This window comes from Ursus americanus, chromosome 8, assembly GCF_024610735.1.
Source record: "Ursus americanus isolate L20-20 chromosome 8, mUrsAme1.1.p, whole genome shotgun sequence".
Lineage (NCBI taxonomy): Eukaryota > Metazoa > Chordata > Mammalia > Carnivora > Ursidae > Ursus > Ursus americanus.
The window spans coordinates 42440878-42512514 of NC_142134.1; the positions used below are offsets into that span (position 1 = coordinate 42440878).

Consider the following 71637-nt stretch of genomic DNA (forward strand, 5'->3'; position numbering starts at 1 on the left):
CCCCATCCCCCCTCGCAGGGGACGCCGAGACTCTACCCAAACAGGGCTGCCTGAGTATCGGCGCGGCAGGCCCCTCCCCCAGAAGGCAGGCTGAAAAATCAAGAAGCCCACAACCCGGGCGCCTGGGTGGCGCAGTCATGGAGCACCTGCCTTCGGCTTAGGGCGTGATCCCGGCGTTCCGGAAAGGAGTCCCTCATCGGGCTCCTCCGCTGGGAGCCTGCTTCTTCCTCTCCCACTCCCCCGCTTCTATTCCCTCTCTCGCTGGTTGGCTGCCACATAAATAAATAAATAAAATCTTTAAAGAAGAAGCCCACATTCCTAAGATCCCTATAAAACAAGGGGCACGGCCTGGGACCCAGTCAATAATTTGGGCTCTGGAAACCCCGCAACCTCTCTTCATCAGAATGACAAGAAGGAGAAGCCCCCCCCAGCAAAGAAAAGACAGTGATTCTGTGGCCTCTGCCACAGAAATAATGGATATGGATGTAACCAAATTATCAGAAATGGAATTCAGAGTAACGATGGTCAAAATGATGAGTAGAATTGAAAAAACTATTAACGAAAAGGTTACTGAGAATATAGAATCCCTGAGGACAGAAATGAGAGCGAATCTGACAGAAATTAAAAATTCTATGAGCCAAATGCAGGCAAAACTAGAGGCTCTGACGGCCAGGGTCGCAGAAGCAGAGGAACGGGTTAGTGAATTGGAGGATGGGTTAATAGAGGAAAAAATGAAAATAGAAGATGGTCTTAAAAAAATCCACGCCCACGAATGTAGGTTACGGGAGATTACTGACTCAATGAAACGATCCAATGTTAGAATCATTGGCATCCCCGAGGGGGTGGAGAAAAACAGAGGTCTAGAAGAGATATTTGAACAAATTGTAGCTGAAAACTTCCCTAATCTAGCAAGGGAAACAAACATTCGTGTCCAAGAGGCAGAGAGGACCCCTCCCAAGCTCAACCATGACAAACCTACGCCACGTCACGTCATAGTGCAATTCGCAAATATTAGATGCAAGGATACAGTATTGAAAGCGGCCAGGGCAAAGAAATTTCTCACGTACCAAGGCAAAAGCATCAGAATTACGTCAGACCTGTCTACACAGAGCTGGAATGAGAGAAAGGGTTGGGGGAGCATATTTAAAGCTCTTTCAGAGAAAAACATGCAGCCAAGGATCCTTTATCCAGCAAGGCTCTCATTCAGAATTGATGGAGAAATAAAGACATTTCAGAATCGCCAGTCACTAACCAATTTTGTAACCACGAAACCAGCCCTACAGGAGATATTACGGGGGGTTCTATAAAAGTAAAAAGGCCCCAAGAGTGATACAGAACAGAAAGTCACAGCCAATACAAACAAAGACTTTACTGGCAACATGGCAACATTAAAATCATATCTCTCAGTAATCAGTCTTAATGTAAATGGTTTGAACCATCCCATAAAGCGCCACAGGGTTGCAGATTGGATAAAAAGAAATGACCCATCCATTTGCTGTCTACAAGAGACTCATTTCAAACCCAAAGATGCATTCAGACTGAGAGTAAGGGGATGGAGTACCATCTTTCACGCAAATGGACCTCAAAAAAAAGCTGGGGTAGCAATTCTCATATCAGATAAATTGGATTTTAAACTACAGACTATAGTTAGAGATGCAGAAGGGCACTATATTATTCTTAAGGGAAGTATTCAACAAGTGGATATGACAATTATAAATATATATGCCCCCAACAGGGGAGCAGCAAGATACACAAGCCAACTCTTAACCAGAATAAAGAGACATATAAATAAAAATACATTAATAGTAGGGGACCTCAACACTCCACTATCAGAAATAGACAGAACACCCTGGCAAAAACTAAGCAAAGAATCAAAGGCTTTGAATGCCATACTCGACGAGTTGGACCTCATAGATATATATAGAACACTACACCCCAGAACCAAAGAATACTCATTCTATTCTAATGCCCATGGAACATTCTCAAGAATAGACCATGTTCTGGGACACAAAACAGGTCTCAGCCGATACCAAAAGATTGAAATTATCCCCTGCATATTCTCAGACCACAACGCTCTGAAATTGGAACTCAACCACAAGGAAAAATTTGGAAGAAACTCAAACACTTGGAGACTAAGAACCATCCTGCTCAGGAATGACTCGATAAACCAGGAAATCAAAAATCAAATTAAACAATTTATGGAGACCAATGAGAATAAAAATACAACAGTCCAAAACCTATGGGATACTGCAAAGGCAGTCCTAAGGGGGAAATACATAGCCATCCAAGCCTCACTCAAAAGAATAGAAAAATCTAAAATGCAGTTTTTATATTCTCACCTCAAGAAGCTGGAACAGCAACAGAGGGACAGGCCTAATCCACGCACGAGGAAGCAGTTGACCAAAATTAGAGCTGAAATCAATCAAGCAGAAACCAGAAGTACAGTAGAGCAGATCAACAGGACTAGAAGCTGGTTCTTTGAGAGAATCAATAAAATTGACAGACCACTGGCAAGACTTATCCAAAAGAAAAGAGAAAGGACCCAGATTATTAAAATTATGAATGAAAAAGGAGAGGTCACGACGAGCACCATTGAAATTGGAAGGATTATTAGAAATTTTTATCAACAGCTATATGCCAATAAACTAAGCAATCTGGAAGAGATGGAATCCTTCCTGGAAACCTATAAACTACCAAGATTGAAACCGGAAGAAACTGATTCCTTAAACAGGCCAATTAATTATGAAGAAATTGAGTCAGTGATAAACAACCTTCCAAATAACAAAACTCCAGGCCCGGACGGTTTTCCTGGGGAATTCTACCAAACATTCAAAGAAGAAATAATACCTATTCTCCTAAAGCTATTTCAAAAAATAGAAACAGAAGGAAAGCTACCAAACTCATTCTATGAGGCCAATATTACCTTGATCCCCAAACCAGGCAAAGACCCCATCAAAAAGGAGAATTACAGACCGATTTCCCTAATGAATATGGACGCCAAAATCCTCAACAAGATACTTGCTAATAGAATCCAACAGTACATTAAAAGGATTATCCATCACGATCAAGTGGGATTCATACCTGGGATGCAAGCGTGGTTCAATATTCGCAAATCAATCAGCGTGATACATCATATCAACAAGAAAAGACTCAGGAACCATATGATCCTCTCAATCGATGCCGAAAAAGCATTTGACAAAATACAGCATCCTTTCCTGATTAAAACCCTTCAGAGTGTAGGAATAGAAGGTACATTTCTCAATCTCATAAAAGCCATCTATGAAAAGCCTACTGCAAATATTATTCTCAATGGGGAAAAGCTGGAAGCCTTTCCCTTAAGATCAGGAACTCGACAAGGATGCCCACTCTCGCCACTATTATTCAACATAGTACTAGAAGTCCTTGCAACAGCAATCAGACGACAAAAAGGGATCAAAGGTATTCAAATTGGCAAAGAAGAAGTCAAAATGTCTCTCTTTGCAGATGACATGATACTCTATATGGAAAACCCAAAAGAAGCCACTCCCAAACTATTAGAAGTTATAGAGCAATTCAGTAACGTGGCAGGATACAAAATAAATGCTCAGAAATCAGTTGCATTTCTATACACGAATAACGAGACCGAAGAAAGAGAAATTAGGGAATCCATCCCATTTACAATAGCACCAAAAACCATACGTTACCTTGGAATTAACTTAACCAGAGACGTAAAGGACCTATATTCTAGAAACTATAAATCACTCTTAAAAGACATTGAGGAAGACATAAAAAGATGGAAAGATATTCCATGCTCATGGATCGGAAGAATTAACATAGTTAAAATGTCCATGCTACCCAGAGCAATCTACACTTTCAATGCTATCCCGATCAAAATACCAAGGACATTTTTCAAAGAACTGGAACAAACAGTCCTTAAATTTGTATGGAAACAGAAAAGGCCCCGAATCTCCAAGGAACTGTTGAAAAGGAAAAACAAAGCTGGGGGCATCACAATGCCGGATTTCGAGCTGTACTGCAAAGCTGTGATCACAAAGACAGCATGGTACTGGCACAAAAACAGACACATAGACCAATGGAACAGAATAGAGAGCCCAGAAATGGACCCTCGGCTCTTTGGGCAACTAATATTTGATAAAGCAGGAAAAAACATCCGGTGGGAAAAAGACAGTCTCTTCAATAAATGGTGCTGGGAAAATTGGACAGCTACATGCAAGAGAATGAAACTTGACCACTATCTCACACCATACACAAAAATAAACTCCAAATGGATGAAAGACCTCGATGTGAGACAGGAATCCATCAAAATTCTAGAGGAGAACATAGGCAACAACCTCTACGACATCGGCCAAAGCAACCTTTTTCATGACACATCCCCAAAGGCAAGAGAAACAAAAGATAAAATGAATTTATGGGACTTCATCAAGATTAAAAGTTTCTGCACATCCAAGGAAACAGTCAGAAAAACTAAGAGGCAGCCCACGGAATGGGAGAATATATTTGCAAATGACACTACAGATAAAGGACTGGTATCCAAGATCTACAAAGAACTTCTCAAACTCAATACACGAGAAACAAATAAACAAATCAAAAAATGGGCAGAAGATATGAACAGACACTTTTCCAATGAAGACATACAAATGGCTAACAGACACATGACAAAATGTTCAAAATCATTAGCCATCAAGGAAATTCAAATCAAAACCACACTGAGATACCACCTTACGCCAGTTAGAATGGCAAAAATAGACAAGGCAAGAAACAACAATTGTTGGAGAGGATGTGGAGAAAGGGGATCCCTCCTACATTGTTGGTGGGAATGCAAGTTGGTACAGCCACTCTGGAAAACAGTGTGGAGGTCCCTTAAAAAGTTAAAAATTGAGCTACCCTATGATCCAGCCATTGCACTACTGGGTATTTACCCCAAAGATACAGACGTAGTGAAGAGAAGGGCCATATGCACCCCAATGTTCATAGCAGCAATGTCCACAATAGCTAAATCGTGGAAGGAGCCGAGATGCCCTTCAACAGATGACTGGATTAAGAAGTTGTGGTCCATATATACAATGGAATATTACTCAGCTATCAGAAAGAACGAGTTCTCAACATTTGCTACAACATGGACAGCACTGGAGGAGATAATGCTAAGTGAAATAAGTCAAGCAGAGAAAGACAACTATCATATGATTTCTCTCATCTATGGAACATAAGAACTAGGATGATCGGTAGGGGAAGAAAGGGATAAAGAAAGGGGGGGTAATCAGAAGGGGGAATGAAACATGAGAGACTATGGACTATGAGAAACAAACTGAGGACTTCAGAGGGGAGGGGGGTGGGGGAATGGGATAGACCAGTGATGGGTAGTAAGGAGGGCACGTATTGCATGGTGCACTGGGTGTTATACACAACTAATGAATCATCGAGCCTTACATCGGAAACCGGGGATGTACTGTATGGTGACTAACATAATATAATAAAAAATCATTTAAAAAAAAAAAAGAAGAAGAAGAAAACTTAAAGCATTAAATCTATATATTAGGAAGTTTTAAGGTCTCGCATAAATTATCTAAGCTTCTACCATAAGAAACTAGAAAAGAAAGAACAAATTAAGCCTAAAGTAAGCAGAAGGAAAAAAGTAATAAGGAGTAGAAATCAACAAAATAGAATTGGGACAAATAGAGAATAGATAAACAATGAAACCAAAAGCTGATTTTTTGAAATTATTCCTAAAATTAATAGACCTCTAGTGAATATCTTCAATAAAAAAAGGAGGAAGATGCAAATTATCGTATCATGAATGAACAAGGAGACAACACTACAGATCTTATAATACTAAAGAATAATAAGGAATGTTATCAACAACTTCATGCTAATAAAATAAAAAATTTTCTGCTAATACATTCATAATTGATATGGACAAATTCCTTCAAACACAAACTACCCAACTTACTCAAAAACAATTAGACAGCTTGAAGAACCCTATATTTATTAAGGAAATTGAACTCATAATTTGTAACCTTCCAACAAAGAAACTTCCAGGCCCAGGTGGTTTCAATGGTGAATTATATGAAATATTTAAGGAAGAAATAACGCCAATTCTACACAAACTCTTCTAAAATATAGAGGAGGAGGAAAAATGTCCCAACTCATTATATAAGCCCATTTATTACCTTTATACAAACCAAGGCATAGAAATGACAAGAATAGAAAATTACAAGTCAATATCCATCATAAACAAGGATGGACTGTTTTATACATACCTTTTAGAACAATGTATTCTGAGTGTGCTTCAAGTAAAAAAATGTTCTTGTTGAAAAAAAACAACTTTAACTGCAGGTACTTGTTTAAAATAAAGCATATCAGAGGGGAGGTGGGCAGGGAGATGGGTGAAATAGGTGAAGGGGATTAAGAGTAACTTACAATGATGAGCACTGAGTAATGCATAGAATTGTTGGATCACTATATTGTACACCTGAAACTAACATAACATTGTATGTTATCTATACTGGAATTTAAAAAAATAATAATAAATTAAATTAAAAATTAAAATTAAAAAAAAAGAGCCTTAGAACAAAAACAGACCCCAGCCTTTTAGCATCTGAAGAGGGAACATTTTAATAAAGACACCTGAGGATACTGTAAGCAACAAGGACATTAGATAAATAACTGAAATGTACTGGCTAAGAATCTTGTGGAGTAAAATAAAGTTGGTGATCAATAAAGCTGCTCCAAGAAGAAAAAACAATCCTTAACAAAATATTAGCATATTGAATCCAGCAATATATAAAAAGGATAATAAATCATAGCTAAGGGTATTTTAACCCAGGAATGCAAGAATGTTTAGCTTTTGGAAATCAGTCAATATAACTCACCAATCTAAAAAATGAAAAAAGAAAAACTATATGATAATCTCAATAGATGCAGAAAAAAGCTTTCCTAATCAACCATTTTCATTCAACTTTGTAGTGGAATTCCTAGCCAGTACAATAAGGTAAGTAAAACAAATAAAAGGCACCCAAATAGGAAAGGAAGAAGTATAATTGTCTTCACTTAAAGATAACTTCATTTTCTATGTAAAAAAAAATATTTAGGAACCTACAGAGTTGCAGAATATAAGGTCAATTGCATTTCACATACTAGCTACAAATAGAAATAGAAAAAAATGCTATCTATGGCATCAAAAAAATGAAATATTCAGGAAAGCTGGCAAAATGTCTATAAATACATAAAACTATAAAATGTTATTGAGATATTAGTATAAATAAAGAAGACCTAACTAACTAGAGAGGTTCACAGGTTGGAAGATTCAATATTGCTAAGATGTCAAGAGCATAAGTCCTCAATACAAACAAATTTCAAGCATCCACTGTATCATGTCTGTTAATATCCCATTAGTCAAAGAGAGTTACGTGGTCAAGTCTAACATCAATGAAGTGAGAATATCTTCTACTCCTATGAAGATGAGGGGGAGGAATATAGTTCTGAAGCCACTGAACATTAGTGATATTAGTATCCCTAGGATTTAACATAATACACGAGAAATGGTTGTTGAATAATAATTAAATAAATGTCTTTTTAGAAGAGTATGCCAAAAGCACCTTATGCTTTGATTTGGAAGGATTCTTGTTTCCCAAATCATAACTAGAGTGTTACAGCCTTACCCTCACCGTGGACATCTCTTAGACTCTGCCATTACTATAGTCTCACTCTGGTTCCAAAAGGAGTTATGGTAGGAGCTGAATGGCTACACCAAAATACATCATTATTGCAAGGAGTAGAAAAATTGCTATTTGTTTCCTGTTTTCTGTAGAGTTGAGGTGTAATGATTGGGTTGAACACGCCTAAGAATAGAAAATAACCTTAATTAATTATTGTCCCATAACTTCCCTTACATACCTGTTCTATAGAGTTCATTCATCCGGTCCCTTTGGATGAAATTTAGAATCACCCCATTGCCATGCCTTATCATGCTTAGATAATAAAATGTTCTCTACTTCCTCCAGTTCGGTACAAATTCTAAACTTCACGTGAAGTTTTAATTTCTATTTGCCCATCTTGGACCTACTGAAGTCAGCAAAGGAAAGGCTGCAGGGGCAAAAAGATGACTATGGTGTTTCTTCTCTATTTTCCCCAAACTAGAGCTTTTTAACTCCTTCCCAACTCACAGTCCCTTCAAGGTTAAGAGAGGTATCATTTGGGAGGAAGTGAGAAGACAGAGATCTTACCTGGCTGGTACTATGCTGAGTTAGTGTCAAGAACGATGGAAGTTCTGAGATGTTATCCTACTTGCAAGCCTACGAGCTGGCCTACCACAGTTTCATGGGTGCTGCCAGAAAACACAAGAGACTCCTGGGTCAGAAATGAAGGACTTTTCTCCTCACAATCCAGTAAACAGCATGAACTTGGTATTTATCAGTTTTCCCGCACCCTGAACCCTGAGAGGGTAATGCAAAGTGGCCTGGGTGGGTGCTCACAGGCAATGGCTTTGTGTCACAGCTCAAGAACCCTAAGCTTAGGAAATACCAGTGTTTGGGGGTTTTTTTATTATTATTATATTATGTTAGTCACCATATAGTACATCCCTGGTTTCTGATGTAAAGTTCGATGATTCATTAGTTGCATATAACACCCAGTGTACCATGCAATACGTGCCCTCCTTACTACCCATCACCAATCTATCCCATTCCCCCACCCCACCCCTGAAGCCCTCAGTTTGTTTCTCAGAGTCCATAGTCTCTCATGTTTCATTCCCCCTTCTGATTACCCCCCTTCTTCATCCCTTTCTTCCCCTACCAGTCTTCCTAGTTCTTATGTTCCATAGATGAGAGAAATCATATGAAAATTGCCTTTCTCTGCTTGACTTATTTCACTTAGCATTATCTCCTCCAGTGCCGTCCATGTTGCAGCAAATGTTGAGAAATCGTTCTTTCTGATAGCTGAGTAATATTCCATTGTATATATGGACCACAACGTCTTAATCCAGTCATCTGTTGAAGGGCATCTCGGCTCCTGCCACGATTTAGCTATTGGGGTGCATATGGCCCTTCTCTTCACTATGTCTGTATCTTTGGGGTAAATACCCAGTAGTGCAATGGCTGGATCATAGGGTAGCTCAATTTTTAACTTTTTAAGGGACCTCCACACTGTTTTCCAGAGTGGCTGTACCAACTTGCATTCCCACCAACAATGTAGGAGGGATCCCCTTTCTCCACATCCTCTCCAACAATTGTTGTTTCTTGCCTTGTCTATTTTTGCCATTCTAACTGGTGTAAGGTGGTATCTCAGTGTGGTTTTGATTTGAATTTCCCTGATGGCTAATGATTTTGAACATTTTGTCATGTGTCTGTTAGCCATTTGTATGTCTTCATTGGAAAAGTGTCTGTTCATATCTTCTGCCCATTTTATGATTTGTTTATTTGTTTCTCATGTATTGAGTTTGAGAAGTTCTTTGTAAATCTTGGATACCAGTCTTTCATCTGTAGTATCATTTGCAAATATCTTCTCCCATTCCGTGGGCTGCCTCTTGATTTTTTTTACTAGGAAGCACCAGTGTTTTATAACAGGCTGCAAGCACATCTGACCAATGTTTGTCCCAGAAGAGGACATCTTCTTTACCATACCCGCCATCAAACAAATCTGCTTCCTGCTCTCACTACTATCTTCTGTGTTGTAGAGATTTTGTCTGTTGTATTAATTTCTGAATCCCAGGGCCTAAAATAGTGTCTAGCTCAATAACATCTAAGAATAGGGGAATAAAATTTGGGGAGGATGGATGTGAAGGGGGCCGTGAAGTGTCTGGAATCAAGCTAGGACGGGGCTGCAGGAAGCAAGTCCACCGGGTCCGGCTACCGAGCCCCGCCTTCCCATTCCCAAATGTTCCAACACTTTGTGTCCTCTGGTTGCAGGAAAGCCCCCTTAAGCTCTGCTCCATATCGTACAGAATATACACGATACATTCCTCCAGCTTTTCATTACTCCCCAGCACAGACCATGGCCCTCCATCCACCAGTTTTCTGCTCTGGGCTGCTCTGCTCTGTGATGTAATGTTCCCCTCAGGTAATTAGCCAGTTGGAATCAACCCTGCCAGCTGCCTCAGTGAGGCTTAAATATTCTAGAGATCAACTAAACAAAGAAGAAGCTGTTCTCCAATAAATATTTGTTGAAGAGATTAATTAAAAAACGACTTTCTGTAGCCAGATCATTACATCACGTCCCCGTGCATTTTCTGCACTTAGGAAACCCACCCCAACCCTTCTAGGGAAGAAGGAAACTGTCTAATCATCTCAGGCTAACGAAGGGTACTTTGCAATTGTCTTAATATACGCCAGATATTACATGCAACCGTGTGGGATAGCAAGCTCCGCAAAATGAAAAATGTAACGGAATGCTCAAGTCAGAGACGAAAACGGTTCTCTTCGTTCCAAAGAGTTACTTAATTTCTAATCAAGTCTAAAACTTTGACCAACCCAACAATCTGCAGCTTGAGCACCACACAGAAAATACTGGATCCAATTCTGTTTGGAGCAGTCAGCATGAAATGTAATGAAATTCAAAATAGACAGGATACACATGCTCCAGAGGGAAGTCATTAATACCCATGAATAATGATAAAGCAAAATACCATCTGCCAGGATAATGTGGCAAATCTTTTTAAAATTCCAATTAGCCTTTAAACCAGAAACAGGGAGCAAATATGCTCCCCTTGCCATGTGAAACCACGTGTCCTTGGTACCTCCATCGCTCTATGTAGACTAAAACGGGGGTAATGGAAACATTCCCCACAGAGGAAGAGATTTTGGAGCATGCGTTCATTATTCTTTAGGGCACGGGTACTATTTATGTAGCTGGGTGGAACAGAACATTATAATCTGCTAATGAAGGCCACATATCTATTTTCACATGTATTTAATTGTGGGGCTAAAAAATTGTGTCTGTTATAAACACAGTATATTAATTTTGCTGTTAACAACGTGGTTGGGTTTAATCCTTCCATGTATTTGGAGTCAGAGATAATGAAGCATTTCCATCACCATTATGTGGGGGGAAATTGCCTAGTTTATGATGGATTCAGACATTCTATGTCATTTTCCTGAGCTGCATTTTATGAAGCATATAACTATTAGAATCGTAATATTCATTATTAGAGCTGTTGTATTATAGCCCCAAATGAAATTATTATAAACGTTGGAAGTACTTCCACAGGCCAACTAGTCCATCACTTATCTTTTGAAGTATCTCAAGAAGCAAAGCAATCTACTTCTGAACACTAACATTTTCTCGGTATCTCTCGTTTTCCCATGATCTGGTGTGGTGTATACAGCACTGGGATTAGTGTACTTGGAATTTCTAGCCCTGGTGCTCTCGTGACTCAGCTGTATGGTGTTTAGAAGTCACTGGGTTTCCTCATCTATAAAATGTCTTCCCTGCCTCAAAAGAATCAGAAGTAAATGTGAAAAGGATCTTTAGAGTTTTAAAACCCTCCGATAGTGGTAACTGGGTGACGGGCATTAAGGGGGGCACGTGGTGTCATGAGCGCTGGGTGTTACACACAACTGATGAATCATTGAGCACTACATCTGAAACTAATCATGTACTATATGTGACCTAATTGAATTTAAATTAAAAGAAGAAATCCTCCGATAGTAAAAGTCATTTTTTTCGTCATGAGGAGATGAAGTGGGCCGCACCGTCTGCATTGTATTAAGAGGCAGAACTATACATTAAAAAGAACAGAAAGATCGCTGCAGGCTTAGCGCCTCGTGTGGATGCTACATCAGGCAGCTCGTTTCATCAGTAGGATTATTGTTCCCAAAGTTCCGTCTCCTTCTTGGGGCTGGAACAGAAGCAGAGCCAATCAATACCCAGCCTACAGAGCCTACGGTCTGAGTCTTCCAACTTAACTCCAAAGAGGTGAACTTTGATCTGCACGCGAATCCAGTATAGGTAATAAGGAGTTATGTTGGAACATTCCAATTACTAATAACAAGCCATTTCCATCATCCAGAAATTGAAAATAATTGTATAATTTTTGTTTTTTAAATCCTAAAGTCATTTGATTCGACACGCTTCAGAACACAAAAACCAACATCCTCCCAACACGTACCACATCCCAGTGAGCAATGAGACACGGAGGAAACCCTAGAAAACTATGGTTCCTAAAGTAATCTGCACAGCAGGTGATTCGAAAATTTATAATCCTAACGGGAAGACTTGGGCTCCACAGCAACGTATTTCTGCACACCCTTTGGCCTAGCCATTTCCTTCCTAGGATTCTGTCCTAACGAAACACTACTATGTGGGAGCAAGGATGTGTGTGCAGAGCTTCGTGAAGTCATTCCAAGAGCAAAGCATGGGAACCGGAAATGCCCCTCGATTCTGGTGCACTCACATACTGTGAAACTGTACGCTCTTAAAACATGCGGGAGGTCTATCTATAGGTACTTCTCACAGAGATCTCTACAACACCGCACTGGAAGAGAAAAGCAGCAACTCTGATACCGCTGTGTCAGTACAAGTTCATCGATCGTCACAAAGGCGCCACTCTGGGAGATGCTGATGACGGGGGAGGCGGGGGAAGAGGGGAAACCTCTGTACCTTCTGTTCAGTCTTGCTGTGAACCTGAAACTGCTCTCGAAAATAATGTCTAGGTTACAAAAATGGGGGGGAGCACTTTACCAAGTAATATGGAGGTGCCTGGGTGGCTCAGTTGGTTAAGCATCTGACTCTTGGTTTCAGCACAGGTCATCATCTCAGGGTCGTGGGATCGAGCCCGGCGTCACGCTCTGTGCCGCTCAGCGAGGAGTCGCTGGAGATTCTCTCCCTCTCCCTCTCCCCCCTCCCCCACTCATGTGCGCATGCTCTCACACTCTCAAAAATAAAAATAATCTTAAAAAAAAAGAAGTAAACCCCATTTAGGTAAAATATGAAGCAAAAATAGAGATGTATACATATGCATAGAAACAGATGCATGGAAAGGGAACTGGGAAGACAGATGTATCTGCCTCTGGGGACCAGCACAGAGACAGGGAAGACGACAGAATGAAAAAAGTCTGTAATCTTTTCTATTACATACATGTACAATATTTGAATGTTGTAGACGGTAACTTCTGTCCTGTACTCCTTCTGCAGGGGAGAAAAATACCATGCAATACACTGCTATTGAAACAAACAAACAGTAGGCTTGAAGATGAGACAAGTGCCCGTCATCTTTAAATCAGACCCTGGGTCTGAAAACTACCTAGCTCAAATACTGTTTAAATCCTAAATTTCCTCCTGGTTTCATCGAAAGCATAATAGGAGTCCTACTGAAATGTTGCTACCAAAGCAAATTGAACGGGATGGCATTAATTTATGTGATTTGGCTAAAAACAAAAATGCTGGAACCTTAGCATAACTTTAAATTATATATATCATTTATTGAAATATAAAGATCTTCATTTACACATTTTAAAACAAAAACACGAATGGGGCATTTTGTAATACATTTTTTTTTTTTTATCAGTAGACCCTACCTATTGAGTTACTTCTCACACATTCGCCACACCACTGTTTTGGAAACACTTAACGTATTTTTTCTCTTTATTTTTCTAAAATATAAATTTTGGACATTCAAAAGTGCAACAGTCAATGTGCCTGTGGGGAATATCACAGTCAAAAAATACAAACAAAGGCAGTGATACAGCTTGTCATAAATGTTTTGGCAGTATTCTCCGAGTCTATATAGAAATACATATATACATATCGATGTATAACATCGTTTTATCTCACGTCCCTCTTCACAAATATAGGACCATTTGTACAGATTGGCAGACCACATTTTAAGGACATCATCGATCATTTAAAAAAGTCACAATTGTGTTTCTCAGGCCAGCTTTGATTGTCTTCATAAAAATAGAAAGCAGGAAGGATTGGCAAATTTTCATCTGGGGACTTTGCAGGAGGCCAAAAAGGAAACAAATCTGTGATACACTGAAAACACTGTAAAATTTTAAAAATGCAGTCACACACGAACTCAGGTGGGAGTAACTCATTAGGACTGGAACCTGCTTGTCTGAGAATTTTCATCCAGCCTCATGGCGTCACAGGAAACTCAAAGGAACATCAAAATGCAAAAGCACCGACAAAAGAAGGCTGTACAAGAGGCAGTGAGCGATAAACAGAATGCTTGAGCTGTGATTCTAGAAACACGAATGTATTTCAAGTCTAATTGGCTCTACAGAACCTAGTCAGATTTTCTTTTTTAATTGGCCAATCTGGCTCAGTCTTCACACTTCGTAAGAGCAAGGTGGAGGAGGAAGTCGGGCTTGCACTGAGACTGCGCCAGCGGGTCGTCAAGGACCGGGTGACCGCGGCTGCATCGTCCAACTCAGCACCTGCAGGAGCGCACAGTGACTGCAGTCGTCACAGCCCAGGTTTCTTTCAGCCATGAAATGGTATCGCAAAGAATGTCAATGAACCCGCACCGATCAATTTGACAGTTTGGATGTATGTGACAATTTGTCCTGCCGGCTCACCCCAAAAATTCAGCAAAACTCAAAAAAAAATTTTTTTTCACCAAAATATTGACCTGGTTACACAGAGACTCGGGCCACTGAATTGCGTCATTTTCGTACGTGCCATGGGGGCGAGTCCAGCTGCCCCATGCAGTGGGAAGCAGTGTCTCGACTTTTAGAAGACCTGCCAAACCAAGATGTAGTGCTCTCAGCCTCAGCTGAGACAAAGTTAAACGAAGGGTAGCCATGGCTAGACACAGGGCATTTAGTGTCCCTGACCCAAAGCGAAGGATTTCAATAGTAGGCTTCCTGCACGGGTGACTTCATTGATTTCCAATGATCTGTTTCCCACGGCAACTTCCTGTAACCTAAGCTGGTGTTTCCCAAGCCTGGCTCATCAAAACAGCCAGGGAGTCTATAAAAATACAGGTTCCTGCTCCTGGCCAGACTCAGTAATTCAGAAGCTCTGGGGTGGGGGCCTAGAATTTGGTGATCCTGGCTGCGATTACTTTTGGGAAGGAAGGATCCAGGCTGACGCACACACAGCCTTCACTGAACGATGCCCGTATGTTCTCACAGTTTCAAACTATTTCTCTGTGGGGTAGGAGATGAAGGAAAGGGGGCCACAGTCAAGGCCTCCTTCTGACTCTTCCAGGGTTCGTAAAATTTTAAAAATATAGATGTTGGGATACACCAGGCATGAAAATGACCTCTGCAAATTCAGTCTTTTTAGCGATGACTGTATTTTCCATTGGGTAATAACACGAGAAGTCATGTTAGGCATAGACTTATGCCTTTCTACTAAGAACATTTACGATTTAGGGGTTTTGTTTCTTCAAATCCCATCACTTCAGAGGGCAGTTACGTGTTTTTAGTACAACGGATTGGGGAACCTATTCAGTACACAGTTAAAAACACTGACTTTCTGGAAGATGCTACTTTCACTTTGTTCTCTATGTTCAACTAAATTTAATCACTAAAGCTATTATCATATTTTCTAGAGAAATATCGGTTATTTGATATAAATGTCAAAAACTGTCAAACTTGTCGCCTACTTAGTAAGATTTTTTTTTTAATTGTGCTTTCTCTGTAGGGAAAACGTGTTACACATTACACATTTAGCATTACTGGTAACAGTAGTATTATAAACGTAGACTACAATAGGAAAATGAGTTGGCGGGCTTCTAAATGACCCAAATCTAGTAAACAAGATTGGTTAATTATTATTCTTTATCTCTTTAACACTACAAAAAGTAAAATGCTATAGAACCAGTACCTTTTAAGGTCTGAAAGTGGTTTTGCATGTACTTCATAGAGGAGCTCAACAGCAGCTGATCCAGGTTTCAAGCAGGAAGTACATGGATGGGATGAGTGGTCTCTTCCGAAGTCCAGAGAAGACAGTTCATACGAACTCTAAACACGGCCTCAGTTAGACCTATTTACATAATTACAATGCTGGAGTTTTCTCGCTATCAAAGTTGTGTATGTTGGAATCTCACCAATGCCCTTGACACACAGCGTTCACCTTCCGTGGCCTATCTATCGCTTCCTTGTCCCTCCATCTCCAAACTTCACGTGCCGCCGAGATGCTACTGCAGCTTTGCCAAGAGGCATCGCTGACATAGTTCATTTCGAAATCCCCCATTCATCCATCATGAGCAGGCTCCCTGAGGCCCTTGGCTGGGAACTTCTCTTTACACCTCACCCAAGTCTCCTCCCAAACTTTTGCATTGCAATAAAGTGGTTTTCTTAAAGGGATCCAAGGTGGCTCTAGGAGTGGAAGGTACCCCCCGAATCTGCCAGTCACAGGAAGCTGTCCTCTACCAGGTCTGAGGAGTCTATGCCAATGTCGTCCATCATGTCGATGTCCTCGATGGTCTCGTCCTCTCTCTTGATGAAGGTGGAGCTGCTCGAACCTGTCTCGATAGCACTCTCTTCTGAGGTCTGCGAGCTGGAGGAGAGAGAGGACAGGAAAGGCTAAGCCCAGGTACAGACCCATGAGACTGTGGCTGGGTGGCTAGGATGGCCCCCCAAAGGCAAAGGAGCTCTTCCTGTGAGTCCTTTGGCATTCAACCTCAGGCCACCCAATCGGGCAGGATTCTGCCGCCAAGCCAGGTGGCTACTCGTCAGGCATCACACCAAGGTGGGCCCCGTCCAACACCGAGATCTGCAGGTCATCTCCACGCTTCAGCTTTCCTTCTCTTCCGTCGAATCTTTTTTTTTTTCTTAAAGATTTTATTTATTTGTCAGAGAGAGCGAGCACAAGCAGGGGGAGCGGCAGGCAGAGGAAGAATAGGCTCCCTGCTGAGCGGGTAGCCCGATGCAGGACTCGATCCCAGGATCCTGGGATCAAGACCTGAGCTGAAGGCAGACACTTAACCGACGAGCCACCCAGGCGCCCGTCTTCTGTCAGATCTTCCAGCAGAGTTGCTAACAAGCTGTGACCATTTCTAGCCTCCCTACTCAGTCCTAGTAGAAAAGCTAGCAAGCAGTGCCTGATCAGAAGACCACAGGGAAGGAAAAGCACAGAGGAATGAAATCAGCTGCCAACTACAGCCGGGCCGGTCACTTGCTGTCCATGAAACCTCCCAAGTGTCCGAACAGAGCTCTCAGGATCCTTGCCCACGTTCCGGGAATGCCTTCCTCCCCCTCCCCACCCCCTCCCCGCACCGCCCCCAGCCCCAGTCTGGAAGGCCACGTGAAGGCTCTTTACCCCCCAGAGGAGCGGCTGAAGGGGAGCGTTCTAGAGTCTGGAAGCCGTAAGTCTGGAATCGTCCACCACTCAGCAGCTGTCGGAGCCACACCAGTCACTTAACCCCCTGAGCTTGTTCCCTGGTCTACAGAATGGGATGACAGTAGTGCCTGACGATATTCCTGTTTGTCGGGGCGATCAAATAAGGTAATAACCGTAAAGCACTGAGCACAGTACCTAGAACATACTACGTGCCCGATAAATATTAGCTGCTGTTATGATTATACAGGACAGTATCCTTATTGTTTGAAGATTTTAATTATCTATTTGACAGAGTGCACACACACAAGCCGGGGGGGGGGGGGGCGCGTGGCTGGGGGGGGTGCAGGGCGGAAGGGACAGAGGGAGAGGGAGAAGCAGACTCCTCACCGAGCAGGGAGCCTGATGCAGGGCTCAATCCCAGGACCCTGAGATCATGACCTGAGCCAAAGCAGACACTTAACCGACTGAGCCACTCAGGCGTCCCCAAGAGTATCCTTATTCTTAGGAGATGTTTGCTGGGTTTCAAATGTTTCGGCAAGGGAATAAAAGTATGTGTGTGTACGTGTGTGGTACATATATTTTACATATTACATGTTATTAAATATGTATTATAATTATATATTGTGTATATACATAAAATATGCATAACTATATATTCTATAGTTAGAGAAAGCAAATGTGGCGAAATGTCAACAACTACTAAAGCTAAGTGGTAGAAGCAGTCTGTCAATTTTTCTGGACATTTAAAACTTCTCATGAAAACGTTTAGGGAAGAATCTTCCCTCGTCTCCAGCCTGTCATGATGCCCTGTCTTCCTGTCTCTACACCCCTCCTGCCTCATCATTCTCCTGCCTTGGACTGCAACATGTCTGTATGGATCTCTTTGCTCTGGTTACATGCGGACAGGCCCGTCCCTTCCCACCGTGAGGCCGCAGAAGTGACACGTAAGCCGCACCGCTGGCTGGCCAGCCAGAGGAAGGAGGCTCACACACATGCTCGCCGGGCTCTCGCCCTGCCAGCTGCTTTCTTCCAAGAGGGCCAGGCTTCACTCCTCTGCCTTGCTCCCCTCCTCTCCAGGTCAGTTCCGTTTCCAAGCAGAGACCTGAGCCTGGCAGGTAGGGGCCTACGGGACACAGTCTGCTGCCATCCACCCCAAGGCCCCTGTGGCCCAGAGGGCTCTTAGAACCTGCAGGGTTACTAAACTGAGGTTTCCTTTCGCAACCCCACAGACTGGGCTCTTCCCTAGGACCGAGCGTTCGTCTCTGTCCCTAATTTGTACTCCACCCTACCCCCAACTTACACGCCGGTCCCAGAGACTTGCTGTGAACCCCAGTCCACTGGGCTGGTCTTGATCATCACGTCGTCCTGACAAGCCCTCTCCCCGCGGACCAGACAGATCCGCTTCCTGGGGCCCCGGCCAGTAGCGGGAGGCCAGAGCCAACCCCTGAATGTGGACCCCAACCCAACTAGCACGTGCAGTTATGAGACTTCTTTGGACACTGTGATTTGGACTAATGGCCCCTTCCCTGGGGGCCAGTCCTATAGTGGAGTCACCCCCACTTGCACTGACCCTCCTGGGCCTGGTGTGCTCCTCTCTGCTGGTCCATGTCACTGAAAGAAGGCAGAGGGGTGGCCATGGAGGAAGCCAACTGCACGGAGACTCAGGCCCCGATCATCCTTGCTGCTCACCAGGCTTCGCGACGGGCCTAGAGCTGATGACTGGGCTTACTTCTGATTCTGTTCCTGTGGCCCAGAGCCTTGCTCCTAATAGTTACTGAGCCAGCACCCCCAAGCCCTCTACAGCAAGCAAGGCCCAGTCTCATGCCCATTCCCCTCCCAAGGCCAAGCCTTCCGAGCCCGAGGAGAGGATTCCACAGGACCATTAAGCCTTCATAGACCCAGAGCACCCCAACTCTGGCACCCCCACTCCCATGATGAATTGTGTTAACTCCCCCCCCATGCACATGTTGAAACCCTAATCTCCATTGTGATAATATTTGGAGATAGGGCCTTTTAGGAGGTAATTAAGGTTAAATGAGGTCATTAAAGTGGGGCCCTCACCCAATAGCACTGGGGTCCTTGTAAGAGGAAGAGACACTCGCAATGTGCACACAGAGAAAGACCACATGGGGACACACTGCAAGCCAAGGAAAGGGGCCTCAGGAAAAACCAAACCTGCCAACACCTTGATCTTGGGACTTCCAGCCTCCAGAACTGTGAGAAAACAGATTTCTATTGTTTAAGCCCCCAAGCCTATGACAGTGTGTAACGGCAGCCAAGCTGACCAAGACGCGCCCCATGCTCAGCCCACCTGTCAGAGCCATGGACTCGCCTGACCTGGGGTAGTTATTTGGGACATACTTTGCACAATTCAAGAATGAAACATTATCACCCTTGCAGAAATTCTAATTATCTAAGACAACAACTATCTATCAGCTAGAATTATTCTCTCTATGTAACGGATGTGAAATTCTCCAGTGCAGCCTCACGTGTCCCCAGAAAAGTTCTGGACACCTTATTTATTTATCAATACCACTTTCTAACTTAACTTTGAAGCAAAACCCTTTTATAACTGAAATATTATTCAGAGTCCCCCACATACAAAATAACCAAAATGGATGGCAGATCTGGGGTCGATGCCACCACAGATACCCAAAGCTCGGAGAAACACTTTGCTAAAAGAATATAAACATATTTTTGAAACTGTCCTGAGCAAAGGCAAGTCAGGGCATTCTGCCCAACCTCCCCTGTTCTCATAACACATTCCAAAAACAAAAAATGCAACTATACTTTTTAAATTACCTGGTTCATACCAACAGCAAGGGATGTCACAATCATAAGGCTCCAGACTAATAATGCCATGTGCCTCTGCCTAATAACTGTAGTTAGCTAACCAAAAGATTGAGGAAAAGAGCCAAGAGCATCCTGAATAAAGAGAAAAAAAAATACTCATACGCAACTCGGACCACTATCATCACTTTCTTGCACCTCTGTTCAAGGGCTATCTATGCAAAGACAGTGGGGAACTGGACGCGGTCCCCTCATCGGGACTGTGTAAACTAACAGTGCTAGTCCTAGATGCTGGGTGTTAGCATCGTCTCGGTAATAAATTAATGGATCCAGGTGATCACCAATGACTGTTAATGTCACAGAAGGGGAGACAGCTGGACAGCATGTAGCTCCCACTGGACACACACAGCACCATCTTTGAAGCACGCTTGCCAAAAATCTAACCTGAGCCAGCTCAAGGCTCCAGACTACCAGTTTACAGCAAATACAGGAGACAAAGCATGTGGTTAAGACACACCACAGGATGCAATCAGCAACACTGTGAATGTGGGAACGTTCCAGGCAAATGCTCTGGTTTCTTCACAAATACTATGCTAAGGGGGTAAAAAGGGGCGGGACAAAGGTATAGAATCATAGTGACTAAATGCCATGTGTGACTCCTATTTGGGTCTCAATTAGAACAAAACAAATGCAAAACCATATTTATGAGAGAGTCAGAAATTTGAACACTGAATATCTGATGTTCTTGACGATTTATTGTCAATTGGTGGGGGAGGGCAAGATAATGGTATTGTGGTTATTTTTAATAACTTAGTAACTCCAGTCATTTTTTAAATAGAGCCTTTATCTTTTAAAGGCATCTAATGGAATGTTTATGGATGAAATGAGATGATGGCTAGGATTTGCTTCAGAACAATCCAAGGAGCGTAGATACGGCTGTTCGTGCAGTCTGGCCTTGAGTTCATAAATGCTCAAGTTGGGTGACAGACGAACTGACAGTTCACTATTCGACTTGGATCGGGCAGGTTAGAAATCTCCCATTATAAAAAGAAGGAACAATCAGCCAGGAGGCGCCTGGGCCTGGTTCCCAGACATTCTAACTTGTTGGTCTGGGTGAAGCGTGTGTATCAGTCTTCAAGCCTCCCCAGGAGATCTGAACTTGCAGATGGGGTTAAGATCCACTGATACAGTCGGTATCAAATAGCCCAGTCTAGCCTCTCTCTCAACTCTCCCTCCAGTCCAAGGACAGACGTAGAAAACAGCGAGAGAGACTTACAGTATCTCAAGAATCAGGGCTGCAGGGACGGTTTGGTCAAACTACCAGAGGACTCAGGTCAATGACTCCCCACCAGGGAAGCACGTCCCTGCCTGCTCTACACGTCCCCCAGCCCCACAGAGCCCACGTTAGGATCCTCTGGGAAGCATTTATAAAACGTAACGGACCCGTCGGGGGCTCTGCAGCCGGCTGCCGTGGAACAGACGCACCACCGGGCGAGCCTCACCATCAGGTGCGCTGGGGGGCCGAGGGGGGCTCTGCTGGACGCCCTACCTGTGTCTGTTCCTCTTGCCCAGGTCTTCCTCCTCAGGGACAGGGTCGATGTCGGGCAGGGGGATGATGTAGCCGCTGTCCGCGCTCAGCCTCTGCTCGTCCAGGCTGCCCTCCCAGTCCTTCAGCTTGTCTTCCTCGTTTTTGTAGGTGACGCCAATGTAGGCGTTGTCGGCGTCCACGCGCATGCGCGCCACGGCGGGGTGGTCGCTCTTCAGGAAGTCCAGGTGAATCTTTTCGTAACTCTGCGGACATTCGTTTGACACAGTTAGCCAAGTGTCACGGACCAAATTGCAGAAAGGACACGCAGAACTTACTCCCATTTAACCGCCTGTGTCTCCAAACTCCCTTACAGGTAACGGTATTTAGACGACTGAAGGAGAGTCAGATGTCAACCGTCCCCACAGATGTGGGACATGAAAAAGGGCCACCAATGACAGAGATCTCCCACCATCCTGCCAGTAAGATGTCATTCACCTAAGATACAATGAGCCCCTTCTCTGAGTCAGCAGCTAGGACTGTGTCCCCTCACCCCCCCACCCATACACCCGCTCCCTTCTCTGGGACTAGCATGGACCCTTCTGGTCCCCATTACATGGTCTCCCCAGGGCTTGGATGGGTCCCAGTAAGAGCTGGCAAGACTTCCACTGGGAGCACCATCCCTGAAACTTTCCTGATCCCTAAATGTTGGAGAAATCTAAGTCAAAACTTACGAGACCTTTGGTCTAACAAGACCCCATTTTCAACAACAGTTCCAGTCTCTTCCCACCAACACGTCTTACTTAACCCAGCCAGAACTCTTTGACTGACCTACCATCATCATCTTCTGCCTCCTCATTGCCACACTTATAGGAGTTGTAATGGGCAGTGAAATAATCGATAGACAAAAGTATTGAACTCCCAGTTCAGGACGCAACCTCCTAAGGCCGCTCCTCTTTGAGAAGGAGAAGTAACAAATACGAAGACTCTACACAGGGACTAATCCGAATCTCAGAAATTGGGTTTATTATACAACTGTGTCTGGGGTTCCTTCACAGCATCTCAGCAGAAAGTTGTTTTATTCATTAACATATCCTGCTTGGTTCCACGAAATGACATTTGTTCCTTTGAACAATGCTTCCTATTCCACAGAAAACCAGCTGGAGCCACAGATAACAGCCGAGGTTGTTCCTTCCAGTCAGCTGGTAAAAGCCAATTTCACATGGATTTAAGTGCATCCAAATCAGCGATGTAATGGCCGTGGGCGCCTGGAGACTTCTAGCTGCACAGTAGCTTCGGATACGCAAACATCTGGAGAATAAAGTGCTTACCGGTGTTGCACACTTCAGAGGAAAGGGGAGCCCTGCACAATGGGGAGGGTTTCAGACATCACTGCTACCAGGGGCCTGGGGAGCACTCCAGGAAACCCAGGCCACTGGATCAAGCGATCTTTTTCCTCCTCTGAAAATGTTCCTTTGAAACAGTGTTGAACGGTGCTGCTCGCTCGCAGAACTACCAGCTACTGACGTCTTCCCTTTGCCCATTCCTACCCACCCATCTTTGAGGGGCCCAGACAAACCTTCTTATACTGTCCGGGCAGCAGGTTCTCCACAATCTCACTCAGGTGGTAGAAGGAGGGTCTCTTCTCCGGCTCACTGTGCCAGCATTTCACCATGATCTCGTAGCTGTGGGAGCACAGAACTCAGAGTGGGCACAGCAAGGAGTGTCAGGACACCCCCCACAACCCACAGACCCACTGGGCATGAACACAAGGCCCACGAGATGGGGAGGGGGCTCACACTTCACTGGTGGCGTGGTCAGGCTTGGCCATCCGGTACCCACTCTTAATCTTATTGTAGAAAGTAGAATCCACCATCATGCCGGGGTAGGGTGTGCCGCCTGAAAACCAAGGGAAACCACCAGGATTAACCTGCGGGTGGGACACTGCTGGAACTCTCAGGGTGTCACAGAACCTAAAGAAAACATCTGGGGATCCCCACTTGAAGTTCAGGTTCTTTCAAGGAAATTAAGTGTTACCATCTCCTTCACTTCACAGGCTTCCCCAAATCTTAAATAGAACCAGGACTTCCCCCCAATTTTAAATGGAACCACGACTTAATGTTGGTCAAGTCCAGACACCCAAGGCAAAAATTCTGCATCTTTTGAAAAAGCACAAAAGCGTTTTTCAATGCATCTGACTACTGGTTCTACATACACAAAGCAAAATAGAAAAGCAAGAGAAATTGAGCCATTGAAGGCAAAAAAAAAAATCATTTTCACCAAAAATGTTCAAATAACTAGAGCAAAAGTCGAAGTCAGGGCTTGGAATATCTAGTTAATTCTCTACTTTTAATAGACTATGAGACTCAGTCAAGCTACAGCCTGGGATGGCCCACAGTGACATCCAATCAGGGAGAACTGGGGTCGAAAAAGGAGACGGGGCAGGGAAGAAATTCTTTCCTACCACATTAAGATACCAGAATTCAGGAAACATTTCACTGTGTATAGCCAAAGCCAGATAAAGCTTAGTTTCCTCGCTAAACCTTCCAAAACTATGGCAGGCCTCCCTTCTCCTTCCTCTCCCATTACCGGTTTACATCGGCAGCACACAGTTCATTGCTACATGGAAGTCTTACCTCTCCAGATGAACTAAGGTCAGGGTCGTGAATCACTCCTCCCTACGCCCCCAGGGCCCTTGCCTGGCAGCACGGGGTACCTGTATCATTTGGGACCTAGTGACTGACTCCCTGGACGACCAGGAGGTTCCTCTCCTCCTCCAGAGCGAGGACCAGGAAGGCAAGTCACGCCCCTTCCCCCGCTGTACCATTTTCCACCTGAGCATGGATCGCCATGAAGCCACGGACAGGCAACTCTCCACTCGTGAACCTACGGAACTCCAAGCCCCAGGTGCAAAGCAGCTGGGGAGTGGGTGTCCTCGGGAACACTTCCAGTGGGAGAGTCACTCTAGCACAGCCCAGAGGAGAGGAGGAGCACAGGCCAGAGGTGAGGGCGCAGCCCCCCAAGACTCCCGGCTCCATCCAAGGGGGCATACAGCAGACATCGCAAGTGCACAGGGCGTGACGTCAATCAGCTGCCGTACACCTGACTCACAGCAGGTAGCTTAACACCGTTTACACCCCAGGGCTTGGAAAACAGTGCTTCCCTTCCAGTGCTGCTGCAAAACCACCCCAACGAGCGGAGACGTCAAGCCCGTACCGAGGGAAAAGATCTCCCAGAGCAGAATGCCGTAAGACCAGACGTCACTCAGTGTGGTGTAGAGGTTGTCGAAGATGCTCTCAGGGGCCATCCACTTCACAGGGAGAAAGGTCTGCATGGAGAGAGGGAGGAAATTCAACCCAGCATACCCCCCGATGATGTCCAGCAGCAGAAACAGCCGGGCTTCTTTCTGGACTAATAGTAACTTGCGCTAACAACCTCGCCCACAAAATCTTGGTGTTTTTTGTTCAGCGCTACGCTCTCCACACTCGGAAGCACGCCTGGCACCTAGTGGGTGCTCAATAAATGCGTCATGAAGGATGGATGGTCGATGCTGCCTCTTGTGTCCTCCCAAGAATAGCATCCAAAAATATTTAACCCTGAATGTTTACCCAAAGCGTGACAGCCTGAATGGGCCTGTCTCCTATTGCAGGTGTTCCTAGGAACAAAATTAAAAACAGATCCAGTGATCTGAGAACCAATTACATTTCTGAACTTTTTGGAAATAGTCGTTTCATAATTTTGCAGCCTCTTCTGTGAGGCTGGTACCGGCTGCGGTGGAAACACGAAACCGAGGTCACCACATAAAGGGACCACGTTAGCATCCTCTGGCCCTCTGAGATGGCAGGCAACATCTCAGATCGTCGGCTTCTTAAGCAGGTCAGAGAGTGACTCCACCTAAACCCACTGAGCTGTTCGGGCTGCCTGAAGCTCCAGGTCACAGCCACACAGCACACGAACCACATGGACCCCAGACACAGACCAGGGGCCTTCTGTGGGCGGACACGGCGGCCCGAGCGGTCTCACAGCCAGTGCAGTGGCGTGATCTGGAACTGTACCGACAGGCAGCAAATGCATTCCGAGCTACCACATCTGCTTAGAGGGGCAAGGGGTGGGGAGGACGATTCGATGGTTAATTTAGAATGACTATCTTTCAGGAGACTGGGCCTCTAAGACCCATTCACTCAAATGGTCTCAATGTTATAGGGGTCACAGATGCCATCTGCAAATTTGACAGAAGTCAGAGCTTCTCTCTGTGGAAACGAATGCGTGTACACAGGCACACGTGAGGAACAGCTAACACTTGTCAGTGCTTGCATGTTCCAGGCATGGGTCTAAGCATGAACAGTAAAGTCCCCGCATCACCCACGGCAATCCTGGAGATAGGTACTGTTACCAGGTCACTGCTACGGACAGGGAAAACCAAGGTACAGAATGGTCAAGTAACTTGCCGCAAACCTCCACTCGAGTGAGTCCCGGAGCCAGTACTCACGCCCAGCAGTCTGGCTGCAGGGCCTGTGCTTCTCATACTGATCCCCTGGAGCCCATTCCTGAATTTCACAGACTCCACGTTAAAAATACGGACACTGAGTGGCCAGCAGCAACACCTAGGTGCGGAGATTCAGTGAGGAAAGGCGAGCATGTCAAGGGAGCGGAGAGAGCACATACACTGCCTTTTGACACGTAGTTCGAATCGTGCATGATGTCTCTGGCCAGGCCGAAGTCACAGATCTTCACGATTTTCCCTTGCGCCAGGAGGACGTTTCGAGCAGCCAGGTCCCGGTGGACACACTGCATGGGAAGGGAAGAAACAACAGTCTGTCCATCTGCCACTAGCCAACGTCACCCATGCAAGACTGGCCACCTCCCGGTGGTGCTGGCAGCTACCTCAGGGAGGCTGTCCCGGCACAGAGCGCTCACCCCCTCCAGGCTCTCCTCCCAGCCACTCCCAAGAGGGAGAAAGCTCTAGAGCAGAGTAGACACCTGATGATATCAGACTCCCCACTACACTTTGGGGAAAAGGAAGAAAGCAGCAGCCATTGCTACCGGCCTCTTCGAGACCTTCCACGTGCAGCTCACTCAGACCTGTGACCTGGATCTACAGAGAACTCTGTTCCATGAACACACTTACATTTTTCGAAGCCAAAAATTCCATTCCTCGTGCAACTTGATAGGTAAAGCTCAACAAATCCAACAAAGTAAGGCCTTCTGAGTTATCATCCGAAAGGAGGTTTTTGACTTCTGAGTCTGCAGAAAAAGAATGACGTGTGTTGGCCCTAGAGGATGGCGTGAAACATCCCCCACCAGGATGTTCCCACGGGGCTGGGCCACTTGTCAGGCTGCACAGGCTTGTCCAAAGAACGGATCTAAAATTATTTTCCTATAGCATTTCCAGCCCTACGGGCGGGTACGTAAGCCATGCAGAGGCTCTACCATTAAAAAGAAATTCGCAGAAATCTCTCTGGTTTATACGTATAGATATCCATAAGGACCGGTCTAGTGGGTTCTCACACGTATCTTGTTGTTTGCTTCCCAAAATTTCTTTTTTCAGCCTTCGTTAGCAAGTTACCTCAGCCGCCTCTAACACACACACACGCACATGCAAAATCTTCCATGATGAATAGACATGAGGGCCTTTTGAAAAAGTAGCTTCTAGGAATCCCCCCCCCTTCTCTTTCTCTTTTTAAAGCCACCTTCATAGTGTTTGGCTCATCTCCTGAATAAAATCCAGCCCCAGTCAGACTAGAGGTAACAATCTTAAAGGTCAGTGCCAAGGACTTCGCCTCTAGTTCCTTTTGTAAGTGTCCACTTTCCCCAGTTGGTCCCATCTGGAAGGGTCCCAGGGTTTTCGAGGAAGGAGGTAATCTAGGCCAGCAGTTCTCATTTCTTTTTAAAAATTTTCAGGCAAGTGAAGAGTAGCTACAGCCATTCATATTTTTCCAGCCAGCTAGGAGAAGGCCAGAAGCAGCAATCTGCCTGCCAGCAGGGCCTGGGCTGAGCATGAATCAGGTTCCCCTGACTTCTGGGGCCAGGTCCAGCCTGGGAAGCAATGTAAACTATTTTTAACAATACGGGAGGGGAGAGGAAGCACTGGTTCCGACAGCTCTCATTGGCTAAGATTTTAAAAGGGCCTGGAAGTGTACCCATTTGGCAATGAGAAGTGAATGGGACTTGGAACTGCAGCAGTGGAAAATATTCTTGCGTACTGAGCTTTGCAGAACAAGCACATTCTTTTTTAACAGATTGTACCTTTCACTGAAGAGCCCCGCAAGCATTCAGAGCATATCAGTGATTTTCAAAATAATTTCCACAGCAGCTCAACATTTTTTACACTGACTAATGGGAGGGCTCAGGCCCAATAACACAAAATCCCAAGATGTGTCAACATGAGACCCAATAGCAGCGTCCTCCCCACTCCAAGCCTGGGATTAGACGAGAACCTGGAAAGGCCGTCCACCCCCCCAGCAGAAGCGGGGTGGTCCATCTGCTCTGGGCATGGGCTAGGCTCCCTGGAGTTTATAAATCAATGCAACCCTGCCACATGTTCATCTGTTTTGAAAGATCAGACAGACCTTCCTTCAAACAACATTCAACAGAAACACCCAACACTCTTGTCGGAAAAATACAACCTCCAATTGTTTACTTTCCGGTTTCTATCACAAAGTGGATATTAACAAAGCTAAAGGCAAGGGCTACTGAGCTCCTAGATACCAGAGACGTATAGAACTAAAATTCTGAAAAAAATATTAGGAACTAACGTAAGATAACCAACTTTTAATTTTGCCAATAAGGGTATGGAGGGGAAAAAAAATATCAGCGATCATCATACTTTCATTGAAAAAAAAAAGACACATTAACACCAAAAAAAGATAAGCATATCAAGATAAATAATCCTTTCAAAGGTTTACACTTAAAGTATGAAAATATGTTGCATTAAGTCTTTACTCTTGGTGCACCTGGGTGGCATGGTCGGTTAAGGATCTGCCTTCAGCTCAGGTCATGATCCCAGGGCCCTGCATTGGGCTCCCTGCTCAGCAGGGAGCCTGCTTCTCCCTCTGCCCCTCCCCCCACTCATGGGGTGGGGGGGTGAGCGCGCGCATGCGCGCCCTCTCTCTCAAACAAATACAATCTTTAAAAAAAAGTCTTTATTCTTTTTCTTCTTTTCAATTCACAGGCCACAAACTTCTGAAAACACGTCACAGAAGCAGTTGTGCAGACATGCAGTTAGGGACCACGGGCTGGCAGTTCTGCTCACCATGCCTGCTCACCTTCCCCGGAGAATTTTTTTTAGGTAGACTCCACGCCCAGCGTGGAGCCCAACACCGGGCTTGGATTCACAGCCCTGGCATCAAGACCTGGGCTGAGATCAAAAAGTCAGACGCTTAATCGACCAAGTCCCCCGGGGGGCCCCTTCCTCTGAGTATTTTAAGCGTAGGTTTCCACCGCTATCTGAAAACAGAGCGTTCCTACAAACCCCTGCGTAAGTCCGAATGGTGTAAAGCAAAGCAGCAATTACTACTTCATAAAAACCACAACTCCTTTTCGGACCCCTTGCAGTGAGTGAGAGCAAGTACTAATGTAGGTCTTTCATAAAAGCAGAGTGGCAGAAACCCAACCCGCGGAGCGCAGAGGACGCGTGTATGGTAGTGAACCACGGGAAGAGGCAGAGAGTGGGCAGGGACAGGCTTACCTAACACAGACTTCTTCTTAGACGAGGCCGGGCGATCATACAGCGATCTCTGGATGTCTGAGTACTTGGCAGCCTCTTTCCTTTCCAGCATGGGGACGTACTGGGTGGCGTCAGCTTGCTTCATGTCCATGTAGTCACCGTTGTTTTCAAAAGATAAAATGACGTAACTGTAACAACAGAAAAAAGAAACCTTATTCAGGGTGCCCCTCGGGGTGGTCATAGCACCTTCAGGAGGCAATGGCCAGGGGCCGACAGTAGGCCAGGCGGCATGGCAGGTGCGGGGCAGCAAGGGATGAGCAAAAGCAGAAGCCCTGTGCGCCTTCCATGCGGGGCAGTCTGGTAGGTGACGGGAGCATCCATCAGTAATCACACAAATGCATGGGTCACCTCAACTCTGGTGTGTCTGTCTATATTCTTGCTCTGTTTTCCAACTCATGGGCCACAAACCCGGGCCACACGACCCCATGGCTTGGGCGCCTCAATAAATTCAGTGCCCATGTGGCGTCCATCAAGTGATTCAATATCAGGTGAACTTGGGCTTTCTGATCCTACAGAACTTGAACTCCAACGCAGATCTCTGTAGGGATGTGTAGGTTCCTGCAGTTGGGATTACCACCACGGGCTGGATTTCTAGGCCCAGGTTCAGCAAGGTGAGAATCTCAAACTTGGAGATCCTCAGTTTCTCACAAGATACCAGCAGGGAGGCATCCCTGGCCAGAGCTGTATTTTACACGTCTGAGGTGGCCCACACATTAACAGCAAGATGGCTCCCAGAATGATTCCAACTCTTGCTTCCATTCAAATTTCTCAGCAAGGCCTCCCCACGTGATATCTGGTCCAAAACGCCTGCAGACAGGTATGTACCGGCTGCGTCAGGGGATGGGGGAGGGCGAGCAGGGTGGCGGGATTCTAAGTCTTCCTGCCTGCTGGCACTGGATGTGCAGACATGGATTCTATGGGGACATGGGTTCTCGCTACTGGTGAGGACAAGCTGAAGACTCACACAACGTGTCCCTCTGCACCCACCTCCGTGTGCTGTCATCGGCAGGGTTCAATCCAAAAATGTCCAGCTCTTTCTTTGGCTTCTCCGGGTGGCGGCTCAGGAAGCTATCCCTATTCTTATGCAAATAGTTGACCAAATCCCCATAGAAGCAGTACTCAGTGATGATGTAAATAGGGCCTGTGGGAACCAAAACCAGTTAAGAAATGGGCATGAAAATGAAGAACAGAAAAGCCATGAGATGCTAGGTTTGCCCTGGCAGGAGACGGTGCTTAAAAACAAGGGGCTTGCCACAATTCAGTGGGGTCCAGGCGACTCTGTTCAAGGGATTTGTATTTGCTGGCATGTTTGGAGGTGGAGAGTAAGAACTTAAAAAAGCCTGGACAGTACTGACGACTATAGGTCTTCTACAAAAGTCCTTACTCCCAGGTCTGGAAGCCTACCTGACTTGGTACAGGCTCCCAGCAAGTTCACAATGTTTAAATGCGGCCCCAGGTGAGTCATTATCTTCAGTTCCGACATAAGAGCCTGTTTCTCACTGGATCTGGCTGTGGCTGTTGAAGAAATTGATCACGTTCAGTTCAAGTGATTTACTTCCCAGAAAAAGCCAATAACCTGGCAACTCCTATGACTGGGTATCATTTCATTTACCAAGAGTCTAAGAAAGAAACACACAGTGACTTGGTCTAGACTCTAATAACTAATGCTTAGCCTGGAGGGTAAAAAGAAGTCATCGAAGATAACTCCTCTTGATTTTCCAACATACGGGCAATAAGAACACTCTAAATAACCCGGCTGAGGAGAGAGCCTAAATACACGTAAAACCTAGAATCGAAAGAACCAAGATCTGGTCCTAAATTTGGCATTGACTGGCTGTGTCATTTTGCGCAATTCACGTGACTAACCTCTATGTCCAAAACCTCCCCGGAAAGGGCACTTACGTTTCAGCATCTTCACTGCTACCTTCATGACAGGCTGGGAGCGGCTTAATCCATAGGCAGTTCCTTCAACCACTTTCCCAAACGCGCCAGATCCCAGGATACGACCTGCGAGCAATCAGAACCATTAACACAGGCAGACTGTGGCTTCGTCCCCTCGGTTTTATTCACCACGGCCAGCACGCACAGGCGCCCGGGGGGGCTGTTCTCCCAGTAAGGAGTAAGCCTAATGATTCCTCCCAGTCAGCAAGTCAGGACCAGAGGGAAGGAAATGAGTGCGATTGCTTTTGTCAAGTAACATTTGCAAGGGGACGGAAAGCTCAGGCCGGAGTGAGGAGGGTGCATTCCTCCCTGGTGTGAGCATTCTGTCTCCCAGCTCCAGCGCTGGCCCAGACCGCAGGCTCCGAGGCCCTTGTTCCCTGTGGCTCTCGCCCAAGCCCCCTGCCTCTCTACCCTTCTGTTCTCCACATGCAAACAGAGGCATCTTTTTGCATCAGTAAGTCCTTATCCACTGGAAATACTTCAGTATTCGAGACATCACAGATTCCGAGGCGTGATGAAGTGAACTTCGGGGCTGATGTCCTCGCTGCCTGCTTGCTAGAAGGACCAGGAACGACAAAGGCTAACCGTGCCCCGGGAGCACACGCGTGGCTCCATGCTGGAGGCAACGTAAGGAACCAGAAGCTGCTGTACCCACTCTTAGAGAGCTCACAATCTAAAAGGAACGCCGCCCAGAGTCTCAGTCTCACCAGAGCTAAACTGGGGGAAGACTGGGCTTGTAAAGGACTAGAAGCCCGAAGCGCCTCTGACTGTATGTTTGCATTGTGGGAAACGGTACCAGGAAAGGTACGGCTGCCTTAGGGGAACACGCAGGAGCAGAGACACACAGAAATGCCTCTTAGCATGTAAGTGATGTTGCCCTTTTCCCCCCACATTTTACTACTTTAAGTTCCTCAGCTCCTTTTGAAAAATCGGGGGTGGGGGGGCGCAGGTAGGGGTGGGATTTGTGGGGGGAGAGACGATAAAGAAAGCTTCCTTTCCAGGTACAAGTGGTTGAAATCGGAGTAGCTAGGACATCTTGTTTGGTTTCAGTGTAAGCAACGCTTTAAGAAGACCTAAGCTTGCTGTACGTTGGAATGAGACAAGCGCATCGTCGAACCCCGCCTCCGACATCCTTCCAGGGCACAGCGATAGCGCACGCCCAGTCATACCACCTCGAGCTCCAACTTCCACTTGTTTTTATTTTTTATTTAAATTTGATTTTGTTAACATATAGTGGATTATTAGTTGCAGGGGTAGAATTTAGTGATTCATCAGTTGCATGTAACACCCAGTGCTCACGACATCCGTGCCCTCCTTAACGTCCATCACCCAGTTACCCCAGCCCTCTACCCCCCACTCCTCCAGCACCCCTCAGTTTGTTTCTTATGATTAGGAGTCTCTTACGGTTTCTCTCCCTGTTTTCGTATTTTATTTTTCCTCCCCTTCCCCTGTTCATCTGTTCTGTGTCTTTGTCCTGTTTTCACTCTTCACAATGTGATTTAAAAAAAAATTCCTGGGACTAAAGCTTCATGTATGTGGTCTCAGCTCAAGACTGAAATATTTGAAAAGCTTGTGATACACTGATTATTCTTACATGTTTTTCTTTGAAAAGTACCTGTATTTTTATATTCTATATTCTAAGTATACATTTCTAAAGAAGTACCTAATACATCCCAGAATGCACTAGATGAAAATACCCTGTGTGGTTGTTCTCATTCAATTCTCATCTGTTCCTTTCCAGCCACAGAGTTTCATCAATTTGTGTCACTCCCAAAGCAAAGCCACTTCGATGAGTGTCTCTGGCAGGACCTCCTCACATTCTCTTCTCCTCTTATAAAATTTTCTTTAACCATAATTTGCTATAGAATGAGATTTTTACTTTTTTTTATGTTTTTCTTTTTTTTAAGATTTTATTTATTTGAGAGAGAGCAAGCACAAGCTGGGGTAGGGAGGGCAGAGGGACAAGCAGACTCCCCCTGAGGGCAGAGCCCCATGCGGGACTCGATCCCAGGACCCCGAGATCATGGCCTGAGCCGAAATCAGACATTTAACCGACTGAACCACCCAGGTGCCCCTGGACCGAGATTTTTTAAAAACAACGGCAGTGCTGCAATTAATTCATTTTTAAGACAGAAAAAGATTTCTGAAAGCCAACTTCTCTTGCCTAGCTCTTACTAGGCTCAAAGTCAGATCCCTGATTACTGCACAAGGCTATGAAAAGTAAAGTCATATACAAATCAAAGGGGAGTCTTGGGAGATCACCCCAGGAGGCGCTTACCAAGCACTAGTCCATCTCTTGGAAACTCCCATCTCGAGTCATAAGGCAGCTGCATCGGGTCCACATAAATATATTCATGTCCATCTGGGCTGATGGATTCAATGACCCTCCAGCGAATTTCATACCTCGGTTTCTATAAATGACCAGGACAGGTAACCGGTGAATTACCGAAGCCCAGACGCAGCACAGCTTAACCGCAGCGAAGTGACCAGGCACAGCAGATCAGCACGTTCCTTCGACACTCAGTACCGAGCTTCTCTGCGCCAAGCGCGGAACTATGCTGCTATTCTTCTTGTTCTTATTGGCTTCAAAGGTTTTTACTTCTTTGAGAAAAACACCTACCTGTTTCCAAATGACAACCAGGACGATGAGGGAGATGATGACAATCACCAGCAGCACGAGGACGGCAGCGGCCACCGTGAGCTCAGAGCGCAGCGCTGAGGGACAGAGACGCACGAGGCGGCGGTTCGCAAACGCGCAGGAGGGCGCGAGGAAAGGCGTCAAGGCTGCCTGGCTTACTTCGAGGATGGGCAACACCCGCTCTCACCCATCTACCTACGTGAAACTACCCCGGCCCTTCCCTCAGAAGAGGAAGGGGACAGAATTCAATCAGGAGAATGCCACGCTCGCTCCAAAGGTGCTGCAACATTAACCTTCTAGAAAGAATGTGGACTGGAATATGAAGACTGATCGAGACTGAAAGCCACATTAGCTCCGTTTATTTTGAAAGACTGCGCTTTGTTTATACTATCCTTTTGGCCTCGTTCATTTTTTTTTTTTTAAATTCAACCTGTCTCAACAGTTGTAAGGGGCAACAAGGCAAAGAGCCTCCTTCCCCATCATCCACCACCCCCCTCAGACTCCTGGCACAGAGACAAGCAGATGCTAGCATGCCTCTGCAAGGTGCAGCTGGGGGTCAGACTCTGAAAGAAAGGGCTCCCACGTGGATGCCCAGGGAAGGCCCTTTAAGAGCATTCAGAGCTGAATTTCTGCCTTGGGACCTTCATTCCTCTGGGACCCCATCTGGGATTCCAAGTCCTGCCTGAGGGGGGAAGGGCTTGGCTGACGACTAAGAGCAACTCACTGGGAGCCACCAGCTTGAGCTCGCGGCTCTCGGCCCCAAGGAGATTCTTGGCCAGACATCGAACGGCGATGGTCTCCTCCACTCTGGTGAACGTCACTCGGCCCTCCACAGTGCTCCTGTCTCGGGGGTGGACCTCCGTGATGATGTTTGAGATATTGTTGGCCAAAATCGCCCATGAAGTTTCATTATTACACCTGGAGAGAAAAGAGGACATAAATAGAGAGCCAGTTATTGGGATAATGGAGGCGAGTAAAACAGTGAGAATCACCTACGGGGCAAGCAGTTCTGAACGTGCCTACATTTGGGGGTGCTCCGGGCAGACTGTCATTTTATGTGCACAATAACACTGAAATTCGTTTGCACAGACCCAACAGAGGATAACCTGTATGTGGATAATTGAAAGTTAACTGTTTATGAAGCAGGCAAGGTAGAAGTAAGTCCATCAAGTATAACTACCAATCCCAAGCCTTGAACCCATGAGCCAACTGAACAGATCCACTTCAAGAATGTTTAACTATCCCAAGTGCCCACCCCTTGAAAGAGCCTGGCTCCCTCCTTTTCTGCCCACCTGCACTGTAAGTGCCTCAGGTCACTAGGGCTGGAGCGATCCCCTGGCTGAGTTATGAGACCTAGACTCCAGCCCAGTCAAGATCCGAGTCCAGTCCCTCTACCCCAGGAAAGGGAAGGTCTAGAGTCTCAGCCTCCAGGAGAATAGTCAAGGCTTCTGAATACGAGCAGTCGGCACGGGGGGAAGCATGAGCACGTCGCTCGAGCGCCCATCAGAGAAGGTGGACGGATGGGGGTAAAGGAGGAACTGGCGAGGAACTGCCCAGCAGGTGGGCAAATGAGGCTAGCGGTCACCATGGGCACTACTGTCATTTATGTTCACCTGCCAGTCTAGCTACCAAATAAAGCTCACCCTGTAAGAGATATAAGGTGAAGCGGCCCAGGGTAGTAAAAATCCTCTTAGAGCTGTGGTCCTTTAGTGTCATCTTTTCTGATTAGGCACCCTTGGAGAGTCTGGCGAGAGCCAGGGACCTTCTCCTTACAGCTATTCCTGACCACACAGGTGCACAGGCACGCGTACCATGCACGTGCTCAGGACCCTATCCTGTAGTTTATAAGACTTGGGCCCAGGCACAAATACAAAAGAAGGGCCAGCCGAAGAAAGAAAAGTGCATCTGAAGTTCTTTGTATCGAGGAAGAAACATTCTGATCACAAATGAAAAAGAAACCTCTCGTTTCCGTACTTCTTAATATCCTTGCAAATCATCCACTCGATATCAGGAAGAGGCGTCCCTTCGGCGGTGCATCTCACGGTCTGTCCCCCCGTGGAGCCGTGGTGGTCGTCCACCAAGTCCAGAATAGATGAGGGAACTGCAAGAGGTGACAAGCGATCAGAATCAAACAGTCTGGGTCCCAGAACTCCCGTGCACCACGGGTTCAGAACATGTCCCCGTCGCATCCGGACCTGCTGGGCGAGTAAGCACCTAAGCAGGGGCTGAAAGCAATTCTGTGCATGATCGTAATGCTCCACTCTGGGCAGACCCACTTGGGTAAGAGCATTTTCACAGTTGCAGTGTTTAGGGATTTGTATCCCGTGGTGTTCTAAATCTGGAGTGAGAAAAGCAAAAAGCCCCTGTGGTTACTTGGCTTGAAAGGCAGGGAGGCTCTGAAAATTGTATTACGGCTTGGGGTTCAACTAATGGATTCAGCCCGAGTATAATCTAAAGCAGCATTTCCCAAAGTGCATCTGTGGAATGTGCCTAGGTTTTAAAGATTTTTTTTAATCCATGATCAAATAAATTAGAAATATGCTAATACTTGTATCACAGATTTACAGTGAGGGTCAAGCGAGGCCCCTAACGCAGTCCTGGGCACACGGCAGGTACCCAGTGAACGGGGCTGGACCTGAACGTAAATAGACCGAGGCACTCTCTCCTGGTAAGGGCCACCGTGCGATGCCTGTGAAGGAAGCGAAGCAAAAGGGCCAAAACTTTCTGGAACAACCTAAGGTCATTTGGACCAAAATGCATCACTTTACTCTTCCAAAAACTGGAGGTGCCAGACTGAGAAGCAGGTGGTGTTGTAAGCTAGGAATTCCCCAGACTGTTTCAGGGCAGCCTGGAACTTCCCAGAACTGTGTGAATTCATAAGGCCCACAAAGCTCTCCCTGACAGGTGATGTCTACACCCGCTGCTTCTCCCATGAAGTGTTGCTTTTCTCTCCACACCCTGGGAGAAAAGTGCCAGGCTCTGCCTGGGGGGCACTCACTCACTTCACCACTGAGCTAACATTACGTTTATGCTGCACTGACGCACCTTGAGTTAGGAGTTCGAAAGTATAGCTCTTCACGTCATCTTCATTTTGAACGACGATCGTGTAATGGCCACTGTCTTCCTCCTTAGCACGGATCAGCTTTAATTTGCTCCGATACCTGAAACAAAAAGGATCGTGTGTCAGCAAGTCATAGCCAAACAGATGCCAACCATTCAGTTACCAAGTTCACTTTAAAGTTTGTTTTCGTAAAAAGTAAAAACATCTTTTTTTTTTTTTGTCCGTATCATCACTTTTCTGGGATTTTCGGAGCACTTTCTATATGCTGAAGGTCTGACTTACAGACACTTAATTCTTTTCTCTTTTTTTAGGTTTTATTTATCTATTTGAAAGAGAGAGCAAGCGAGAGAGAGCACAAGTGGGGAGCAGAGGGAGAAGCAGGCTACCCCGATGCGGGACTCGATCCCAGGACCCTGACTCAGATCATGGGTTTGAGCCAAAGGCAGACACTTAACCGACTGAGCCACCCAGGTGCTCCCTAGACACTTAATTCTTAAACAGAAGACCAGACATCTTGAGATGAGCAACAGTTTATGTGGCTAGCACAGCAATCAGTTCTGGTAAGGCCTGAGTTCTGAATGAAAGTAGGCACAACCCACCAACTTTCCTTTAAAAACAAAAAACAAAACCCTTGATTTTTACCTTTTTAAAAATACTTGCTTCCCCTAAATATCCGATTTAGGTGGTTCAGCCTAACAATGGGACACCACTGGAAGAAAGAATGAGGACACAGTCTCCACACCGACATGGAGAGGTCTCTGGGATATAACATTCCTACTTGTTGGTATTCACTTAAAGAAACTCTGGAAGGTTTCAGAAGAACCTAATGAGACTAATAATATTGAAGTACTTCCTCTGCCTGGGGAGGCAGGGAGACCGGGGCAAATGGCGGCAGGAACGGAGCGAGGTTTCTTGTAACGTCCCTTCTTGACGCTTAAATACTTACAAAGCACAAGATTCCATCACCTATTAAAAAAAATAAATTACAAAAACCTGTTTCTTCATACTTTACTAAAGGGAAGTTTCCCCTAAAGATTTCTTCCATGTATTATAAATGACATTTGGCTCCGTGTGTTTGTGTGGGTTCATCAATGAAGTATTCGCCCATTCGATTGCCCTTCTTTATAAAACACCACAGGGGCGCCTGGGTGGCTCAGTCGGTTAAGTGTCTGCCTTCCGCTCAGGTCATGATCCCAGGGTCCTGGGATCGAGCCCCTCATTGGGTTCCCTGCCCAGAAGGAAAGAATGCCTCTCCCTCTCCCACTCCCCCTGCTTGTGCTCTCTGTCAAATGTCAAATAAATAAATCTTTAAATCCATCCATCCATCCATCAATATGTAAAACATCACAGTGCTGAAAAGCAACGGGATGGATGGAAAAGCACTGGTTACAAGGCAAGAAGAGCTTGGGCATCACGGAAATTCCCCAGCCTCACCGTCTGTGTGTGTAGCATGGGATAACTACATGCAATAGCACAGTGTCCTTTTCAGAACTAATTACGTGAAATTGTATGTGCAAAAGGATTTTGAAAGCCCAAAAGTACCCTTGTAAATGTAGAGTCTTCTAGCCCAAGATGCTGGGCACCAGCACCTGTAACGGGAGCGCAGTGGGCTGGTTTGTCCTCTACTGACCATACTGGACATGCTTCGGGCTGGGATTTTCTTAGCGAGTCCCCACGGGCACTCCTGGCTACTGGTCACCACGCAATCCTCGGTCACTCGTTGTCTACACGCGCTTAGCCAAGGAAACTGGGGATCGGCTCGTTCTAAGTTACAGGAAGCCACATCCCCCACCCAGTGTATTCATCCTTACGTTCCCTGGCCCCCAACGGCAGCTAGGTGAATCTGTGCTAGAGGAACTCTTGAATCACTTTCACAGGCAGCCTCCCAGAACCTCTCTGTTGCTAAGCTTTGTCTCGTCCTGACTATCGAGTATGGCCTGCGTGTAATGCTGCTGCAAGCGTCCGAAGTGCTAGCTGTGCCAAGATTACCCCGTTCCTCTCTGGCCTCACAGCCTAATGGAAAGTTCCGCACCGCCCACCTCTTTACACACCTTCATCTCGTGTCATCCGAAAAGCCCTCCAGATTCAGCACTTGACACTTTTTCCATCGCTGTTCTCCTAAGGCTGTACAACTCTGTTTTCTCTGACACTACTTCTCAATGACACATGGGATTTAGTTCAGAAAGAAGAAAGCAAATCCCAAGTTTAAGTGAACCGATGAAAGAAGGTCTGCCCCTCTTCCCTGAAGGCTACGAACAGAGGACTGACGTGTCTCTCTCTGGGATGGTTTCTGATGAGGGCGGGGATGGAGCACCTGGCGCTCCAGACATACCTTCTGCTCTGGGATGCTAATCAGAGCCTACAACTGCAAGAGACCTCAAGAGAGCGTCTGCTCTAACCCCTTGCCTTGAAGGATGTTAGGCATTATTAACCCTACTTTACGGACGGGGAGACTGAGGCCAAGGTGACTTACTCCACCCCTAGTTGAGAGATGAGAGCAGTAGATTCTTTCATCAGAGGGCAGGGATCCAAACTATTCGTTGTACATTTTCTCTAAACCAGATCTAACCGGACACTACTCTTATTTGCGGTGGAGGCCTCCCTGGCGCAGATGTGTTTCCAATGAAACCAATGGTGTTTTGTTTCATGTAGGTTGACATGATAACTGCCCGCAACTGGCGTCACCATGCACGTCCACTCGCCACACAGACAGTGGTCGTCACGGAATATACTCAATCCAAGTGGGTCCAACTTTACTTCCTTTCCCCATCCCTTCCTGGATGCAGGAAATGGTCTTTCAGTGGGAACAGAGCTCTTTAGTTCTTTTTTCTTATTTTATTGTTAAATATTTATCAGCACAGTATTAGCACGTGGCAAGGCTATCATTAAAGGTACCTGATTTCAAGTATCTCCTGTGTCAGATTGCTCATTTTCTAGATTGAGTCTCGGTGTGTGTGGTCAGACAGGCACAAAGCTCAGTCTATCTAGAGACACAGTAAAAGAAAGGCATTCTTGGGAAGGGTGTTTCTTTACCTTATTTCCTGAATCTTTTCTATGTCCGTGGTGATCTCCGTGAGATTTTCAATCAGAGTCAGGTTGTCCTTCAGCCAGGATATCCTGGGAGGGGGGTAGGCCTGCACGTCCACCACGAAATGTTTGACTTCATGCAGGTCGACAGCTTCCAACGGGCTGAAGTTGGGTTTGATTTCAATGAACCCTTTCTCTGTACAGGGAAGAGTTTCCATTAAGTGATGAGTACCACACAGGGGACCGTGAGCAGCAGGGACTGACGTTTTAGAAAGCAGAATGTACCATGGACAGAAATGGTGACTTTCTTCATCTCTTTGACCTCCTTGGTGGCCTGGCGGGCAGCACATTCATAATCTCCACTATCTTTCACCGTGGCCTCGGGGACCCTCAGAGTATACACCAATTTGATGGACGGGACCTTGATTTCCTCCAGCATGGTGATGCCTTTGCCTTTCTACAGCAGAAGGGGAGGAAAACCAACTGTAAGAAGCTAGTTCTGAAGAGTGAACCCTCACGTTCACTGTGGACCGTGGGTGGGGATGAGGTGCTAATAATGGAGGTTCCTGGATTTTAGGGTCCTTCCCCACCCCCACCCTGTGGGGCTGCTGGTAATGGGGGGAGCCGTGCATGCTCAGTGCATGTATTGTCTGCTCAATTTTGCTACGAACCTCAATGGCTCTAAAAAATAAAGTCTAATAAAAAAATTTCTCTTAAGCTAGCTCCTTAGAAAACCATGTTTTAAAAGGATATGTAATGACATAGTAAAGTGTTCGTGCTATACTGCCAAAGGAAAAAGGACGGGACAAAGTACTATTTGAAGTATAATACCTATTAATGACTACATTTATTTTGTATACAAAGTATTGAAAGGATGTATCTTCCTAAAATATTAACGGTGATGTCCTGGGAAGTGACTCTTCCACTGTTTCTCTACATTTTATAACATTACAACAATAAGCCTGTATTATTTTTATATCTGATTAAAAACTTTGTTTCATAAAACAGTACCACCAGCACGCACTGTGGTTTGGGGGGAAAATGTCTATCTCCAATAAATGAGAAGAAATGTTTATGCTTTAAGGATTAAAGGCAATCAAGTATGGACAGTGAAACCAAACTGCCTCACATTCAGGGAAGATGTACACGTATCGGACTAAGAATGTCTCTTCAATGCGTGAGGTCGTAAGGTCATACGTGAAAATGTCCAATATCCAATCGATGCCCCAGAGAGAAAGGAAGAGGGGAAGCAAAAGCACAGGGGAGAGAAATGGATAAAAGGAGAGAAGCAATCAAATGCCAAAGAAGAGCAGGGAGCAGAAATTTGCAAATCAGGAGTGAAGGGGAATTAGATCAATAGATAGACAGATAGAACCATATAGATAGAACCTTCCTGTTTCTTTCTGACTTATGAGAAAGGCAGCTCAGAGTACAACCTTTATAGATTCTGAAGTCCTGGTCCAGCTAGCGTCTCAACCTCCCCCACTGCCCGAAGAGCCACAAAGTGATCTAGTCAGACGGGCTCACTGCAGTGATGGGAAGCTGAGGTCTGGAGAAGCTCGGTGTCATGCCCCATCAGTGACAGGTCTTCTGAGCCCTGCTGTGTTCCGCTCCATGCCACCAGGAGCCTTGCAGGTACCTACCACTTCTCCAGGGTAAGTCCACTGAAGGTCGACCACCTCGTTGTTAAAGACGGCGCAGGTGACCACAATCGTCTCCCCTGACTTATACACAGTTTTAAGAGCTTCCATTTCTAGATCAAGTTCTGACGTTGCTATTTAAAAGAAGAACAAACACAAGGACCTCAACATCCGTAGTACAGTTAGAACCTTACAAGGTTTGGGTTTGCTTTCTTTTTTAAAACTCTGAAATTTTTTTTTCTTTTTAAGCTTTTTGTTTTTGTTGGGGCAGGGGGAAAGCACAGGGAGAGGAAGAGAGAGAATCTTAAGCCCTGACACGGGTCTCAAACTCACAACCCTCAGATCATGACCTCAGCTCAAGTTAAGAGTCAGACGCTTAACCAAGTGAGCCACCAAGCTGCCCCATGAAAAATAATTTTCCAACCACTGTGATCAAGACAAAATTTTTGAGGTTTCAGAAGCTTTGATTTTGTGTTGGCATGCGTAATTTGGCGCATAGTTATAACATAACACACACACACATACACACAAATATCTACACAGGGGCGCCTGGGTGGCACAGCGGTTAAGCGCCTGCCTTCGGCTCAGGGCGTGATCCTGGCGTTATGGGATCGAGCCCCACATCAGGCTCTTCCGCTATGAGCCTGCTTCTTCCTCTCCCACTCCCCCTGCTTGTGTTCCCTCTCTCGCTGGCTGTCTCTATCTCTGTCAAATAAATAAATAAATAAAATCTTTAAAAAAAAAATATCTACACAGACAACAGCAGCAAGAGTAAAACTAAGTTCCAATTGAACCGAACACCACAAATGGCTAACAGACACATGAAAAAATGTTCAAAATCATTAGCCATCAGGGAAATTCAAATCAAAATTACACTAAGATACCACCTTACGCCAGTTAGAATGGCAAAAATTGACAAGGCAAGAAACAACAATTGCTGGAGAGGATGTGGAGAAAGGGGATCCCTCCCTTGTTGGTGGGAATGCAAGTTGGTACAGCCACTCTGGAAAACAGTGTGGAGGTCCCTTAAAAAGTTAAAAATTGAGCTACCCTATGACCCAGCCATTGCACTACTGGGTGTTTATCCCAAAGATACAGATGTAGTGAAGAGAAGGGCCATATGCACCCCAATGTTCATAGCAGCATTGTCCACAATAGCTAAATCGTGGAAGGAGCCGAGATGCCCTTCAACAGATGACTGGATTAAGAAGTTGTGGTCCATATATACAATGGAATATTACTCAGCTATCAGAAAGAACGAGTTCTCAACATTTGCTGCAACATGGACGGCACTGGAGGAGATAATGCTAAGTGAAATAAGTCAAGCAGAGAAAGACAATTATCATAGGATTTCTCTCATCTATGGAACATAAGAACTAGGAAGACCGGTAGGGGAAGAAAGGGATAAAGAAAGGGGGGGTAATCAGAAGGGGGAATGAAACATGAGAGACTAGGGACTATGAGAAACAAACTGAGGGCCTCAGAGGGGAGGGGAGTGGGGGAATGGGATAGGCCGGTGATGGGTAGTAAGGAGGGCACGTATTGCATGGTGCACTGGGTGTTATATGCAACTAATGAATCATCGAACTTTACATCGGAAACCGGGGATGTACTGTATGGTGACTAACATAATATAATTTTTAAAAATCATTAAAAAAAAAAAAACGAACACCACATTCCTAAGCATTTGGGTTAAGGATGGTTCTCCTCTCCTGCGACCACCTTTATGGATGTATTTATTCATTTAAACAACCAGCCTTTACCGACCAGCACTGCTCTGGGCACTTTGCTCCTCCCCTACCATTTCTCTCCTTCTCTCTCCCGCCCTGCTACCCAGCTATTTTCAGCACTTTTCTAGAACTGAGCACAGCGCTGGCATCAAAGAAGCCCATACCCAGCGTTCAGTGGCATTCTACTGACCCCAAACTGCTGACCCCAAACACGCATTATCCTTTCCCATTCCCATGAACCACTCACATCAAAGGGAGGGCTGTAGCAACAAGCTTTGTTTAAAATCAAAATCACCTTCCTTAAGTTACTGAAGTTAATCTACGCGTCCAGCCCCCACAGGTGTGTGTTTGTTTTTAGGGCCTCTGTAGTCAGGAATGTGGGTACAACAGTAAGAGGCTTATGCGAGAAAAGAATTCCTTACGGTATTTCGAAGTCAACTGATGAAATATGAAATCTTACAGGGGTAAAGCAGCATTTGTCTTTAGTAATGCTAAGCTTAATGTTATTACAGCCACAGAGGGCAGCCTAACCTTGTATGGTAAAGGTGGGGTCCCAAATCCCCAAATATTCAGGGTCTCCATCATCAGGGACTATGATTTTTTTAAAAAATACTATATACATCTAATTATTTTACCTTCAACTATTTAAAGAAGGAGAGAGAGGGTACAAGTACCTTTTAAAGCATAAACATTAAATGGGATGGTCTGGAACTTCTTTCCCCTGACGGTGGCTTCACAGATATAGGGCCCAACGCTGAAGGTCCCATTGAAGCCCTGTCTGCTGTCATAGGAGGCGTGCACCACCCCGTCATTGCTGCGCAAGGTGACCGGAGTCTCGGGATCAGTCGTGCGACAAGGTATGATGGCAGAATCATCATCCTCCACGATGACTAAATAATCTGTCATTCCCAGAGGCACGAAGGCTACATCCGGGTCTGTGGTTTAGGAAAGAACGAGAAACACGTCAGGCATTAATTTCACCTTTACACGTATATTCAGAAACATTATCCCACTGGCATTGATCACATTAGGTACGAATGATACCTTCGCATATATCCAGAACTGTCACCACACTGACGTTAATCATCGTTAAGAGCTAGAGAGCTAAAGTACAGACGCCACCAAAATGCCTGCACCCCAGTAAAAAAAGACTGGTGATGAATGTAAATATTAGCCAGGAGTTGAAATCAAAATTTAAGCACTACCAAAAAGATGATCGATAATCAAATCTGTTCAAAGCAAGAGAAAATATTCATAATTTCAAAAATCCCTATTGCCTATAGTCAGTATTACTGAGAAGTAGGGCATAAACCTATTAAAAAATCATCAGTCGAGTAATAAATAGACTTTATAGTCCCACAGCCTGAGAATTTTATTTCCAAAAGAATACCAGCACGTAAGCTACTAGAGGAAGGAGTACCGAGAGTCTCAGACCTCAGTCTCAGAAGGGCCCTTACCCTCCGTGACTACAGATAAACACCCTCTAACTGATGGCAGTGCAGAGCCGACCTGGGTATGCTTGTGCTGAGGGTAGGGGAGAAACAAGAATTTTTGGACAATCTTAAGATGATCAAAACACCATATGCCTTTAACAAGCCCATATACCTACTGTTCTCTTCAAAGCAGGGGGCATTTATGTGTGAACAAAACTGGGGTGCCATTCTCAATGCCTACCCTTCTTAAAATCTTTTATTATTAGGAAGAAGGGTTCAGACAGTTGAGTGTCATGAAAGAAATGAAGAGGGTCTATCTAGATCTGTGGGTGCCCACAGTGACGGAGGACAAGAAGAGTGGCCGATTAAAAAAAAAAAAATTACAAAGAAAAGGCGGAAAGATAGGAAGACATACTTCAGAGACCCCCTTACCTCACCTCTGCCAGAACAGGATGGCAAGAGGTATCAATGGTTTGTATGTCTGCTTGTTTTAAGCCAAGTACTTAGCTACAGCCCCTTTTAATTTACGTATGAAGACTGCCATTGCTTGAGTTTGTGCTCAGAGTTCCAAATCCTCGAACTCTGTTAGTAAAGATTTCAGCAAACAAAGCTGTGAATCCATCTCAGGTTAAAATACACAGTTTGATATCATAACACCTCAGCCAGGGCTTCCATTAAAAATGCAAGTCTTCCCTACCATTATGCACTATCTATGCAATGTTTGCGTAACATCATGGCCCTGCTTTAAACAACTGACCTTGGTAGAAGCCAAAATATACAGATAGAGGTAGACGCAGATAGAGATGACACAGATTTAGATATGCGGACAGACAGAGATACACGAAGGTACAGATACAGACATACAGGTATGGATGTAGATTTAGATCATTGCAGGAGTGCGCTGGGAATATACTAGGGGGTGGTAAACCAGATGACCTCAAGCTGACGGCTAAGCCTAGCTGATTAGAGGGGCTGCTGGGAGAAAGCACCCCACCGTCCTCCACTCTAGGGGCAGGCTCTGAAATCCATCACACCCCAAGGCCACGCCCTCCAGAGGTCCCCCCAGCCAAGCACTGTGTGGCCCTGGGGTTCCTTAGGCTCCCAGACCTCCCTGACACAGAGCTCTAGGAGTCACCTACTCTACCCTCCCGCCTTCCCTCCTCCACTCAAGGTCACACCACCGATGCAGGCTGACAGCCCTCCCAGGCTCGGCGGGATGCCTCCCCATTTTCTCTCACAGGCTTGTCCCCTCATCCAACCCCAGTGTGCTTCATCCCATCATTCTCCTGTCTTGGCACCTGTCTCTCCCAGGTCAGAGACAGCATCATGAGTATGGATTTGCCCCCAAATTTTAATCAAAACGAAAAAGCCCACCTATTAATCAAGAATATATATATTTCATTCCATCTGAAAAAACAGCATGGTTATGTGGAAGCTATTAAAATAAACAATAAGCAGCTCCAAGACAGGACCTACCTACTTAATTTCTGTGTCCCCAACACTTTGCATGGCGCCTGACACACAATAAACTGCAAATACTTGTCAAACTTGGTTGAACTGAACGGAAATGAGGGCATTTCAGATTTTTTGCACAATGCCAATAAAACGTGCCTTGACAAAAATGATTTTTAAAACTTAACATGGTTCCAAAACGTTGCCCATACATATTTCTTGATAATGGTCTCACGAGTGACCTTGAGTTAATGTTGTGTGTTCTCTCGTATTTTTCACCTTTTCTCCCATAAACGTTTAGTATGCTATTTCTTCAGACGTTAATCCGGTCGGCGGGAGGGACGAGGACCACGAGCGCAGGGCGGGGGCGCGCACGGCTCACCTGGCACGTAGATGTAGATACGCCTGCCCTCGATGTCGGTCTCCTCCGTCTGGGTGTGGTTGTAATAGCAGGTGTACAAGCCCGTGTGCGCCGCCGCCGCGCTGACCACCTCCAGCACGGCCACAAAAAGGCCGCTGTTGTTCTCCTCGTTTCTGATTTCCACATTGGGGTTCTCTTCTTCAGACATGGGGTACTGCCAGCTCACTTCACTCTCCCCAAAGCATCTCAGAGAAAAGGATGAATTCAGCTGCACGACCTTTTCATTTTCGTTTGGCAGGATGGAGGGTAATGAAAGCTGGCAGAAGACTCTGCTGGGCCCTGTAAAAGGAAGCAGGCTCTGAATAGGGTGCAGCCAGAAAGGAGAGGCTCACCCAGAGAGCTGAGAGGAGTAACAGCAGCAGCTCACCCGAACAATGAGCGTCTCTGCGCAAAAACCCGCCGGCCAGGATGCCCATGAAAAGCCCCCCATTATAACAGCCGCCGCATCTGCTGAGAGCCGCAAATGCTCCTAAGGCCTCAAAAGCACCCACCAAACCCCGAGATTCACCCCTGCAGACACTCAATGGAGAGAGGATGCCTGACTCCAATTCCATATTTCAGACTCTTGTGTGTGCCCATAAAATATCCCAAGAGGGCAGAGACGCGAGCACATATGGGTTCTTTATTGTCCCCATTCCCTGCAGACGTTCCCCTTAGTACGAAATGGGGTGAGAAGGGGGGCAAGGAGACTGCACGAAGCACAAAGCAGGTTTGTGCTTTAAAAAAATTACGTCTTTTCCATTTCTCACCACACGCTGGCATGCCTTCTCCCTAATGACTTCCCAGAAACCAACGGATTTTCATTTAAATTTCATTGTATTTGTTTATTTTTAAGTAGGCTTCACACCCAGGGTGGGATTTGAACTCACGACCCTGAGATTAAGAGTCTCGAGCTCTACTCCCTAAGCCAGCCAAGAGCTCCTGATTTTAATTTTTGAAGTAAGAATACTTAAAGCCCAAGAGTGAAAACTCTAAGTTCATCTTTCAGTCCAGCTTTCCCTGTCTCTAAAACCGACAGAAGAGGTGTTATGACTTAATTATTCATCAATGGTCTCTAAATCTCCTTTGGAGCCCAATGTGGGAACCCCGCTCAACTTCACTGTGTACTCACCATGACTCTTGCAGCTTAAGGCCGAAGTCCTAAGTGCATCGGGTCACCTATCCTCCTGCAGGCGGGGGATACTTGGTGGAGTTTGGAACTACCGAACCACTGACCTTGCTTAAGGCTAACGTGCCCGTATAGGTAAGCCCTACAGACACTAACAGACTCAACTCCTCAGACCAGAAAAACAGTGGGTTTATGGTGAACATCTATGATGTACAAACATCTGGATGAAAACTAAGAAAATGCCAATAAATATTTCCACAAATGGTCCAAGTAGTACCCTCCCGGTAGAAAAACGTTAGTAGGATTTCCCGAGTCAAATATTCTACCAATCAGATTCCAAGGGAAAAGGTGCTCTAAGATTTTTCCAGCAATTTAAGCATCTTCCACTTAAGAAAGGTATGATTCCCTGGTCACGAATCTTCCACCGTTTATTTCCTTGGAATATTCACAAATGTCTCTGGAAAGCCATGTCCCAGTAAAAAGAAAAGAGCAGTGGGCAAATTCAGGCAATTATTCCTACCACGTGTCAATGCCAGGATTATACACATACTAAAATTGCCACTGGCAAGCATTCCTTCTGACGGGGAGTCAGTGTGACAGGTCAAAGGGAACTGAAGATTTGTGATCATTCTAGGTACTTCTCATCATTTTCAACTTCCCTTCCCTCTTTTGGACTGTGTTTGCTGAGTACAGGGAGCACTCCCAGAGCACAGAACTTAGAAGGCAAGGTTTCCTACAGAACAGTGAAGTCAGAGAGTACTGGGATCCTTACCTGTGAGGAGACAGCCTAAGATCAGGAAGGCCAGAAGGGAAGTCCCCATCGTTCCGGAAAACTGGAAAACCAGATGTCCAACAGAAGCAGCGTTAGCCAATAAAACCACCCAGGTGAGCCTCGTTCTTTTTGTGCTTTGCGATACGGAAAATGTTAACAGCATCATTTTAGTTGAAAACCCCTTGGTTTAAGATTCATGGTCAAAGCAGTTAAGATACCTAAAAAAGAATCCCATAGCCCAATTGGACCCCAAGATCATGACAGGAGCCATCTGAAGCTGAAACCCTTTTGGGTTGCACGCAGCTTTCAAATTCCAAAAAGTCTGGCTTTTATGGTCTCAGAATGCATCCAAGAGCCCAGCAGAACTGTTCCTTTTAACCCATTTAAATGAAGAATGTGAAAAACAAGCACACATGTATTTACTCAACTTCCAAACTGGAGCTGTTTTCACTCAAAACAGGCTGTCATTTGCTTGGTGTTTCACTACAGACTGTATGTGAAGTTCACATCATCCGCGACCTTTGGGAAAACAGACGCTTGGGCTGCAACAAACACCTTCATATTGACAAGGCATCCTGATCTCAAGTTTCTGAAAGTCAAAGCCAAGCTCACTTGGAGGACGTCCCTTTGCCCTGCACGGGCCCCTAGCAGACTCAGGACCCAGTGCGCTGGGTCGGGCTGAACACAGCACGGAGGGCGCAGGTGTAGAAGGAGCCGTGAGGGTGGTGAGGCAGGGAGAGGCAACAGGGAGAAAAGTATGCCTAAATGTCCGTGTTTGGGGGGGATGCGGCAAACCACCCAATAAAATTTGGTAGAGACCGGGAGAAACCAAGTCTTTGCCTCCAATTTCCTGCCGCGAAATTGGAGGAACGGAAGAGAAGTGGAGAGGGACTGAAAATGAATGTCACAAGACACAAGCAGGGAAAGGGAGGGAAAATTCTTATTAAAGAGGGACCCAAGGAGCCCCAAGGTGAAGCCACGGAACAGTCTATTCAGGTCATACTCTGAAAAGGCCCCTTTTTATCTTTTTCTTTTCGTGCTCATCCCCACTCACCTATTTATCGCCCCCATCACTCCCCACGTGAAGTCAGTAATGACGTGATCTGACTGCAGTCAATGAAACACCTGTGCACAGACTGGCAGGTGTGGACACTGCGAAGCACCCAAGTTTTGACTGGAGAGCCTCCCCGCAGAGGGGTCCCGGCAGGGGTGCAATGCTTGGGATATCCCATGAAATAAAAACACCTAAGCCTTGGCCTAGGATGTCCTGGGTCCTTGACTTGCTCAAACCCCCAACACATGCAACAGAAGGCTTCATGGGATTTAATTTGTTCCATCACTAGCTTTGGAAACTAAGATGCATGTTCATGACTCCTGAGTAAACTGGCCTAAAACAAACAAACCCAAAAAACACATCAAAAAAGGAGAAGTTCCGTGTATGCCTGTGGTTAGCCCCTGATCGTACATTTTCGCTTTTACGGAGGCAAGATGGCCCATGTGTACAATCAGATTTCTTCTTCATTGAATTCTACTGGGAAAATGGAGGAGGAAGACAGACAGGGTGAAAGGCAGAATACTGGCAATGGGTTGGGGGGAGGGATGGACAGGAAAAAAATGCTCATTCTGTTTTGTCCAGGGCAGGATTAAGAAACCAGTATGTACTAACAAGCCAAAGTGTTCCCATGTGTGCCATGTCTATTAAGGATAACCCCGAGACATATTTGATTTTCGGAAGTGCCAGCTGAGGTTCAGAGAAGTTCAGCAAGTCACCCCAAGTCACTCAGCTGGTGCTAAAGCCAGAATTCTAACACGGAGTCTGTGCTCTCTCCAATTCACCATATGGTCTCCCTCCAGGGAAGGTCAGCGCTTCAGCCTTGAGTGTCCCCTCCCTCCCCCCCCCCCAGCACTGTTTCCTAATGCAAATTGGGGCCCTGCCTCCCTTCTCTGCTCACCCCAGTGAGAGAAGAACAATTGCAGGGCTGTGAACCCAAATGCAATTTGCACAATGCTGGCTGGCTGATGGCTTCTGAGGCCCCTGGCATGTGCCCGGGAGGTGGAGGGGGGCAGTTTGCAGGGTTTCCTCACTGCTGGCACAGCAGGCCCCAGAGCCAGGCTGGCCAGCCTGATTTACCACAATTAGCAGTAAAGGCCTGTGTATTCGTACATATACATATCAGCCCCCAACGATAATCCACTTAGCCAACTTCAAAGCAGCCTCCAGGGCCAGCTTCAGGTCTTGGGTTTTATCACATTTCTATCCTGTATTTCTCTAGCAGGGCTTGCCAATGATGCATCTTTAAAGCCCCCCCCCCCCCCCCCCCCCCCCGTGTAAGGGCTGCTTTCACAGGGCAGGCTCTGAGGAGCGTTTTGCCCTGGGCCAGCCCCACCAGCTTTCCTTCTGCGCATCCAGATACTGTGGTCCTGCTGCCAAGGAGGGTTCTTTACTGACGTACAACGTGGGCGATGCACACAGGGCCTCAGAGCCAGCGATGATGCGAGCACTGAGAATCAATGAGTTTGCCGAAGATTTCAACCTCCCTCCTCTGATAAGAGTAGTGCCCTGGCTGGAAACCCAGGCGTATTTGTGAAGTTTCATGTCATGACTCATCTGTAACTCAGACAATTTCGTCGTGAGTAACTACAGCGTGTTTGCCCTACAGGGAGGTAATGGAAAACAACAAGAGAGAATGGCCTCCCTGCCTATTGGCCGTGTAGTGAGGATGTCGAGGAGTCCGGCTCGGTACGTCCAGGGCTTTTCCACTCGGGGAGTCAACGTTCACCCTCCATCAGTAGCCCCTATCCTAGAGCACATCCGAAAGTCAGGTGTGCAGGCACGAGGAACTGAGGTCACGAATTCGGAGAAACCTGGGATGCCACGAGCCAGCAGGAACAAATCACTCTGCAGGGAGAGCCACGGACTTCACCCAAATCTGTCTTTAAAAAATCGTAATCACGTCTTCTCATGCCAGCTACAAGTTGGGTTTCAGTCTCCATCCTCTATAACCACAACGCAGAACGCGCTGCCAAGAGTTAGAGAAACAAACAAGCAGAAGAGACCTCTGCCACGTTCCCTCTCAGGCCAAGTGACCTGCTCCTCCGTGGTATTTTCTTGTCTTTCTCATTCCTTCTCTCTAAACTATGATGGAAATCGCTTTGGCTAGGTTCACGCCATATCGGACGCCTAGTCCGTCTCTCTGAACCTCCGGCTCTTCTTCTCTAAAGGGGGACTAATAACACCTGATTGCTGGCTTGCCTTACCACGTTATTGTAAAGACTAAGTTATAGTTTAATCAAAAGTGCCTTGGAAACTGCAGCCATTGGTTTCCATATGGACTCTTTTCCTGCAGACCCCTAAGATGTTTTGTAAAGATTTTATTTATTATTTGAGAAAGGCGAGGGCACGCGTGAGTGGGGGGAGGAGCAGAGGGAGAGAGAGAATCCCAAGCAGACTCTGTGCTCAGCATAGAGCCCGATGCGGGGCTCGAACTCACAACCCTGAGATCATAAGCTGAGCTGGAATCAAGAGTCAGACGGACGCTCAACCTGGTGGACAGACTGCACCACCCAGGCGCCCCCTAAGATGTCCGAAATGACAGGGGTGTCAGAGTAACTCCTTCAACTTCTACTTACTGAGAAAGACAGGCCCAAAGGCCTTTGGACCTGCCCTTCATCACCTGCATATCAGAGAGGTGGATCTAAACTCAGGTTCAGGGGCGCCTGGGTGGCTCAGTCGTTAAGCGTCTGCCTTGCGCTCAGGGCGTGATCCCAGCGTTCTGGGATCGAGCCCCCCATCAGGCTCCTCTGCTAGGAGCCTGCTTCTTCCTCTCCCACTCCCCCTGCTTGTGTTCCGTCTCGCTGGCTGTGTCTCTCTCTCTCAAATAAATAAATAAATAAATAAATCTTTAAAAAAATAATAATAAATAAACTCAGGTTCAACCAAGGCCTGATAACAATCAAGGTTGTTTGAACTTGAACCCATACATACCATCGCATAAAACAGAAAAAGAAATCTGTCTGCACCCACCGTCCTTAATGGGCTTCCAACCCTATCCCTGCAAACAGAAGTGAAGAGCCATGAAGGGCAACTCCATAACCAAAGACAACATACTAAGCCAGAGAGTAAACAGAGCTTGGGCACTATTTCCAGAGTGAGAGCACGCTAGCCTTCTCAGAAAGCCAGCTTCCCCATCGCCAACGGCTCAACACATCCCGCCGCAGAGCCACTGAATCTTGAATTTCACCCCACCCTGGCATGATTAAAGGCCACAGGAGACGCTCTCACAGTCCCCAAAGCCACTGACAACTTCAAGATTCAGATTTCCAAGGTTCAGTTAATTTTGGCTCTAAGTTAATTCTAACTGTGAAAATTACATATCCTGCTTTATCCCTGTGACAAATGTCCTACTCGGTCTCCTAACTTCAGCCCCGGCAATCCAGATGCTGGCCTGCACTGATGGCAACTTCACGGAGGGTGTGTTTACCAGAATCTACACCCCACCAGACGCTGTTGCGCTGTTTTGCTCTCTCTGCGCTCCATCAGACATTCCAGTGATGGGTGGTGGCTGGAGTATTTTTACTTGGGAGCATTTTATGGGACAATCTGAGCTCGTAAACCTTTCTGCTCTTCCTGCATCAGATCTTTAAGCCACGGAAGCCTGAAATGACACCTCCTTTTGATTGTCACCGAACTGGTGTGACTCCTAATGAGAACCCTTGGGTGTAGTCACTTACGGCGCACTCAAGATCACCAAGCTCCCAACTCCAGCGCCTCACTCTTAAAGGGATATGCAAATATCCGCTTAGCTTCCTCACAGATCTGCTCTGATAGATGTGGTAGGTCCGCACTTTGCTCGTTACATAAATGCAAAGAACGAGCTAAGGCGAAAAACTACACAAAGGTCCACAAAACAAATGTGATCAGCCCAATGATTCTTGCAGCTTTGTAGTAAATATAAACCAGTCATCTTCCACTTGGTCCTACCAGGCAGAAAATGCATCTTTCTCATGCCACAACTTGCTTCGAATCTCCACGAAGCCCATTCCCACAGAGGGTCGTTGCAGTTCTCAAGTGTGGCCAGCAGATGACAGTGTTGGTCCAAGGACGTGCGTCCCGGGGTCCGTGGAGACACAGACGCCGCTGCTAGTTCTGTGCTAAAATGTCCCAAATCTTAACTTCCAATCTCTTCTTTTCTTGGATCGTACTTTTAGGTGTCGTGGTGACTTCAGTTCAGAGCCCACAGAATGGAAGCAGGAACAGGGCAACTGTTGACCGAAAACGCTTCACTGTCCTCGGGGCCCCAGGAGAATTCGGTGAGGGACAGGCACCAGCACCGTCGCTGCGAGCGAGGCCGCCAGGGCAGAGGGGCCTCGGGAGCCCGGAAGACGGCGCTGCCATCCCAGCCGCACAGGTTCAGAGGGTTCGACAGGAGAAGCCACTGGAGAAGAGGTCGGGTGACCCAGGGCTTTGTTTCCCCCACGCTCTCGCCACCCGGGAGATGGCGCCCACCCGCAGGAGGGAACCACCTGGGCCGCTCGGGGTGGCGACCGAGACGCCGTAACCCTGGCCTCGCAGCCCTACCTGCTCGCAGGCCATTGTCACCCCTCGTAAACCCTCTCTCCACGGGGGCCGCGCCGACTGTTCCAGTTGCTCAATAGCGTAGGGTCGTAAAACAAACAGCCGGGGGGCTCCCGCGCGGCAGGGGACCTTGCGAGGAGCCTCAAAAGTCAGCGGCTACCCCCCAAAAGCGCCCGGGACCTTATACCCTCCACCTTCCTCCGCTTCTCCCACGCTCAATCACGACGACACCCCCAGCCCATCCCCAAACCCTGCACCCCGCCCGTGCCGCCCCCCAGCGCCTCCTCAGTCACACACACCGTGCCTGCAGGCGTCTCTCCAAGGCCTCAGGCCGCCGCAAAGGCGACAGGGTCGGTCGGCCCGGGGCCCTCGGGCTCAGCGCCGCGCTCCGACGCGGCGCCAGCGCGGAGCGCCAGAGGCAGGATAGCCGGGCGTCGCGCGCCCCGGAAGGCCACTAGAGAGCGCAGCAGCCCCGCGAATCTTACCCGGCTCGCCCGCTCGCTGGCCAGCCAGCTCGCTGGCCCGCCCGCCGGCCGCTCAGGCTCCGGGTCCCCGACAGCGCAGCCCGGCCCGGCAGCTCGACTACCTTCGCCGGGGAGGTTCCGCACGGTCCCGCCTACTGCCCCGCTGCCCCACACGAACCCGCGCCAGCCGCTTCCCTTCCCGTCGCCCCCACGCCCTCGGCCGTTCTGCCACTCCGGGGTTGGTGGCGAGGGCTGCCCGCTCGGTCGGAGTTTAGCGTCCCTATCGGCCGCACTCCCGGCCTCAGAGCTGCAGCGGCCCTGGAGCCCCAGGCACGAAGCTTGGCGTTTGCATTGTTTTCGGCTGAGACCTGAGAGGGGGCCGGGAGGGGTGGAGGGATAGGGGCCGAGGGGTTTAGGGTTACAGTCGCGCGCCAGCGCCTCCTATGGGCCCGAAAACGACACGGCCGCGGGCAGCTGCCCACGGAGAAGGCCGCGGGGCGCTGAGATTGAGACCTCCTGTCTTCAAAGAACCGGGCCTCCCCCTGCGCCGCCCTGCAGCATGCTCGCTTCTGCCCCCGCAACCCAGCGCACCTTCACTCCCGCAAGCTCCCCTCGCTTCCCTTTCTCCGGGAAGGGGAGGACTGCAGTTGGCTGGGAGGGGAGCGCCCCAAATCCGAGGTCCTTTTTAGCTACTCCGATCTATTTTTCCAACCGATTTCTCACTCCCTGTTCAGTTTAAAACAAAAGGAAAAGCCGCAGAGCCATTTCTGCAAAAGACATGCATCGGCAGAGCCAGGACCAGAGCGCTGCAGAGAAAAGCAACTTGCCCGGAGCCTGCGTCCCGCGCGGGACCTCCCCCCAGCACCTCGAAGCCAGACTCAAGGGACGCTGAGAGCCGCACCTTTCAGTCACCAAGCAAGCTTTAGCTTTTCCCCCAGAACTGCCACTCGTCCATCAGCAGCATGTAACCCTGTCGCAGCTCCCCGGAGGCCAGAGAGAGTCCCACCCGCTGGAGTCTGCAGGAAGGCGCTGGCCACCACGTCCGCAGGACGCGTCCAGGCGCTGCGCGCCGCCCACGGCCGGTCCCCAGGAGGCACCAAACGGGCCCGCCTCGGCGCCAGACGCGTTTGCAGCTGGAAAGCCCGGCCCGTTGCCCCTCCCCCTACGCCCCTCCCCAGTCCGCGCCCCGGGAAGAAAGCAGACCTGCGGCCGGGAGCCGAGGTTCTGCTTCGAGTCCCTCTCGGTCCACCTAAGGACTGGTGCAAGGTCCGAGGGTCAGCTACCCGCTCCTTCCCGGTGCCCCGATTTCTGCCTCCCACCCCCACCCCCACCTCCGCTGCGGGGACTCATCCCAGTTACACTTGGATCAAACCATAAACAACACCGTGTAAGAGCGTCGAAGCAGGGACTGACCAGGGTGTCAAGGCGAGGATGGACGGGCCCTCGCCTGTCGGGGAGCGGAGCAAGGGCCCCTTTATCATGGGAGAGTGGAAAGAGAGAAACCAAGAGGAAGGGGGGAAACCAAGAGGAAACAGGGAAGAGATGCAAAGCAGAAGCGCCAGGGTCCGAGTGGGTCAGAGGCGGGTAAACGGTGGGGGATGTTAAAACCAGAGCCACCAGGGCTGCAGCTGCGGTGCGCAAGACTCTTCCTCCCCTCCAGAAGCCCGGACGCTCGCTGGGCTCCGGGGTGTTAGTCCGTGAGCTGTGCGGCTGACTGTCCTGCCCGGATGCCCCGGATGTCTCCCTGCTCTAAAAAGCTGCCTAGTTCTGGTCGTGAGCGACTGCGGCGAGACGAGTCGGTCCAAAACGTTGAGCAATTCGACTGCGGAGCCAAAAAGCCATTTCCCACACGGCGCAGCCCGGGGCTTTTCCAGGCAGCTGGGCCGGGCTCGGGGCAGTCCGGACCTGATAAAGGTCGTCCGCGCTCCCTCTCCAGCCCGGGTTTGCCTCTCACCCTGGCAGATGGAGTGAGTGGCAAGTTCTTCAAGGTACTCGTTCTGCAATCCTGAGGTCTTAGCAGAGCTAGGGAGGCTCTGCTGAGAGAGGGACTGGCGCTCCGGCTGCTGGAAAGACGCACAGCCAACAGACAGAGGGCCCAGGACTTCTTCCCGTTGGGGACGCTTGGCCAGGACACTGGAGCTCCCGCACACCTGGCCAGGCGGCCGGGTTCCTGGCCCCTAGGGCAGTTGTACTCAAGTCCCCCTGGCTCTGAGCTGGCTGAGACCCTTTCCGAACAGAACCGCTGACCCCAGTTGTTTCCGAGCCAAGTGGACGCCGCCCGTCCCCCCCGCAGTGCCGGGAGAAGTTAATCTCACAAGGAAAAGCCGATTTCCATGGGGATAGACGGAGGAGGAAGGAGGGGCTGGGAAGCAGGCAAGGAGGCTGGCGCAAAGAGTGAAACAGAGGCACTGGAGAGGATGGAGCAGCGCAGGGCGAGTGCAGGCGGCGAGTGCTACGCATCCCCGCGAGGAAAGGGACACCCAAGGGGGGGGATCTTGAGCTCAGGTGCCCGGAGGGAGATGGTGAGGCCGGTTCGCTTACCATCTTTCTCTTACCTGGGAACCAAGTTTCTCCGTTCCGAGTCGTCCCTAACTTCCCCGAGAGAAGTTCTGAACTTCTCTGGCGATCTTCCTTCTTTCCTTCCTGTGGCCGGGACTGGGCAGCAGTAGAGCCCCCGGCTTTGTAAAGAAAACGATTCCACCGAGAAAAGGGGGCTCGCGGAGAAGAGTGGGGGTGGGGACCACAGCGCACAATGAGGGCCCCTTGGAGCGCAGTACGAAATTCCTCAAATCCCACTTGCTGGAATGCGAGGCGACGACGACTTCTTCACTCGGGGCCAAATGTGTTTGTCATTACTCCAGACCGCCTGCCCGCCCGCGACGCCTTCGCCCCCGCACTAGGGCGCGCAACCCCAGCGCACCGCGGGACTGGCGCCCGCTCTCCCTCTCACTTAACTGATCCCGCAAACCGCTGGGGACTCCCCCAGACTCTCGCCCACGTCCGCGCCCCCTCTGCGTGTGCTGCAGCCGCCACGGTTGTGCTGTGTCTGGCTCCGGCTCGCACCCGGCGCTCTGCTCCGTCCAGTACTAAGCGCCCTCGGCCGGCGCCATGTGCCCCCGGCTGGCACCCAAGGTCCGGCCCTCTCCAGCCGAGCCCTTCACGCCTCCCCTCCTCGCATCCCCTCCCGCGCCCCACTCGGCGCTCTTCTCCCTCCACCTCCCCCAGTCCTCCAGCCGAGCTCCACACCACCGGCTGCAGCGCCGTCCCGCCAAACCGCGGGCGAGGAATGAAAATACTCATTAAAAACCTGTCGCCTTCCAGGACCTACTGCCAAGAAGAGGGCAAACACCTCTGCCCCCACTCCCAGCATTACTTGGTGCTCGTCCCAGTATACACGAATACCACCCCCAACCCCAAAAGAAACCTCAAAAATGCAAGCCTAAACAATTTCGTTGGTAGGCTATAGGGTTGTTAGGAAAACACTGCTTTTAAAAATAGGTCTGGAAAATGTGTTTTTTTAAATCCCTAGACTTTCTAACTCTATGGTTATCTTTCCTCCAAGTGAAGTTTATTCAAAATAAATGACTCTCTGGACACACAGCTGGAATTCAACTCCGTTTTTTCCCTCATCGCCCAAAGTTTGAGTGAAGTTACTTCTCTTGTAGCCCAAAGGGCCTGATCAGGGACTTCTCTTAGAAACAAAAATTATTTTTTTCTCCTTTCTTACCTTCTCCTCCTATGTCAATTCGTATTGAAAATCCTGCATATGGAGTAAAAAGTGTCCACGGTTTCCAGTCCTCTCCTGTAGTCCCCTCCTCTGTTTTTCTCCCTCAAGCTCCAACTGTAATGGGCTCAAAAACCGCGTTTTGTAATTGATTCAATGTTATAGTCCATCCTTCTAAAACTAATCATTTGCTCTAAGTAAATAGCTGTCAGGAAATGAAGCGCCCCCCCCCTCCTTGGCCTCTTCAAAATAAAAGTTTCTCTCGAACTCCGTGCGCTCTGAATCTCCACGCAACCAGATTGCGCCTTCGCTTTTTGCTCTTACGCAATCAGGGGGTCCAGCCCCAACCCCCAGACTTCGACAACAACTGGGCGGCGGGGAGAAGCAGACCAGATGGGGTGGGGGTGGTGGAAGGGGGAGGTGTTGATGTTCTGCCGGGAAAGAGGTTCGTGAAAATACAAACTGCCCATCATTTCCAGAATGAGTTTGCCTCCTGATTTAGGGGGCATTTTCCTACGCTGCTGTATTGCTTTGCATTCTCTTTGAAAGGAAGAAAAAGAACTCGTGAAATTGCAGTTAATGCCCAGAAAAAGTATACATCTGGAATCAAGAATGTCCCTTCTGCAGAAATTCCTAGCTCAGCTAGACAAGGGGCTGTCCGGAGAGGTCTCCAAGCGGTTGCGTCTTTACAACTTGGGGTCTTTTAGGGAAAGTGGCGGGTAGTTGCTAATCCTTTAATGGGATTAGGCAAACTGTTGAGTCCAATATGAAGATGATGGTCTTTGTTTTTGGTTTTGTTTTGTTTTGTTTTGCTTTGAAATCACGTTTGAAAGAAGGTACAAAGAATCGAGGGTCTGCGTAGGTTTGGAACGTTCTCCGACAGAATGACCTTTACTCCCTCGAAGTCACTTATCTTGTCGTGTCTTTGTTTTCGGGGTAATCTGGGAGAGGTTGCCCTGGCTTCTATCACGCACACAAAAAGGCTCAGGCTTGGGCGTTTGAGCAATCGTCTACAACAAACCTGCCACCTCTGCGTTCAGGGGAGGTTCACCTCCGCGCGCTCCCTCCCGCCGCGTGGGACGGACCTTACCGATGCCCTGGGGTTGAACGGAGCCCCAAATCCTCTGCCCCAAGCTCGAGGCAAGAGACTGTACCGGGAAAGGACGATTCTGCTCGCGAAGGAAAGGGGGCGCTGACGCTCCAGGAACCAGACCAGGCGGAGTGGGGCTTCCAAGTGACGGAGGGGGAGGGGAGCGCGTTCACCTTCCCCGCCTTCTCTAATTTTGAGTTCTCCTGTTGGATGGAAGGGGTCATTTTTTATCTCCACCCCCACTCCACCTCCACGCTCTCAGAAGGGCTACAGCGTCCAGGTGGAGCCTGGAACGTCGGACAGTCATCAACGTTCTCCTTCATCAGGAGGCTGGACAAGGAACAGCCAGCGGGAGAGGGTCACAGAGAGGTGTGGGGTCTTGTGCTGCTCTGGGATGGGCTTCTGGGGTGTCAGGCTCGGGGGAGACGCCTGGGGCTGGGCTAGGGGCCCCATTCCCCCAGCTCTTCTGCGCGCTCGCCTCTCGTGCATCTTCAGTTCGGGTGACTGCACTGCTCACTATTACTTCCACATGTTCCTTCAGGAAATCATTGAAGGCAAATATATGAACAGCCCCTTGTTCGGAATGCTAACAGGATACCGTAATGTTTGTAGATAATGAACCGGGTTGAGGGACCCCCCCCCCCAAATCACCGTGCGGAATAATAGGAAAAGGCGATGCTGGCTTTCATGCTATTTATAAAGACAACTTGAGATCTAAGTTTTTATATCAAATACCCTAATGAGTAGGAGGCAATGTAGGGAGCCTACCCAGGCCAGGAAGGCCCGCTTTGCTCTGGGAAACTGCCAGCCCGGTCGCACCGGGGTCTCCAGTGCACTGGGCTCCCCGCCCACAAATGGTAACTTAACAGTTCAGAGATGCTTAAAGGTGGCCCGAAAAGCAGGCTGGGCGGGGGTGTCTTCGGGTCGTAACTCCTCGTGAGTTTGAAGCATGGAGAATGGATGAGCAAGTGAGCCCCCAGTTGTCCTTCTGGTAGTAATTACCTGCCTAATTTGAATGATGCCTTTGTTATGATCATTAACAAACATTTGCTAAAGGTTTCCATGTGTGACATTCCAGAAGGTTTAAAGGACTGGGATGCTGACTCCCGGGATGGTGCACCGGTGGGGGGTGGCGCAGGGAAGCAAATGGTTGGGGGGATGATTTCGCCGAGTCTGGGCCGAGCAAAGATGGAGAGAGGTCAACATCTGCCTCCCCTGCCAAAGCAAAATAAACCCAGGGCTCGGGAGCCGCTTTGGGCCTGGAGGCCCTCGAAAAGAGGCGGTTCGTGCCTTCAAACCGGTCCTGCCCCTGCAGCCACCACCCACCCGCGCCTCCCACGGCTCATAGGCGGGTTTGAATCTTGCCGTCCGGCCTCCGCCGCCTGTCCGAGCCTTCGGGAGAGGACTGGTCTGCCGCGTAGTCAGCCCGGGAGGTGGCGGGGGGAGGAATGGAAGGGGGAGGCGAGCCGTGCTCTTCCCGTGTTGTTCTAAGATCTTTCCAGATTGCTCCCTGGGCGCCCGGGGTCCTGGGTGGTCCTGGAGCCGCCAAGGGCAAGAAGCGCCGCTGGCCAAGGCGGACTGCGAGGTCCTTTCTCCTCTCCCGGGGCTCCAGCCCCTGGCACCGCGGGGGACCAGGCCACCCGGTGCGCGCCGAGGGGTGACTTTCGCCAACGTGGACAGCTGTGTGAAGGTCCCAGCCCGCACCCGGATTTTCATTTTAACCACTTGTGTTTTTCCCTTGAGGAATCATCATGGGGTTAAAAACGAGGATTTTTCTCCCCAAACCGCGAGTCGGGGGCGGGGGGCTGCGGCCCTCTGGGAAGGAGGCCTAACTCCAGAGCTGAGCTGGGCGGAGAAGTTGGGGAAAGCCGTAGGGAGCACGGCCGTTCTGGAGTCGCCTCGCTGGTCCTGGCCCGCAGGCGACATAAAATTGGGTGCAAGGGTATAAAAGAGATGAAGGAGAGCCAGCCATCAAAAAGAGGGCCTCGCAAAGTTCGCACGACCAAACCAAAATGGTCCCTGAAAACAAAACAATCTCCCCCGCCCTGCTCCCCGGCTCGCGGGCCCCCACTCCTCCGTAACCTGGGCCGCAGCCCCGGGCGGCACACCTTTGGCTTTCGTGGGCGTTCCCCGCTGAGCTGCGGTTTTGTTTCCTCTCTAGACTCCCCTGCTCTACAGCTCCACCCCCAATTCTGCTTTCCTTAGAGAATTCAGAAGGTCCTTTGGCTTTAGAAGACTGAGGGTTGTAGCAGTTACCAAAGTCGTGCGTTGTGCAAATCACAGTTAAACAAACTTGTGATTTTTTTTCCCAAATGAGGTTGATGGGATGGGGACACAATTCTAGCTTCGCAATTTGAAAATGCAAACCGTTTGGCGGTTTGCAAAAGAAAATGGGGCTAACTACCCCTTCCTCCCTCCACCCCTTCAATACTTGCCTGCGCCTGGAAGAGCCGCTCCCTGGGCCCCGCAAAGGGACTTTCTAGGGAAGGCTGGGAGGAGGCGTGGGGATGTGGCGCACAGATGTGGGGTCCCCGCGGGGAGAGGGGGGAGAGCGGCGAGGACTCCTCCCTTGCCTCGGGTCTGCCCCAGCCGAGGCTTGGAAGCTTGCTCTGAGCCTCTTCGCACGCTCAGGATGCAGAGAAGCCCAAGTTCTGAAAAAGGAGGAGGAAGAGTTCTCCAGAAGAGTCCAGACTAGCGTGTGTAACTTGGGGTGACAGTTCTCTGTCCAGGACTCCCCTCACATCTCCTCTCCTTGGCGGTTGCTGGCTAGCTAAGGGTGCAGCGTCCCTTCTGGGTTCCTTGGGTCTTTCTCTCCGGAGATTTGGGTCTAGGGAGAAGTAGACAGCAGTTCCCTGGGCCTGGCGACCGACTGCAGAGTCTTCTACCGTCCCTAACCGGGCAGCCTGCTTACAGACCGCACAGAGGACCAGAGACTGGCAGCTCTGCTTTGTGGCCCAGCCCAGTCCAGGTGGGCCTACACTCCTCAGAGCTGAGAAAGACGTGGTAGGACTGAACCCCCCTCTGGATCTGGATTTTAGGGTACCCTTTTCCTAGGGAGAGAGCCCCACTTCCTCCAACTCAGGGTATCTTGGGGCCTCCTATCCCCCCCTTTCCTTCACTTTAGGATTTAGCTTTTAGTTACTTTTAATTTGAAAACCTATGTGAGGGGAGGGAGAGGGAATGAAGAGATTGGGAGGTCTGCTCTTTATTAGGGGCCTGAGGTCCAGCTTTCCAACACACAGCTGTGGCTTGGGAGGGCTGGCTGCGCTTAGGTCAGCCTGACTGAAGAAAGGGCCTTGTCCTCTGAAGTCCCAGGAGTACAGCAAGGCTCTGTGATGTTTAAAAAAAAAAAAAAAAAAAAAATCTTGCAGAGGCTTTGTGAAGTGGAAAGCCACTGGGACCTTCGTCCCACAATTACATTAACTATAGTACCTAAGTTTGAATATGGGCCCCATTATTTAATCAGGGTATTATATAATCCCCAAGGCAACCCTGTAGGTTGTGCATGATTACCCCCATTTAGTAGATGAGCAAACAAAGTCAGAGGGGTTAAGCAATTTGCATAGAGTAGAGCCTCAATCTGCCTAACCGAGTCCTGGCTCCAGGTACCACTCAAGACAGGTCATGTTTCTGAGCCTCCGTTTCCCTACATACATGAACGAGCACAAGGTCTGCCTTATGTCCCCGGATCGTTGTGAAGATCAAGTGAGATGAGGCATATGAAGCCCAGGAAAGAGCTAAATAAATGTGATCCTCCTCTCGCTTCTCTGGGCTTTTCCACAGACATCATCACCATCACACTCAGCTCCAGTTCCCTTGGACTGGCCTCACGAGCTGGGGGAAAGCCAGGCCAGTTTTCTATTTCATATTCTCAACCAAGGATGGGGGGGGGAGGGTGTCTTGGTTCTCAGCTGTTACTCCCCAGTGTCTCAGGCCCTCCTAAGAAAATGAGCCCGAGGGGAGAGGGAAGGAGAAGGTGGAGCTGGGAAGGAAAAAGAGAGGGACTGAGGGGCGCCTGGGTGGCTCAGTTGGTTAAGCATCTGCCTTCCGCTCTGGTCAGGATCCCAGGGTCCTGGGATCAAGCCCCACATCAGGCTCCTTGCTCAGCAGAGAGCCTGCTTCTCCTTCTGCCTCCAGCTCCCCCTGCTTGTGCTCTCTCTCTCTCTGCCAAATAAATAAATAAAATATTTTTTAAAATAAAAAATAAAAATAAAATGAAATCTAAAAAAGAGAAGGAATGAAAATCAGAAGCCTGGCCTGGCCTCACCAGCCAGAGGGGGCTACAGAAGAGCCATGAAGAAGGAAGGCGGGGGCCTCAGCGTGGGGAACTTGGGGTAAGGATCAGTGAAGGAACCCCTTGGCTGTCTTGTGGGGCTGTGCACCAGACAGACACCCTGACTTTGACAGGATGACAGGGGCAAGGTGTCCCCAAGCATGCACCTCACACGTGGCTACACTACCCCACCAGACTTTCCCCCTTAACCTTGCTTTTGGAAGAGTTTCTTTTTCCATTTTTTAATTCATCAAAAACTCATGGTCTGTGCCGATCAGAGTTTCTGCTCGGCTTTGGAGTCGATTCATTGAGTCAAAAAACACCAATTGAGCATCTGCCTTGCGTCTGGCAGTGTGATATGGTAGTAAGTGGAATGGATATGGTCTTTGCCTTCAGGGAAGTTGCTATAATATGCTTGTCTGGCCACCAAAGTTTTCCCCATTGCAGCCTCACTGCTGAGGATTGAGAGAGCACATTGGGATAACACTCAGTGCTTTGTGAGATTCTTATGAAGAAGATGGCTGGAGAAGGCGGACCAGGCATACTCTTGAATCATGGGCCACACAACCTTCCCAAACTCTCCAGAATGTGTACAACTGGGATTTCCAGCCTGGGCTGGGAGGAGCTCCAATTCAATACAATATATTCTTACTGAGCCGAAGATGCCCAGGACTCTGGGCCAAGTGGTAAGGGCACAGCCTGCACAGACTGGCCGAACAGTCAATCAGTGAGGCATACAGTTGCATATAGTGCTGTACTCAAATTTTAGAGGGGCACAGTGCCGTGGAGCGTGTAGGAGGGGCCTAGCCCAATTTGGGGGCCAGAGGGGACTTCTTAGAGTGAAGGGACATCTTCTCTTTGAACCTAAGAGAAATAATAGTCTAGACTATTATTCCAAGGGAGGAATCTCTTGTGCAGGGACTTGGAGGTGAGAGAGTAAAAAAGTTTGGAATGGTTGGAACTTGGAAAAGGCGATGGGGAGGAGCAAAAAGGAGGCCAGATCATGGGGCCTTCCAGGCCCTATGGAGTCTGGACTTGATTCTAGGGAAGTACCAGAATTGGTTTAAGGAACGACAAGACTGGAGCAGAGTTGAATTTTAGACCAGATCAGATTGAAGGATGCCAAGAGGCAGGGAGGCCACCACTGTAATCTGGCAGGAGAGGATGCTTCCCTGGCCCCAGGGTTCACGGCAGGGGGTTTGGAGAAAGTGACTCTGAAAAGAGAAAGTAGAATGCACATCCTTCCTGACTGACTGTGAACCCTGAGGGAGAGTGGACTCTTAGCCAGTGCTGTTACTCAGTTGGGGAACTAAAGGAACACAAATTTGGGAAGGAAAATGATGACCCCACTCTTCAGCATGATACAGTTGAAAAAGCTTGGGAAGGCAAGAGTCAAATGAGGAGAAAATCCAGAACAGAATTGTGGGTAACTCCAGCATTTTCTGGTGGGCGAGAAGAGGCTGAGAAAGGACAGCCAGGAATCATCTTCATCCCCTGAATGTTCAGCTGTCATCTCTGAATCCATACAGGGGATTGTATGGGAGTTGGTTGAATTTAAAGAGCTGTCTACACATATCTAAGTTCAGCGTTAGGAACATGTTGTGGCCAGACCTATCTGAGAGTTTTGTGTTTGAGTGCTGATAAACATTCTATGAAGACATGAGAACTTTAATTATTAGATGGCTCACGATACTAGATTATAGTTTCTGTCATTCATACTTTTTAAAAAAGATTTTATTTATTTATTTATTTATTTATTTATTTATTTATTTAACAGAGAGAGAGAGACAGCCAGTGAGAGAGGGAACACAGGCAGGGGGAGTGGGAGAGGGAGAAGCAGGCTCCCAGCAGAACAGAGAACCCCACGCGGGGCTCGATCCCAGAACCCTGGGATCAGGCCCTGAGCCAAAGGCAGACGCTTAAGGACTGAGCCACCCAGGCGCCCCTGTCATTCATACTCTTAAAAGTAGGTTTGCATCCACATTTGGATTCAAATCACCCGAAGACCCAAGTGGGGTTGAAGCCAGATCCTTGTCCTAAGGGTACTCAAGTACTAGCTCTCTCTCCCTCACCCGCAGCCCTCACCGTGCACTGGAAAGATTGAGGCAAGACTTACTTTCAGGGACCAAAAAAATATTGTATGATTTCAGTGACAAAGATTGCATATTTTTTGTCCCCTAGTTATTCTCCCTTCCTTCTCCATAACTGAGCCTCTGATTTTTTTGCTTCCTGGGACAAAACCTTTCTTTCATGTTCTCTCGCAGCTAGATGTGTTCATGAAGAGAAGTTCTGGTCAACGGGATATAAGCAGAAGTGTTGGGTGCAACTGCCAACAAGTGTCCCTAATAGGAAAGGGCACATCCTTCTCAATCTGGTCTTTTTGTTGAATGGAAGGCAAACATATGACTGGCGCTTCAGCAGCCATCTTAGACTATGAGGCAACCTTGAAAGAGGAAACCATGCACTATGGTGCAATAAATGGAAGGTCCCTGACCTGTGAAGCTTCAAACACACCCTGAGAGACGACCTATTATCTTCTTGAAAATGTAGGGAAAACAAAATTCTATCTCATTAAGCCTCTTATGTTGAATTTTTCTGTTACTGGCAGCCCAGCTTGATGCTAACTAACAAAATCAGAAAGTGTTTGTTCCTTCTAACCACAAACACAATCACCTCCACCCAAAAATGAACGCTGTCTGGGGATAGAAGGGCTGAAACACATACACAGCTGCATGACATCCCCAGTAAGCCTACCAAGGCTCGGATGTTTCCCTGCTGAGTACTCACAATAACAGCATCCCTGTGGGATGTAAGTGTGTGTGTGTGTGTGTGTGTGTGTGTGTGTGTGTGTGTGTGTGTGTTTTACAGCACTCGATTCAGGCATGCTGTTCATTCAACTTAATTTGTCTCTGCATAGTCAGTAATGGAAAAGGGACTCTGAAAGAGACCAAGAAAGTGAGAGTTAGTTCCCTCTCCCCCATCCTTTCACCTAGTCTCCTGTTTTCATTCTTCATTACATTCTCCTTCGTACCCTTCATCATATTCTTACAGTCTGCGCACTTCTGGCCCTCTCTTTGCTGCCTCCAGATTCTCAACCTACTTACATTCTTGTATGAGACTTAGGACTTCAACAATACGCTTCCAGAAAGGTAAACTTCATGCCCACATGTTGAGGTAATAAAACGATCCTACAGGTCAACATCCACACACTTTAGGCCAGCTTCCACCAAGCCTTCGGCAGAGAGATGCAGGCCCATGAGGCAAGGAGACGCTGATTGATGATTGCTTCAGGAGTTTAATGAGAGAGCTTGAGTTTGTCCCCTCCCTGCCCTCCATCTACAGCTGCAAACATGCCGTGGCCTCTGGGTGCTAATCTCGACCCTCCAACCCAGCTATCACTGAGTCTTTAAGCATATATTCTATCTGCTCATAATTTGCGTGAAGCCCTAAAATAAGCAGCAAAAGCAGCTTTCCTCTGTGGCCTGTCTCCTTAGCATTCTCCCCGCTGGATTCTATCAGTCAGCTGACAAATGTTTACTCGCCACCGCCTGTGCCGGGCATTGTGCTAGACTGGGGATGCAGCAGGCCTCTGCACTCTGGGGCTCAGCTTCTGGGGGGAGACAGACAGAAAATAAACCCAGACCCTGATTAAATGGCAGGCGTGACAAGTATCCCTCTGTCCTCTGGTGATGCGGGAAGCTGCCACAGGAAGCCAGAGCTGCTCCAAATCCTCGAGGAATCTTCCCCCAGGAGGTGAGATTTAAAGCGGCATGCAATTCTGAGGAAAGCAGCTATAATCTGCTATGATTTTTAAGTCATTCAAAAAGTTAGGTCCCACAAGAAGTATGTGTTTGGGGCTGTTTCAAAGAAAGCAAAGCATACGCTCCTGTTTCTAGAAATGACAGTTTCTAGTGCCCCCAAAGGAACCGTAATTTTCTGATACTGAATCACAGAATGATTGAACACACTCATCTAAGGAATTGTCCTTGTTTAAAGGAGACACTTGGGTTCCCTTGAGATTGCCTATCATGAAATTTGAATATAACCGAGACTCAAGGACAAAGCCAGATCTGGTTCTTGGGTCATCCTTGGGGTGGAGTAGTCTTGGGGAGATAAGAGGAAGGCGCGCAGTCATCCAGCTCCCTGAGCTAATGTTTCACAGGCTGACAATGACAGAATGATTGCCTTTGATGAAAGCACATTTTAATTATCCACTGGGCACATACAGCCTCTTAAGAGTTTGCACTACAAAATAAAGAACCCAAAGCCCTTCAAGGATTCCACAAGATGTTCCAACTTCCTTATTGTGCGTGCATACGATTAATTACTATATTGCACCCTACGTGTATTTATGAAATGACCTCACTGCCTGGTAGATAGCTAAACGGTTAGACACGATTAAAGAAAGAATAAAAACCCGTGAGCTGTCCTTGAGTTCTCCCTCTGCCCGGCTGGGACTTTGAACCACTAGAGGGCGCAAGAGGCCAGCTCAGAATCTAAGTCCACTCAGCAAGGCCTCATTAGCGTGTAAAAAGCAGCCCAGTGTTCCTAAACGTTCTGGAGAGGAGCAAGGTTAAGGTCTCTCCCTTCCCTAAGCCCCCCCAGTCACCCCTAGAAACTGGTTCAGTTCCAGTCCAGCCCTCGACAAGCTTCAGGTTCATCCTGAAGGTCTGACCCTGTCTGGAGACTTCCTCGGAACACTAAGGTTTGGGTGTCAGCGCGAGGGGGAGGGGAGGAGGGCGCATGATGCAATTACAAACTAAGATGCTAAGGCGATACAGCCAGTCGCCCTCCCCTACCAAATGTCAGGCTCTGTGCTGGGGAAAGTCGACATGAAAAGGTCGGCGAGAGGGGAGAACATAGAGGTATAAATATTAAGCCTGAAAGCACAGAATCGGCATTTTACCCAACCTCAGAGGTTGGGAAGAACTTTCTGGGGGCAGTACTTGAGCTAAGACCTGAAGAGTGAATAGAGTAACCCTGGAAGAAAGGTGAGAGGTGTGTTCCCTGTGGAGGGAACAGTTTAAGCAAAGGCATAGAGGCCAGAGTAGAGAGAAGGGAGGCCATGCTGTCCCCCAGAGTCAGGGGTGGGGAGCCGTTGCCTCTGTGGGCTTCTCTGGAGCAGAGTTGAAGGCCCCCCCCCCAGGACTTCAAAAAGCTAACTCAGGACTTGAACCTAAGTTCAACTCAAAATATCTAGAATTGGCTCCTATAATAACAGTGCTTCATAACGTTGAGTCAGTATTGATTGTTGGAATTCTCAAACATTAAAACAAAAATTTTTACCTATCGGTAAGGAATATCATAATACATTTTGCATGTATTACCACAAAATCAGTATTTTGACAGACTAGACTGCCCTGTGGAGCTAAAAGATTGAGTTTTCTGAGGTTTTCCTATGAAATTAGCACTCTAAAATGGGCAGGCGTCATGGAAAATATTTCTTATCAAATGGTTTTCCATGGCAGCCCTGTGAAAAACCTGATATTAATACAGTTGGTGAGCGCCATTATTCCACTTGGGAACAGGAAGGCCAATTGAACCGAGTGATTTATCCAACTCAAACACTCATGCTTTTATGGTTAGCTCATGTTATTAGGAACACAGATAACACCGGACTGACAGACGCTTACGTCTTTCAGAAGAATTTTGGTAATTGAGATCCAATACCTATTTCCATTTTAGTTTAATTCAGGCAAGATTATGATGACTTCCAGTCTTTGCATTTAATTCTCAACTACAAACCCATCTTCTGCTAAATAAGGTGCAATGGCACGATTTGTAAAAACATGCAAAAGTAAATTTAAGATGTGTTTCAGTACTTCTTGTGATAATTAGAGACACACGAGACTATTACACATGCAAAAGGTAAAGAATGACTTATATAAATTTTGTCAAAGATCCGTGTGAGTCATCTGAACTTTCCGGTGACAGAATCTGGCGTACATTTGACAACTCTGGCATATGTAATGCTAATTCTGGAGGTCCCAAACCAGGTAAGCATCAGCAATTCGTATGGTGTAATACCTAGCCTACTGAACTACTCTATTATTGCAGGTAAAAATTCATATTATACATTTATTCTACACACTTAAAAAATGACTTGTCTGGGGCGCCTGGATGGCTCAGTCGCTTAAGCGTCTGACTTTGGCTCAGGTCATGATCCCGGGGTCCTGGGATGGGGCTCCCACTGAGTGTGAAGTCTGCTTCTCCCTTTCCCTCTGCCCCTCCCCTGCTCCTGCACGCCCTCTCGCTCTCTCTCTCTCTCAAATAAATAAATAAAATCTTTTTTAAAAAATGATTTGTCTATAGCTATGTAGTTGAATCTTTAAGTTTTGTCCTATATTTCAATGAGATTGAATGTATTTCCAAATAAAAAACAATTTAAAACAGCAGACTCACACTTCAAATAGTGGTTATCTTATCTGCCTCTCTGTGTGCTGTCTGCTTTCCCTCAGGCCACCAATAAACCTGAGAAAGTGGAATTTGCCATTCGAGAGTTCTCTGCCCCCACCCCACCTGATGGGTGCTGCTTAATACTTGGTCTTTGAGCACAGAGACTTGCAAGAGGCTTGGTTAGAATGCACAGCCCGTTCCTGACCATTGTAAGTTTCATTCTAAAGCTGTGTGCCAAATAGCTCGTCCTCATAGCACTGTCACTTCTTACCATGCAGAGGATAAAGGGCAGCTGTGTCTACATATTACCCAAAAGACAGATGAAAAGCATTTCAATTATTCTGATACTTTCGAATCCAGACAGACCACTGGAAGTACAGGTCACTTCCCTTTAATTTCAGTTTTTCTATTCCATTTTTCATGAGTTCTTACTCCCATGCCATTTTACACCTTCTAAAAGTGTTTCTGGATATGCGGCCTCATCCAAAGTCCCTCACAGCCATGAGCAGAAGGGCAGTGACCCAGACACCGACTAGGAGAGGTTCTGATGAATACAAGAGATCATTCTCAGGCAGAGGGGGCCCGGGCACCCTCTTGGCTCCCAGTAATGGTCTCCCCACCACCATCATGCTCTTCCCAGTTACAAATAGTTTATGTAGGGGCGCCTGGGTGGCACAGCGGTTAAGCGTCTGCCTTCGGCTCAGGGCGTGATCCTGGCGTATGGGATCGAGCCCCACATCAGGCTCTTCCGCTATGAGCCTGCTTCTTCCTCTCCCACTCCCCCTGCTTGTGTTCCCTCTCTCGCTGGCTGTCTCTATCTCTGTTGAATAAATAAAAAATCTTTGAAAAAAAAACAAAAAACAAAAAACAAATAGTTTATGTGGATATAATGGGGACAGAGTTGCTAATCAAGGAACTCAGAAGTAAAGTATGTGCTTTTCCTCCTGTAATCGGAGCAGGGTAGGTTTTCATGTTCCTGTGCCTTTTTTTCTAGTATTACAGTTCACGCTATTTAAATGCCACAAAATTCAAAAGGCATATTGAAACCTTCTATGTGTAAGGCCGGGTGCTAGGTCACCAGGAAGAGACACCACAGAAATTACAAGAAATAGAGAACCATTTCCCAGAAGTTTAAAATCTATTTATTAAGAAACAAACATTACCGTATGAACAAATGCAGCGAACCAGGCACTCAGCGCCTGGGGACAGGGCTTGGACATGGTGGCAACAAGGGGTTTTGATAGGAAGCAGTTTGTAGGCTGTCACCAGGTCAGGATTCAACTGATCCATTTCAAGCTACTTCTCTAAACCTGTTCTTGTCCTGTGTTCTCTCACTCGTTGATACCACAGTCCCAAGGGTCCCTCCGGTGTGGGCGTGATCCTTGACTGGCCCATCTCCTTCCCCATCTGAATCTGTTCAGTCCTCAAGACATTAAGGTCGATCTCCCAGATCTTCTTGGCGCCATCGCTTCCTTCCTCCCTTCTCGCCTCCCGCGCCCTATTTCAAGTCTTCAGCGTCTCTCCTCCAGACCGACCACAGCCCCCCAACTAAGTTTCCCAACTCCAAAAAGATCAAGTTCCAGAACCCTTGGCACATGCGACAAAGGCCACCATAAAGGGTCCTGGCT

The 71637-nt window shown here is 47.6% G+C and overlaps 1 protein-coding gene across 6 annotated transcripts; it reads right to left on the minus strand.

Moving 5' to 3' along the window:
- Window positions 1-13387: 13387 nt before the first annotated feature.
- PDGFRA (platelet derived growth factor receptor alpha) lies at window positions 13388-58458 on the minus strand. 6 transcript variants are annotated; one of them, XM_045815997.2, is made up of 23 exons: window positions 58254-58454; window positions 48488-48548; window positions 46569-46886; window positions 43976-44236; window positions 41575-41705; window positions 40217-40388; window positions 39938-40127; window positions 36889-37004; window positions 35818-35944; window positions 34568-34761; window positions 33826-33920; window positions 33484-33616; window positions 31167-31271; window positions 30669-30779; window positions 30252-30405; window positions 29226-29392; window positions 26667-26782; window positions 26204-26326; window positions 24755-24866; window positions 23338-23437; window positions 23118-23223; window positions 21563-21804; window positions 13388-16440 (listed from the first exon to the last, which is right to left on the minus strand). In XM_045815997.2, exons 2-23 carry the CDS (start codon window positions 48534-48536, stop codon window positions 16293-16295), a joined length of 3270 nt encoding a protein of 1089 aa, XP_045671953.2. In that variant the 5' UTR covers window positions 48537-48548; window positions 58254-58454; the 3' UTR covers window positions 13388-16292. The 6 variants fall into 6 exon arrangements, with proteins under 6 accessions (XP_045671953.2, XP_045671955.2, XP_045671954.2 ...); XM_045815999.2 differs by lacking the exon at window positions 58254-58454 and adding an exon at window positions 57082-57197; XM_045815998.2 differs by lacking the exon at window positions 58254-58454 and adding an exon at window positions 55428-55576.
- Window positions 58459-71637: the final 13179 nt, after the last annotated feature.

Excerpts from the sequence above, each read along its gene's own strand:
- PDGFRA (XM_045815997.2), bottom strand. The coding sequence starts at position 48,536 with ATGGGGACTTCCCTTCTGGCCTTCCTGATCTTAGGCTGTCTCCTCACA. Across the intron at positions 26,327-26,666 it reads AATTTTTGGCTTCGAAAAAT|TGTGTCCACCGGGACCTGGC; the intron begins GTAAGTGTGTTC and ends CTTCCCATGCAG. Across the intron at positions 24,867-26,203 it reads ACTACGTGTCAAAAGGCAGT|ACCTTTCTCCCTGTGAAGTG; the intron begins GTATGTGCTCTC and ends CTCTCCATGCAG.